The 66,137-nt window shown below is 54.5% G+C and overlaps 4 protein-coding genes and 1 non-coding gene across 9 annotated transcripts in view; 1 reads left to right on the top strand and 4 right to left on the bottom strand.

Annotated features, from left to right (window-relative positions):
* Positions 1 to 6,434, bottom strand: part of NFKBIE (NFKB inhibitor epsilon) — a 6,650-nt gene extending 216 nt beyond the window's left edge. The window contains exons 1-6 of the mRNA XM_004590522.2: positions 5,980 to 6,434; positions 3,780 to 3,882; positions 2,966 to 3,188; positions 1,912 to 2,000; positions 1,550 to 1,789; positions 1 to 690 (exon numbers count right to left, since the gene is read on the bottom strand). The exon at positions 1 to 690 is cut by the window's left edge and continues 216 nt beyond it. Of these exons, the coding sequence (XP_004590579.2) occupies positions 625 to 690; positions 1,550 to 1,789; positions 1,912 to 2,000; positions 2,966 to 3,188; positions 3,780 to 3,882; positions 5,980 to 6,362 (1,104 nt within the window). The 5' untranslated portion in view covers positions 6,363 to 6,434 and the 3' untranslated portion in view covers positions 1 to 624. The remainder of the gene's footprint in view (positions 691 to 1,549; positions 1,790 to 1,911; positions 2,001 to 2,965; positions 3,189 to 3,779; positions 3,883 to 5,979) is intronic.
* Positions 6,435 to 10,989: 4,555 nt separating this feature from the next.
* On the top strand, positions 10,990 to 16,546 carry TMEM151B (transmembrane protein 151B). Of its 2 annotated transcripts, XM_058662390.1 has the most exons (3): positions 10,990 to 11,434; positions 13,497 to 13,937; positions 14,863 to 16,546. In XM_058662390.1, the coding sequence occupies exons 1-3, from the start codon at positions 11,312 to 11,314 to the stop codon at positions 16,009 to 16,011; spliced, it is 1,713 nt and encodes a 570-aa protein (XP_058518373.1). In that variant the 5' UTR covers positions 10,990 to 11,311; the 3' UTR covers positions 16,012 to 16,546. The 2 variants fall into 2 exon arrangements, with proteins under 2 accessions (XP_058518373.1, XP_004590581.3); XM_004590524.3 differs by lacking the exon at positions 10,990 to 11,434 and having other exon boundaries at positions 12,789 to 13,937.
* A 2,303-nt stretch (positions 16,547 to 18,849) lies between these two features.
* TCTE1 (t-complex-associated-testis-expressed 1) lies at positions 18,850 to 35,942 on the bottom strand. Of its 4 annotated transcripts, XM_058662396.1 has the most exons (7): positions 35,800 to 35,942; positions 35,364 to 35,423; positions 34,413 to 34,554; positions 27,464 to 27,785; positions 25,704 to 26,272; positions 21,900 to 22,349; positions 18,850 to 19,534 (listed from the first exon to the last, which is right to left on the bottom strand). In XM_058662396.1, the coding sequence occupies exons 4-7, from the start codon at positions 27,723 to 27,725 to the stop codon at positions 19,325 to 19,327; spliced, it is 1,491 nt and encodes a 496-aa protein (XP_058518379.1). In that variant the 5' UTR covers positions 27,726 to 27,785; positions 34,413 to 34,554; positions 35,364 to 35,423; positions 35,800 to 35,942; the 3' UTR covers positions 18,850 to 19,324. The 4 variants fall into 4 exon arrangements, with proteins under 4 accessions (XP_058518379.1, XP_058518387.1, XP_058518383.1 ...); XM_058662404.1 differs by lacking the exon at positions 34,413 to 34,554; XM_058662400.1 differs by lacking the exon at positions 35,364 to 35,423 and having other exon boundaries at positions 35,804 to 35,942.
* Positions 35,943 to 37,639: 1,697 nt separating this feature from the next.
* Positions 37,640 to 49,752, bottom strand: AARS2 (alanyl-tRNA synthetase 2, mitochondrial). The gene is made up of 22 exons (XM_058662359.1): positions 49,339 to 49,752; positions 48,077 to 48,268; positions 47,433 to 47,578; positions 47,156 to 47,323; positions 46,534 to 46,678; positions 45,079 to 45,224; positions 44,842 to 44,950; positions 44,486 to 44,524; positions 44,285 to 44,396; positions 43,744 to 43,877; positions 43,208 to 43,352; positions 42,845 to 43,017; positions 42,641 to 42,754; positions 42,394 to 42,534; positions 41,869 to 42,006; positions 41,624 to 41,733; positions 41,372 to 41,480; positions 41,005 to 41,127; positions 40,676 to 40,786; positions 40,054 to 40,137; positions 39,840 to 39,950; positions 37,640 to 39,549 (listed from the first exon to the last, which is right to left on the bottom strand). The coding sequence occupies exons 1-22, from the start codon at positions 49,549 to 49,551 to the stop codon at positions 39,385 to 39,387; spliced, it is 2,928 nt and encodes a 975-aa protein (XP_058518342.1). The 5' UTR covers positions 49,552 to 49,752; the 3' UTR covers positions 37,640 to 39,384.
* Positions 49,753 to 59,253: 9,501 nt separating this feature from the next.
* Positions 59,254 to 59,412, bottom strand: LOC118758299 (U1 spliceosomal RNA). The gene has a single exon (XR_004995630.2). It is a non-coding gene; the product is annotated as a U1 spliceosomal RNA (small nuclear RNA).
* Positions 59,413 to 66,137: the final 6,725 nt, after the last annotated feature.

Below are 66,137 nucleotides of genomic sequence, written 5' to 3'. Positions count from 1 at the left end.
AGGCCTCGCTCAGCTCCTGGTCCTGAAAGTCCCCAACGCACAACACAGGTGTGCAGCCATGCGCATGCACATAACCATTCTGGAGGGGCCAATGTTTTGCGAAGAAAACAGTCTGTATTTTAGTGTCATGTTACTGAAGCTTCTCTTCCCCAGCTGCTCAGAGCAGGGTCTTCGTGGCAAGTGCTCAAGCAGGCACTGGCGCCCTCGGGGCCTGCTTGCTGCTGCTTGTACTCAGTCTCTTCTTGGCAGACACTCCACATCCTCCCACCTGCTGACCCACAAGAGCCCCCAGAGCCTGCAGCGAGGCTGGCCACCAACTTCACCTGGGACCCTATGGGCTCTGGGAAGGGTGGGGCTTTTCTGGAAATCTCCGTCCACCTTAGAAGTGCTTGCCTCCCCTGGCTCTCTCTTTTCTTGCACTCCTTCCTCTCTGGCTCTGGACCCCTGCGCTGGATCCTCATCTCTGGTCTCAGCAGTCCTAGGACGCCCCCCCACCCCGGAACGGCACATCAGAGCTGAACTCAAGCTGTAGCAGTGTGACGGTCCCAGGTTTCCAGAGGGGGAAGATGGGGAGCCCTGTCCTGGGGGTGCAGGGGCCAGAGTGCCTCAGACCCAGCCCTGGCTTCAGTCGGCACACAGCAGCGGCTTTCCCGAGATCTTCAGGTCATCGAAGGGCAGAAGAGTCAGGGGCTGGGCAAGAAAATGCAGAGAAGCGAGAGAGATCAGAGGTCAACCTGAGGCAGCCCAGGGGAGCCTGTGGGGCTGCTCCCTCCCACCAGATGGCAGCTAAAGGACAAGGCACTCCTCTTCACAGAACTTCCCACGTCATGGCCAGCCCTCCTGCCCCCTCCTGCCCCCGCTGCGCAGGGCGAGGATCCCAGGAGCCTTAGGGTAGCTGCTGGCTTTTGTAAAAGAGAATGCCAGCATGGTCCCAGCTACAAGGGACAGCAGAGGTCACCCAGCCCACTGACCTTTCTGTTGGTTGCTTTTGGGGGGTGGGGTGGGGAAGACTACTCAAAAAACCCCTGAATATCTTTCTGTAGGAGGTTACACAGGAAATTTGGGTTGGTCTCTTTAAAAAGGAAAGCCTAAGCCCTGGGAACAGAGCTCTCAAGGGTTGCCCACAAGCTTCTTGGCAAACGCAACTGGAAGGTAGCTAAATGTGGAGCCAGCGTTGTGGCCACCTTGCCTAGTTTCTTCATCTCTGTGTCCTGTACGGCCTTCTGAAGGGTGGCATCCCCTCCTATGCTACCAACATCTGCCAGAAGCTCCATGAAGAGGCCCTGTGCAATGCTCCGGGGGTTCCCCACCCAGCTCTCTTATCTTACACAGGTTTGGGTGGGGACCACTTCACTCACTGCCCCCCACAGGGCTCCAAGCTGGCTCCCTTTGGTCTCAGGGGATGCTAAGGCCAGAGGCTGATCCAAGTGGGCACCACAGGCAAGGGGTGGAGTCCTGGCCCTTTTTCACTGCCCTGGTGCACTATCCCCTGCTGTGCGATGGCAGTCCTCTGCCCCAGGGAGAGGAGAGCTGAGCCTGTGCCTCTTACATCCTCTGCCAGGTCCTGGGGTGTCTCGTCCTCCACGTTCCTTAGCAGAGAGTCAGCGCCCGCCTCGCACAGGGTGGACGAGATGCTGCTGAGGCCCCGGCCGGCAGCCAGGTGCAGGGGCGTGCAGCCGTTGAGCATGCGGGCATCCACGCGGGCCCCAGCCTGCAGCAGGAACTGCACCAGGCCCCGCTCTTGGGTCTCCACGGCCAAGTGTAGCGCCGTCTTCCCACTGGTGCCCTCCTGGAGGGGAGGAGGCAGAACTTTAGCCCAGGCAGGGGCGTCTTGAGGAGGAAGGCAGTGTGCAGGAGCCGGGCCCTGGATGAGCATGGGGAAGAGGTGGGGGTGCCCTGGCTGCGCCTCACCTGTGCGTCCACGTCGGCTCCGTTCTGCAGTAGCAGCTCCATGAGCGGTTGGTTCCTCTGCAAGGTGGCGACGTGGAGACAGGCCAGCCCTGGGGAAGTGCGGCAGAGCAGAGCCGGGCTGCTGATTTGAAGCCACATTCCCTCCCCCACCAAGCCCCAGGGGACCCACTGCCCACTCAGTGCCTCTCTCATCACAGGACCGTTAAGATGCACACCAAAAACTCCCTCAAAAGTCTGAGGTGTGTGTATGGGGCGGGGGGAACTCAAAGTTTCCACGTTTTCGGTCATGTTATTGAAACCTTCATGCTTCAGGAGTTAGGCTGCTGAGCGACGCCCCCAGTGCACACACCCCCTCTACGCGCACACACACACACACACACACACACACTCACACATTCACACACTGCACCTGTTCTCAAGGCAGTTCCCAAACCACTATACCTGTCCCCACCCTGCCCTCCAGCCCTTCCCCAGACACCACTGCCAACTCTCTAATGTGGGCTTCCCTGGTCTTTTTTTCTTTTGCTCCTAATGTGCCACGCTGGACTCCCACACTGCTTGGCAATATATATTATGGTTCTGTAGCTGTCCTTTGTCCCCCTCCAAGTCTCTGCCAAATGTGGTTCCACAGTGCCCTGCCACTATGCTGTTTATAAAGCATGTCCCCCCTTCTGCCTGGTGTATGCTGCCTTGAGACCATACCTGTAGCATTCTGGTGTATTTTCTGCATGCCCCAGCTGGCTCTGAAGTGCTCACAGGTGTAAGCCTACTCCTAACACAGTGCCTGGCACCTCGAAGGCTTCCTAGGATAAACTAAGTTCACTTAACCTCTAGGAAGCTGAAAGTTGAAGGCCTAAGATGTCCTTTGCAAGCTGGGTACACAACAGGTGCAAAATGAATTCTGAATCACCCATTCATTGATTCTTTCACTCATCAAATATGTACTGAGTGCTTCCTTGCATACAGTTGCCAGGTAGATAGGGATGGGACAGCCCTAGGGAGCCCCGCCTCCCACCTGCCCCCACCCCCCGCCAGCCTCTGGGGCTGCCCACACCTTGCCAGTTCTGCAGCTGGAGATCCATGGAGTGAGGTGGTCCTCTGCCTGGTTCTGGCTGCCCCTCCAGCAGGCAGCGGGCACAGGCCAGATGCTGGCGCTGGCAGGCCACATGTAGGGCCGTGTCGCCGTGCCGGTCCTGTAACGTCCTATTGGCCCCTTTCAGCACCAGCGCCTGCACTGCACCAGGCTGGTCTAGATGTACAGCCAGATGGAGCGCTGTCTGTAGGCACAATTGGGTGGGGGTCACCAGGGCTGGCAGGCTCCCACCTCTGGGTACATGCAAGATGGGCATCTGCTTAGACAGCAGTTTATCAACTCCACAGCCCTGGTACCTCTAAGCCCTTCCCGCCACCACCTCCCCCAGCACCAAACCCCTGGGACCCCAGTTTTGGAAGCAGGGATGTGTCAAGTGGTTTTCTGCTCTTCTTATAGGTCCTCTTAGCAAGGACACATGGGAATGGACGCAAGCTGTACCCCACTGCAGGGGACTACCCAGGGACAAGAGGCAGGGCTTAGTCTGTAGATGGAGAGATGGAGGCACCAGGCAGTGTCTGCATGACTAGTCCCTCCTGGAAGATTCCACCTAGATGCCACCTGCTGTGGCTAGGCAGCACCTCCAGGCTGCTCCACTGTGACATGGGACCCCACAGCAGCCAGCAAGTGATATCCCAATCACAATGGCTGTGTGACTGGGCACTGCCACAAGTACCTCGGGGCGTGGGCTAAAGGCGTTATTTATCTCCCTCCTCAGCTCCCACTCCATTTCTGGACATACATGGGCACCTAAGCACAGCCTCTCATCCCTACCCACCTGGTAAAGGTTGTTCTGAATGTCCAAGACCTCCTGGGGCAGCAGAGCCAGGCAACACAGCAGCACTGCGGGGGCTTCGTGAATCACCGCCAGGTGCACCAGCCTGCAGGGAGGGGATGAGGGCTAAGGAAGCAGGGCTTGGGCTGGGGTCTAGGCCCAGGCTGGACAGGGTGAGCTGGGGTCTGGGCCTTAGCAGGCAGGCAGGCACACATCAACCTCCAACTAGCTCTCCCTGGCGTAGGTACAGGAAGTGAGAGTTAGAGCCAGGAAGTGAGGGGTTGGTATGGAAAGCCAAAATCCTGTGGGTGTGGGAGCTCCAAGTTCCCATTGCTGGCCTTCGGGAAGACTGGACGTGTGGACAAGTGGGCAGGGTGCTGACAGCATAGGAGCTTTCCTGTCCAGCCTGCCCATGCCCCACTCTTCTCTGCCCCCTAGGCCCTGCCAGGCCAGCTGCTGCGTAGAGGCAAAATGAAAGCTGTGGGCCTCGGGGAGAGGGGGTTTCCACTGCTGAGTACCCCACCACCCCTCCCTGCATGGAGGCTGCTGCGGGCTCCCACTTAGAGCCTTTCAGCGGCATTCCACAGGCCCAGCCCGGATGGGGGCGTGGTCAGTGTGCCACCCTGCTGCCCAGCCCAAGGGAGTTAGGGAGGGGGAAAGGAGTGACCAGAGACCCCTCCTCCCCTTCCTGCAAGCACTACCTGCAGAGAGATGTGGGCAGTGCCAGCCGTGGGGGTTTGATGGGTGGGGGCAAGACCTTTGACCTCAGGACAAAGAGGGGGCAGCTGGAGGGGAAGTTCCATTCTCCTGGGGTTTCCCCTGCACCAGGTGGGGAAAATGAAAGCAGAGCTGGAGGGTCCAAGCCCCTGACAGCTGCCTCCGGGGAGTAGGTGACTGAGGGGCCTGTCGGGGGGCCTGGGGAGGGGGCTGTTGTGGTAAGAGAGGCCAAACTCCGGGAGCCAAGGCAAGGCCCAGGAGAGAGTGCCGCGGAAAGGACCAACGGCTTTGGAAATCCCCTCGGCCAGGCCTGCTCTCTGGGTCACATTCCTGCAGCCACCTCCCTCTTTCCCTCCGTCTCTCCTCCTCCCACTTCCTTTTCCCACTTCCACACCTCCCACAGCCCAGACACCTCCAAGGCAGCACAGAGCCCCCCGCCCCCACCCTCCAACATCTCTTCTCTGGAGACCCTCTGGGGACTCCTGACGCTCCTCCCCCAGCTGGACACGCCATCTGCAGAGGCCCTGGTTCCCACACCAAAGGTTAGTGACAGGTGTTTGCCATGGCACCTCCAGGCCTGGGGGGTTGCTGATCCAAGTTCAGGCTTCCAGGAGGCCGGTGGTCTGAGGTGACTTTGGTCAATGCATCCCCCAAAGCGGCCAGCCTAGGAAAGCCCCGCCTTCCCTCCCTGGTTCTTTCTGACATCTTGGATCTGGGACTTATGCCCCAGTCCCCAGTTCGCGAGTTCACACTCGCTGACATCCCCTCTTGCTGCCACTGCCTTCTTGGTCCTGGGGACCAACAGCCTCAACTGGCACCTGTGCATCCCACCCAACAAATGCCCCTTGGCAACTGCCTCCTGGCCTTGTCCCCACCAACTTCCACTTGGGCCTGGGGAAGGGCAGGACAGTGAGGGGGGTTTGGGGGGGTGCTCAGGGAGCCGGACTCCAACCCTCACTTCCCCTTTATCTGCGGAGGAAGTAGGCTGAGGCATCCAGCTGTGGCTGTCTGCTGGAGTTGGTGTCCCCAGCTGGCTTGTCCCCTCCTCCTCCTTAGGGCCAGCCCCAAGCCCGCACCTCCTTTCTGGGCCCTGAGGGCACCACCTGACTTGATCCCTCTAGTTCCCTGAGATAAGGTGAGCAGCTGGGACTCCCAGAGATTGAGCAAACAAGTAGGCCCCCTCCCCCAGCCAGAAAACAAAACTGGACTAGTCAGGGGAATTTTCTAACGGTGGGTTCGCGGTGATTTCCAAGATGCTGGGTAGCATTCCAGGGGTTCTAGATGCAGGCCCCCACTGCCACCCTCACCCCCTAACTAAGGAGGGCATACAGCTGATGCTAGGTCTCCTGGTCCCAGCCTGGCTACAGCTCAAAAGTGGGCAGTCAGGAGCAGAGAGAGAGAGAGTGTGTGCAAGCTTCTCCTCCCAGCTCGCGTGTTTGGAGGCCCTGACCAAACAAGCCGTTGTCGGCCAAGCCCCCACACTCACGTGTCTCCATCTTCTGAGATGTACGTGAGGGCTTCTAGCTGTTGTGGGCTCAGTGGCCCCGCACGGGAGAGCGGCGAGCCCGGGGCCTCAGCCTCGTCCTCGCCTTCAGCCTCTGGGCCCCCCAAGAACGACAGGGGCTCAGTGAGCGAGGAGGAGTCGTAGTTAGAGTCGGCCCGCTCCCCATCCGCGTCTTCCTTCTCCGGAGGCTCCTTGGTGCTCCCCGTTAGAAGGGTCCAGCCTTGGGGACCGCCGCCGTCCGAGGGCGCAGTGGCCGAAGTGGGCGTGGGCTCGGGCAGGGAGCGCAGCGAGCGCAGAGACTCGATGCCCGAGTCACACTGGCCCTCGTCCGCCTCGTCCGCCTCCCCCTTGCGCGTCTCCGACATCCCGCGGTCGGGGCCCGCTTCGAGCGGGGAGCTGGTGGCCGCCGGCTCCCGCGCGCGCTGCTTGGCCGGGTGGAGCGCGCGCCTGGGCCGAGCTGCGGGGCGCCGGGGCGGCTCGGCTCGGAGGCTCGGGTAGCGCCGGCGGGGTCCAGCTCAGCGCCAACCCCCCGACTGCACGACCGCTCCGTGGGTCTCCCCTCGCGCCCCACCCCCTGGCCCGCCCCCGCCGGGAGCTTCCGGGCCCGCGCCCCGCCCCTCCGGAATCCCCCGGAGCCGGGCGTGCGCGGAGGCTCGGAGCTGGCTGTGGTTTCCTCTTCCCTGCCCAGTCCTTTGTGGGCTACTCCAGCCCTGCGTCCCTCTGCCCGTCCGTCCATCACATCCACTCATTCTGTCCTTCGCTTCTGTGGTTCCAGCCCCTGCCGGTCTCCACCCTTGGGCGTCTTGGAGGAGGGCACATGGCTGGTGGGATGAGGCGAGGCAGCATCGCTTCTGAGAGTGCGCGCCCATTTCTCTCCGCTTCCCTTGCTTTCTCACTTCTTCTTAGCGGTGCGCCCGGAGTAGGGGACGCGACAGGGAGGGGGACACCCATGATCTGAACGGGGGCGGCTTTTCCCTGGGGTCCCTGCATCCGGTCCCCAGGTGGTCACGTGTCCTGGGCAGGATGCTGTGTTTTTTGGAAAGTGAGCTTTCGCAGGAGCACAGAGCGGGTCACGGGGTTCCCGTGGTTACAATATCTGCTTACCGCTCCCTCGGGCCCTGCTGTGGTTAGGGAGCTTTAGTTCCTGGTGATGGGGCCGAAGTGGGGAGCCCCCGGACATGCTGGGTTGCCCGATATGGAGGTCTCCACCCACGCCCTATCCCCAACCCCTCTAAAACGCTCTGGCTCCTTCTGTGTGTTTGCTTTTCCCTGGCCGGGACGCCACCCACAGGGGAGCCCCCAACCAGGGCCCCAACCGTGACGGGCTGCTTTGTTCCTTTTTCCTAGTCCCAGTGCCCCGCCCACCTCTGCCCAGAAGTACCTCAGGATTCCTGGCCCAGGAAGCCTCCACCGTCTGCCTCTCATGCCTTGGGAGAGAACGCTGGGTTGAGTGTGGGTAGCAACTAAGCAGCCTGTCCAGGCAGCTGTCCACTAAGACCGGCCCCCAAACACGGGGGAACCTCTGCTACCCACCTGGAAGCAGAGCCCAGGACTGCAGCACCCATCCCCACCCGTGCAGAGCAACCCCGGGTCCCGAACATCACAAAATGCCCTGAGAATTCCAGCAGTGACACGGTGAGAACAGGTGTCACACATAGGAGCCCGCCGTGGGGTGAGAGGCAGGGAAACCACCTTCTGAGCAAGACGTGGGAAAAGGAAGTGGTGTGGCACATGGGAACAGTGACCTGCTGTTTGGCATGCCCTGGAGGATGGAGGAGTGTTGGGGAAAAGTCCCAGCAAATCAGAGCTCGTGCTTTCCTGTGTGTGTGTGGGGGGGGGGGGGGGGGGGCGGGGCTGTGTCACAGTGACTCTGTGTCCCCAGCCTCCTTGCCTGACTTGTTTCTCCCTCAGACACAGAAGCTGCAGCACTTGGTTTTGGGTAACATGCCAGTTGCCCACATCCGATGTTAGCGTGCCAGGGTTCATATCCCAGTTGCATTCCCAGCTTTAGCTTCTTGCTGGCCTGCACCCTGGGAGCAGCAGCAAAGGGCATGTCAGCCACATGGGAGACCTGGACTGAACTCCTGGCTTCTGGCTTTGGCTGGACTCAGCACTGGCTGCTGCCAGCATTTAGGGAAAGAACCAGCCAGTTGGGCAATCTCAGGCCCTCTGTCTACTTTACATAAGTAACAATTTAAAAATTTGTCATTATCTCCTTGCAAGGTAGAGCGACAGAGAGGAGCAGGAAAAAGATGAGCTATCTTTCATCTGCTGACTCATTTCCCAAATGCCCACAACAGGAACCCTTGAACTTCAGCCTGACCTCCTACATGGGTGGCAGGGGCCCAAGCACTGGAGCCATCAATTGATGCCTCCCAGCATGCATTTAGCAGGAAACTGGATCAGAAGTGGAGTAGGTGGAACTCAAACTGACAACTGTGATGTAGGTACTGCACAAGCAAGGGCTTAATTCTCTGTCGCAAAACACATTCCCCTCCGTTTCAAAAAAGATTTTAAAATTTTTATTGGAAAGGCAGATTTAGAGAGAAGGAGAGATAGAGGGAAGGATCCTCTTCCTCTGGTTCACTCCCTAAGTGGCTGCAAGGACTGGAGCTGAGCTGGTCCAAGCTGAAGCCAGGAGCTTGTTCTGGGTCTCCTGCGTAGACACAGGGACTCAAGGCTTTGGGCCGTGCTCTACTGCTTTCCCAGGCCACAGGCAGGGAGCTGGATGGGAAGCAGGGCAGCCAGGATTAGAATCAGCACCCATATGGGATCCCAGCATGTTCTAGGTGAGGACTTTAGCCACTAGACCATGGTGCCGGCCACCCTCAAATACATTTTTATTTGAAAAACAGAGTTACAGAGAAAGGGAAAGAGAGAGAAAGCTCTTTCATCTGCTGGTTCACTCCCCGAATGGCCACAACATCTGGAGCTGAGCCAATCTGAAGCCAGGAGCCAGGAGCTTTACCCATGTCTCCCACATGGGTGCAGGACCTCAAGGCCTTGGGTCATCCCCTTCTGCTTTCCCAGGCCACAAGCAGGGAGCTGGATGGGAAGTGGAGCAGCCAGGTCTCCAAATGGAGCTCGTGTAGGATGCTGCTGTGGCAGGTGTTGGCTTTACTCACTATACCACAACGTTGGCCCCACTTCCAGCTTTTTCAATGAAATCCTTCCTTATCAAAATCTAAACCATACGAGGCAGACACTTGAGTCCCCTGCGGGTATGCAGAACCCAGGAGGGTCTAATGACTGCCCATCTAATTCAAGCAGAAGCTGAACTGAAGGAAAAGTCTACCCCAAGCCAGTCCCAGCAGGAGTGTGGCAGTCCCTTTTCACACCACATGAGGTCAGCATTGAATCATCCATGTCTCCTAGCACCATGGCCTCCCCTCTGCCAGGGAGCCCTCCTGGCACTCCAGGATTGGGGAGTGCTACCATGGCTATGTCATCTGGAAGGATGACCTGGAGACTTTGACTCAAGGGGCGGTGAGACCAGGTCCCTGGGTCCCGTCCTCAGCAGGCGTCTTCTGCAAGGCTGGGTCCCTCCACCCCTCTCTCTCCACCAATGTTTCCCAGATCCCTTTGTCATTGCCCCTACTGCCTACCCCCGCCCACCCCAGCCAGGCTCATCTTCAGGGAAACAAGCCCTGTTTCCATGGTGACCAGCTGGTCAGCTGGCTCCTTGCACCACTCCCTCCCTTCAACCCCCTTTTGGTGGAGCTTCCACAGAAGGGTAATGTGTATAAATGGTGGTGGAGGGTGGGAGGGGGATGAGCAGGGGTGGTCTTTTGTCTCTGGGGAGCTCCAAGTTTGGCTGCCCGTTCTCCAAGGCCCTTGAAGTAGTGACAAGTGGAGAGTCAGGAGAAAGTTGAGAACCACTACATGGTAGTCAGGAAGGGCCCGTGTTAGGGCCATCTTCTTCCCTGGAGAGGTTACTGCTGGGAACTAAAGGCAGGACCAGAAGTGGGAGAAGGCTGGAGGTGGAGCCCTCCTGCCCTAGACAAGGGCCAAGAACACAGCAGACAACCTGATCCTGAGATCATCTGGGCAGGCAGGCTCCATCCCAGCTAACCTCCTATGGGCAAAAGCTGCCCCCACCCCCGCCTCGATCCTTGGGTGCAAGAGGGAAGATGGTTACCACGGACACACAGCAGGAGACCACCACAGTGCCACCCTGCATGGCCTGGACCAGTCACTTGGAAGCGCTGCCATCAGAGTGCCCTTCTGTGGTGTGCAGCCCCAGCAGGTGCCTCAGCCCTTTCCCCAAATGGATGCACGCAAGGTTGAATACCCGCACCTGTGCCAGTTTCCTGCCTTTCTTCGGGGGCACAGGGAGCAGCAGCCGTGTGGTGTGGACAGCTGGAAGGGCAGCTTGTGCCGCCTGTGACACGCCAACCCGCCCCTCCCCCTACACGCCTTAGAGTGTCCATTCCCTCCCTGGAGAAGGTTGCTCAGAGAGGAGAAGGCATTTGCCCAAGGTCGCAGAGCCTGTCCACGCCAGAGTCAGGACTCAGAAGGGAGTGTGGGCTTCCTTACCGCCAGCCCTGGGCGCTGTCCACACTTGATCGCTCCCCTAGGGGTTTGTTCAAGGAGAGGCGGCTGTTTCAGCACGGCCAGCTGTCCTCCCCCTGCCCTCCGCCGGTCCTTTCCCCAGTCCCTCTGAGGTCTGAATTCCGCTTTAACCCTTTGCCCACGCAACCTGGCAATAAGAATTTCCTCTCCCCACCCTTCAGCCCCAGGCACTCGGCGCGGGCACCAGCGATGGGGAGGGCCGCTGGCTGGGCCCGGCTGCGAGCTGCGGCACAGGCTTCTCCGGAGGGGCGCGCGGGGCTCGGCGCCAGGCGTGCGGGGAGCCCCCTGTCGCCTCTTCTCTTGGCGGGGTGGCTCTTAGGGAGGCTCGGGGAAGGCGGAGTTTGGGGGGCCGGGGGCGGGGCTCGACGACTGCGCTCGGAGGAAGCGGGGCGGGGGGGAGCGCTGGCTCCGGCTCGGCTCAGACAAAAGGCGGCGGCGGGAGCGGGCGGGAGGCGGAGCGGCGCCGCGAGGGCCTCAAGGTGACACCCGCCCCCGGCCCCGGCCCCCCCAGCCCGGCCCCCAGCCCGCCTCCCCGCCCCGGCCCCCCCAGCCCCTCGTCCCTCCCCGCCTCCCGCCACCCCCTCCCCCGGTGCCCTTCCCAGGCCCCCTCCCCCCCGGCCGGGGGGTGGGGAGCAGTGAGGGCCCCGCCCCCTGCGCCCCCTCCGCTGGGTCCCGCGCAGGATGCCCCCGGCCCCTGGCAGCCCCCCGGGAGGTCCTGAGCTCGACGCACCCCCTCTACGCCATGTCCCCCCCTGGCTCGGCCGCGGGAGAGAGCGCCGGCGGCGGCGGCGGCGGTGGCGGCGGCCCCGGGGTCCCGGAGGAACCCATGGCGGCAGCGGCGGACGAGGGTCCCGCCCGAGAGGAGGTGAGAGCTGGCCGCGCCCCTTCCCCGGGAGCGGCCGCAGCCGGATCGCCCCCCGAACCCCATCCCCCAGCCGCGCGCGCGCGGGGCCTCCGCCGGTTCCGCCGCAGCGCGGCCGGCGCCCCGCACCCCGAGCCGGCCGCCGCCGCAGCCGCAGTCCGGCGCCTCCGCCCCCACCTGGTGGCCGGAGCTGTCCGCGGTGTCGGGGAAGGGGCCGCGCCGGGGGCGGGGTTGGGGGGTCCTGGGCATGGGGAGGGGCTTAGGGGCGGAGCCTCGCGGATCCCGGGGTGAGAAAGGGGGCTCAGTTGCAACCAGTGGGAGGGGGGCGGATTCCAGCCTGACCCCAGGGGGATGCTCTCTGGAAGGGCGACAGAGACAGGGCTGGAGCCTGGCAAGTGTTGGGGTTACCACCTGCCCTACGAAGGTCAGGTATGTAGAGGCCAGAATTCCTGGGGTGATCCCGAGTGGGTGTGTACCCCTGCTGGTCTCACCGTGGGGTCCTGAGCCTGGGCTCTGGCAGTCTTACCCCGCTTTGTGGTCCCTCCTGCTGGTGTTCTCAACCTGCCAAAAGAGGAACTGAGGAAAGTACTAGAAAGGACCCCCCCTTCCCCATCTCCCATGCACACTTGTGCACACACATCCACACTGCACTAGCAGAGCAGCACAGGGCACACACATAGCCGCTTTCAGCTGTGCCCACATTGGGACAAGCACATGCCCAGATCGGCACACAGTGTACACACATACACTCCTTGCAAGGACAGCTCCTATCCCCCCACAAAGGCATGAGAGCCCTCATCTCTTATCTACCCAGCTGTGCTGCCCTTCCAGCCCTGGGGCCCCGGTTCCCTTCTGCCGCTTTCCCTGGGGTTAGGCCCTAGGAACCAAAGTATTGGAGGTGTGTGTGTGTGTGTGTGTGTGTGTGTGTGTGTGTGTGTGGTGGGACATGGGGTGTTCCCAAAGCCAGACAGCAGCAAGAAAGGGTGGGAAATCATGGGCCATGGTGAGAACTCAGTGGTTCTTGATTAGGAAGCTGCTGGGCGTGCACCCCGGAGCAGGCATCCTGGTGCACAAAGCAGGTCTGGGCTCTGCCCATAAGTTCACTCATTCTAAGTGGGTAGCAGATTCGTAAACAACTTACCAGGCCAACAGAGGGACAGAGCATGCCAAGGACTTTGATGGATGGCCCTGGGAGAGCACTGAACACTGTTTTCTTTTTGACCAATGGCTGGACTTCACAAGTCTTCCTCCCTACTTCCATCTCCAGTTCCCACTCCATCCACACCCTAGCCACCTGCTCCCACCCTTTGGGATACCTCTTCCTTGGCAGCTTTCCCTTCAGGGACCCTGGGTCCCCTGGGAAGGCTACTGGGGTACGGCAGAGAGAGAGACAGGCAGACTAACTCACAGGGGAGCAGGCATTCAGAACTGGGGGACGCAAAACAGAGCCCAGGCTGCTGGAGGAGTTATTAGGAAGCTGTTGGTGAGGGGTGGGCAGGTGAGCTGACCTCTTCTGGAACCTAGGGTAGAAGGGATGTGTCATGCTGGGAGGTGGGGAGGCACCTTATTAGTGGGTCCCTCCCCAGCCTCCTGCATCCCCCGGAAGGGGACTGTCAGAGGACCTGCCTTCGCTGACGCCTGTCTGTCTGTCGTCCCTCTTCTCCAACCACACTTGCTCCTGTCTCACTGGTATCATTTGGCTTTGCACTCGTCCCTCTGGGTGCCACCCTCTCCATCCGTGTCTTTGCCCCCTGGGCCTCCATTTCTGGCTCCACTCTGCCCCTGCCTGTTGTGTGGGGTGTTCTCTCTCTCTGCACTCTCTCTGACTGGCATTCTGGCCCCTTATTCTGTCCTCATGGCTCACACTGGGTCCCATCTATGTCGATCTTTGGTCCCTGGCTTCCATCATGATCGTGTTGTCACTTGGCATTCCCTATTGTGTGTGATTCTACCTGTCCTCTCTGGCCCCTGGCCTCTGCTCCTCCTCCATGCCTCCATCTCTGTGCCGGGTTCCCCACTTTCTTGCCGTCTCCCTTCCCACTCCTCTCCCCACCCATCTGAGCAGCAGCGTCCCATCCAGCCCTCTTTCACCAAGTCCCTCTGCCGTGAGTCCCACTGGAAGTGCCTCCTGCTCTCGCTGCTCATGTACGGCTGCCTAGGGGCCGTGGCCTGGTGTCACGTCACCACGGTGACCCGCCTCACCTTCAGCAGCGCCTACCAGGGCAATAGCCTCATGTACCATGACAGCCCCTGCTCCAACGGCTACGTCTACATCCCCCTGGCCTTCCTGCTCATGCTGTACGCCGTCTACTTGGTGGAGTGCTGGCACTGCCAGGCCCGCCATGAGCTGCAGCATCGCGTGGACGTGAGCAGCGTGCGGGAACGCGTGGGCCGCATGCAGCAGGCCACGCCTTGCATTTGGTGGAAGGCCATCAGCTACCACTATGTCCGCCGCACCCGCCAGGTCACCCGTTACCGCAATGGAGATGCCTACACCACCACCCAGGTAAGGAGCTGTAGAGGGTGTTGGGGGGGGTGGAGGGAGGCACAGTGGGTACCCCCATGGCCATGGCAGCAGGGCAGGCATAACCTTGTTCACAACAGCAGACACTGTTGGAGCCAGATGTGGCTCCAGTTGCAGTTATTAAACTACATCACAACCCTATGGGATGGGTAAGTATCAGACCCACTTTACAGATAAGACTGAAGTGACTGAGGGATTTACCCAAGGTCAGACAGCTTGTGTGTGCTGGAGAGAGGAACTCAGACTCAGTCTGGCCCCAGAAAGTGTACTGTGGTCTGCTCAATGTGAACATGCTCAGCGGCCCACCTGTTCAGAGCAGTGACTGCCACTGGGTCCCCTTTCCCAGGGGAGAACATCTACATGCAGTAACTGGCCCAGGGTCTGCAGCTCCAAAGTTGCTGTATCCCAAGGTCAAAGTTCCCAGCAGAAGGGAGCCCGGGAGATCATGTGGAGAGGAAAGGAGGGCAGCTGGCACTCCAAGGTTAGATGGTGGATGTCCAGGAAGGGGGCTCAGTGACAGCAAAAAGCCAGAGAAGGGGACTCCACTCAGAAGTGTGGTCTTGGGGGGGCGCTCCTTCGGAGAGTCCATGTGGGGATCAGGGTGCAACATACCACAACAGACAATAGGGGCAAACGGATGGGGCAAGGTGGAGGTGGGGTGGAGAAGAAGCAGTTTTGGGCGGGGGGGGGGGCAGCTTCAGCCCAGGGGAAGCAGAACTTAATTGCTAAGGGAATGAGAACCAGCTTCAAGTCTAACTTGCTGGTTAGGCTAAAGGCCTCAGGTGCTCTCCAAGCCAGACAGCTGGCTCCAGCAGGTGCCCAAGTCAGAACAGGCACCGACAGCGAAGATGAGCCGAGCCAGGCGTCCGCTGCCCGCGACTCCAGCTGCCTCCCCTGCAAAACGCAGGTCTACCACGAACGCGTCAACACCCATGTGGCAGAGGCCGAGTTCGACTATGCGCGCTGTGGCGTCCGAGACGTGTCCAAGGCGCTGGTGGGGCTGGAGGGCGCGCCAGCCACGCGGCTGCGCTTCACCAAGTGCTTCAGCTTCGCCAGCGTGGAGGCTGAGAACGCGTACCTGTGCCAGCGCGCACGCTTCTTCGCCGAGAACGAGGGTCTGGACGACTACATGGAGGCGCGCGAGGGCATGCACCTCAAGAATGTAGATTTTCGCGAGTTCATGGTGGCCTTTCCCGACCCGACCCGGCCTCCCTGGTACGCCTGCTCCTCGGCCTTCTGGGCCGCCGCACTACTCACTCTGTCCTGGCCGCTTCGGGTTCTGGCGGAGTACCGCACGGCCTATGCGCACTACCACGTTGAGAAGCTTTTCGGCCTGGAGGGCCCGGGCTCAGCGAGCAGCATGGGCGACGGCCTGAGCCCCAGCGACGAGCTGCTGCCCCCGCTCACGCACCGCCTGCCACGGGTCAACACAGTGGACAGTACGGAGCTCGAGTGGCACATCCGCTCCAACCAGCAGCTGGTGCCCAGCTACTCGGAGGCGGTGCTCATGGACTTGGCAGGACTGGGGGCACGCTGCGGCGCGGGGGCGACGGCCGGGGGCTACGCGCCCACCTGTCGCTATGGCGGAGTGGGCGGCCCGGGCGCAGCGGGCGTGGCACCTTTCCGGCGCAGCTGTGAGCACTGCCAGCGCGCCGTCAGCAGCTCGTCCATCTTCTCGCGCAGCGCCCTGAGCATCTGCGCCAGCCCGCGCGCCGGCCCGGTGCCGGGCGGCAGCGGTGGTGCCGGGGGCTGCGGGGGCAGCCGCTTCTCGCTCGGCCGCCTCTATGGCTCGCGGCGGAGCTGCCTGTGGCGCAGCCGCAGCGGGAGCGTCAACGAGGCCAGCTGCCCAACGGAGCAGACGCGCCTGTCCAGCCAGGCCAGCATGGGCGACGACGAAGACGACGACGACGACGAGGAGGAGGAGGCCGGGCCTCCGCCGCCCTATCACGACGCCCTGTATTTCCCCGTCCTCATCGTCCACCGACAGGAGGGGTGTCTGGGCCACAGCCACCGGCCGCTCCATCGCCACGGCTCCTGCGTGGAGACCTCACTGTGACCTGTGGTCGCTGGAATGGTCCGTGCCCTCCGCCCTCCTGCCCCTCGTGGCCTGTGTGCGCACCACTACCCCCACCACCGCGAGCAGCGCGGGAGGTGCAAAGTGACTGAGGCTGCACGTACAGGGAACGACTTCAAGGGACAGGGAGGAGGTGAGGGCGCTGGGTTCGGGAAGGCCCGATGGGCCAAGAACCCTGCGGAGCCCCTGTACATAAAAACACGGGTGGCTGGGGAGAGAGGTGGACAGCTCCCGCCTCTAACAGCCCCTCATCCCTAAGGGGGCGCCACCTTTCCGACGTGCACACTCGATCTCCCCTTCCATCCCCTCCCCCACTTCCACCCTAGGTCTTCTGACTGTTACTTGGCGGCTGTACTGGAGGGGGAGGGGGTCTGTGTTGATACTGGCTGACACTCCCTGGGAGGGAGTGGGGAAGGGGACCTGGGCTTCCCTTTTGGGGTTGCCTTGGCTACAACGGCAGGGGGCGTGGTTTGGTTAACAGCAGGCCTGGATTCCCCTACTCCCACCCACCCTCCCCACACACCTACGAACTCAGTGGGCTGGGAAACTGGTGCCAGATGGCAGCACCAGTGCGCCATCTGAGAGCCCTGGAAATGTTGGCCTCCCTTGGCGCTGGCCCTAAAGCTTGGCCTACCCTGGCGGCCGCTCCCTCTGCCCTTGTTTATCTCACTGGGGTCCCAGGAGTGTGGGTCCTTGGAGGAACTATGCTCTAGGTGCAGACGCTGCACATCTGCGCGGGGTGGAGGGGCGGGACTCAGCCCTGCCTCTGGGGGTGGGGGAGCAGAGCCCAGGGGACACTCATTCAAGCTGGCCAGGGTGAGGGAGTAAGAAGACAGAGCATGGGACACAGCTGAGACTGAAGGAGGAGCTCTGGAAACAGGGCAGCAGGGTGCGGTGAGGATGTCTGTGGGGAGGAGTGGTGGGCGCTTGTCCCCGGCGGCTGTCCCCAAGGGTCCAAGTTCTAGCTGAAGGATCGCTCAAGGCCAGAAGTAGGAATTGTGTCTCTCTCGCTCGGCCCCTCCAGTCTCCCCTGCCTCACGTGCTGAAGCCCCTGCTGTGTATCCCAGGGTCTTCAGAGGTGGCATCCTGTCATGCCCCGCACCTGGGGTGGGGAGTTGATGGACTTCGTCCTGCTCCCCCTTCTCCCTACCTCCAAGGCTCTGGCTCGCCCTGTGTCCCCCTGCTGACCTCCAGCTGCTGTGTTTCAGTGTGCATGTCTGTGTACAACCCCTGCTCCTCCACCATGCTGGCTAACGTTGGTACAATCCTCTCTGACCCCCACCCCACGGCAGATTTAGTGCCCAGGGACTGAGTTCTAATGTCTGGCTGCAGGGACTAACCCTTGGGCCACCCCCACCCCAGGCACCGCTGACCTCTGAGGCGTCTCGTTCACCTGAGCCATCAGTCATCAGAACCCCTCTCCCCTGCTCCACTCCTTCCCATCTCCAGCCTGCCTGGTGTGCATCCTCCAAAGGAGACACGGCCTCCACCTATGCAACATCCCCTTTGGAAACCCCCTTCTTCCTGGGGAGTGGTGGGTGGGGAATGTGTGGGTCCCCAGTCCAATCTGCTGTGGAGATGCCAAGGTTCCTGGAACAGTGACAGGTTGAACTTTGTGTTTATGAAGAGAGAATAGAGGGGGCTGGCCAGTGGGAGGCAACCCACCAGCCTGCCTGCCTGCCTGCCAGCCAGCACCGAACCAACCACCTGAACCCCGAGTCTGTGCTCCTCGGGGGGCCTGGTGGTTGGAGCGCCCCCTCCATTTTTTCCTCTGCTTGGACACCTGTGCAGTGCAGGTGGTGAGCTGTGACCTCAGACCCCATCTCTGGGCCAGCTGGCACTTGGGTGTCCTGCCCTTATGTGAAGGTAGCCCGGTTCCTTCCGGCTCCAAGGAGGGAGGCTCTTGGGCTCCTGCTGTCTTGGGCCCCATCCCAAGGCAGAGCCTGGCCTTGGAAGAGGGAAGGGGGCGGGAGCCCTGTTATTATTATTGTTATTATTTTTGCCTGTATCGACCATCTCTGCCTCGGTTTTCTCACACGGACAGCCTCACCTCCCACACACGCACAGATTTAGAGAGAAACCAAGTCTTGGTCTGTTTTTTTTCTTGGTAGCTTTATTGATTGCCAGGGAAAACCAGAAAATTAATTAATCTCTAAAATTAAACTTTACACTGAATGTTCTTGTTTCTCTAATTAGAACCTCTGCTAGCAGCTGTGGCTACACACACACACACCTTACACGTTTGCACTTGGGAACTGTCAGAAGGAATCAGGTGCAGACAGAATCCCGGTGGCCCGGACAGGCACACACGTGCGGTCACTTCCCGAGCCCCGTTTGGTGCTCTGCTTAATGCCCGCTTGTTGGAAGGAGGCCCTGAAGAGCAGGTGCCCCTGGACTGTGGGGATGTGTCTGAAGGTTCTGGGTGGGGGTGGGACTCAGCCTGAATGCACCTGTGGGTCCTCTCGTGGCCCCCTGGGCTGAGGTGACTCTGTTGGGGGCGGCTTCAGGGTAAGAGGACTCCTGCAGGGCTCCCGGAAGGCTCCAGGGGTCCTGGGGTGTACGGACTGGGCTGGGCCTGGCTGCGGAGGCCAGTCTCTCGGTCAGTTGGGTGCATCACACTGTGGCCTTTCTGTTGTGGATTTCTAGGCGCAAAGATTGTAGAAATCAAACGGGTGGATAATAAAGTTGGGGATGATTCACTGACTTCCTTTTCAGTGTGGCACTTCTTCCCTACCTCCTGCCACTGGTGGGCTACCTCTGGATGCAAGGGTGAAGGCCATGCTGCCCGGCCCACCCCTCCAAGCAAATCCACTGGGTCTGAGCCCTCCCCCGATCCCTCTGTTGTCCCCTTCCCAGACTGGGGACTGTGATAATAGTGTGACCTGTGGAACTGGATCACTTAGCACAGGATCAGGGGACAGGGAGGTGGAACTGGCAGGGGGCTCTACTGTACCCAGAGGGGTGTGTGTTGGTGGGCGAGGGCAAGGTCCAGGTCTGTCTTAAATCCAAGTGTGGATGGTCCCCTTGGGAGTCTGAGCAGGTGTATCTTGTCATGCAGCCTTTCCCATTCCCGGAAGCGACTGGCCACCTGAGGGAGGAGGCCCAGCTGCACATTCCCTCCAGGGACAGGGACTGACTATGTTTCTGGCTTTAGATCTCATCCTAGGCCCTCTCTTCCCTGCCTCCACGCACAATTGAACACTCCCCTTCCCAGGAGCTTTCTGCCCCAACTCCCTGAGCAGAGTGACAATACAGCAGACATGGAAGTGGAGGGCAGTGAGTCATGTCTGGGGTCTTATCCTATGGAGTTGTGCAGGCTCTTGGCAGTAACGGAGGACATGAGGTGGTTGGAATTCAAGCTGTGCTGGCGGGCAGCTTCTCGGTTGGCACAGAGGGCCTGGCCAATGAGGTACTCGCTCTCCTGGGCTATATCTGACAGGCGCAGGTCGAACTCCAGGAGGGTCTTGTTGTCCAAGATGCCTTCCAGGAGCTGCTTGCCGCCATCCTGGGAGAGGGGCAGAAGGAAATCTTAATTTAAAAATTAAATAAAATTTAAAACAAAATGATGTTAGGGGTTGGCTTGGTGGTAGAGCACCCAAATCCTCCACCTGTGGCACCAGCATTTCCTATAGGCATCAGTTTAAATCCCAGTTGCTCCACTTCCATTCCAGCTCCCTGCATATGGCCTGGGAAAGCAGTGGAGGATGACCCATTGCACCCATGTAGGAGACCCAGGAAAAGCTCCTGGCTCACAGCTTAGGATCAGCCCAGTTACGGCTGTTGAACTATGGCTGTTGCAGCCATTTGGTGAGTGAACCAGAAGATGGAAGATCTCTCTCTCTCTCCTTTCCCTCTCTCTCTTTAACTCTGGCTTTCAAGTAAAATAAAATCTTTGGGGCCTGGCATGATGGTTCAATTGGCTGAATCCCCCCCTTGCAAAAGACAGGATCCCATATAGATGCGAGCTTGTATCCTGGCTGCTCCCCTTCCCTTCCAGCTCCCTGCTTGTGGTCTGGGAAAGTAATTGAGGATGGTCCAAAGCCTTGGGAACCTGCACCCGCATGGGAGACCCAGAAGAAGCTCCTGGCTCCTGGCTTCAGATTGGCTCAGCTATGGCCGCTGCGGCCACCTGGGGAGTAAGCCATCAGACAGAGGATCTTCCTCTCTGTCCCTCTTCTCTGTGAGTATGCCTTTCTAATAAAAATAAGTAAATCTTTAAAAAAATACTCTTAAAAAGTTTTTATAGAGTATGTTTTCTGGCACAAAACACAGATCAAAGCAACAGGTTCTCTTTGCACGATACTGTAGATCATCAAAAAATAAAAATTTATAATATCAACAGCATGGAAGAGGGTACAAAGGTGGAAATGCCAATTGGTTGATTTGGCCAGCTCACACTGTAGGCACCAACTGAAGGACTGCACTTCATTTTCTCATAGGTGTACAAATATTACATAATGGGGCTGGTTTTGCGACACAGCAATTTAAGGCACTGCCTGCAATGCCAGCATCTTATAGGGGCATGGGTTCAAGTTCCGACTGTTCCACTCTCTATTTCAGCTCCCTACTTGTTCCTGGGAAAGCAGTGGGAGATGGCCTAAGTGCCTGGGCCCCTGCACCACTAGGGAGACCTGGAAGCAGCTCCTGCCTCCTGGTTTTGCCTTGGCCAAGTCCCAGCAGTTGCAGTCACATGGGGAGTGAACTAGCAGATGGAAGATCTCTGTCTCTCTATAAGTCAGCATTTCAAATAAATAGTCTTTCTTTTTTTTTTTAAAAAAAAGATTTATTTATTTTTATTACAAAGTCAGATATACAGAGAGGAGGAGAAACAGAGAGGAAGATCTTCCATCCGATGATTCACTCCCCAAGTGGCTGCAATGGCCGGAGCTGAGCTGATCTCAAGCCAGGAGCCTGGAGCTTCTTCCGGGTCTCCCACGTGAGTGCAGGGTTTCAAGGCTTTGAGCCATACTCGACTGCTTTCCCAGGCTACAGCTGGCAGGGAGCTGGAGCAAGTGGAGCAGCTGTGATACAAACGGGTGCCCATATGGGATCCAGGTGCCTCCAAGGTGAGTACTTTAGCCACTAGGCTACCATGCCAGACCCTGTATATATACTTTTTTAAAAAAGATTTGTTTTTATTGGAAAGGCAGATTTACAGAGACAAGCAGAGACAGAACAATCTTCACCCACTGGTTCACTCCCCAAAAGGCTAGAATTGCTACAGCTGAGCCAATTTGAAGCCAGAAGCTAGTTGCTTCCTCCAGGTCTCCCACTTGGGGTGCAGGAGCCCAAGCACTTAGGCCATCTTCTGCTGCTTTTCTTTTTTCTTTTTTTTTTTTTAAGAGTTATTCATTTTATTACAGCCAGATATACACAGAGGAGGAGAGACAGAGAGGAAGATCTTGCATCCGATGATTCACTCCCCAAGTGAGCCGCAACGGGCCGGTGCGCGCCAATCCGAAGCCGGGAACCTGGAACCTCTTCCGGGTCTCCCACACGGGTGCAGGGTCCCAATGCATTGGGCCGTCCTCGACTGCTTTCCCAGGCCACAAGCAGGGAGCTGGATGGGAAGTGGAGCTGCTGGGTTTAGAACCGGCGCCCATATGGGATCCCAGGGCATTCAAGGCGAGGACTTTAGCTGCTAGGCCACACCGCCGGGCCTTCTGCTGCTTTTCCATGTGCATTAGCAGGGAGCTGGATCGGAACTACGGAATCTGGGACTCGAACTGGTGCCACTCAGTCTTAGCTTGCTATACCACGATGCCAGCCTCACGTCTGTGATCTTAACACTTGTCCTGCAAGTTTCTCAGGGCAGTTGAACTAATCACTCACACACACACACGCACACACACACACACACACACCCCTACCTGTCCAATGTGGTTGCAGGACAGATTGATGCTGGTGAGTGTGGTATTGACAGTGAACACCTGGGACAGGATCGTGGCCGTGGGCTCAGACAGCTCATTGCCCCCGAGATGTAGTGTTGTGAGGCACCTGTTGGTCTGCAGGGCATGGGCAATCGCCTGGCCACCCTCGTCCTCGATGCAGTTGAGGCGCAGGTTGAGGGAGATGAGGTTAGTGTTGTGTGCCAGGGCATGAGCCAGTGACTGGGCACCAGGCCCACGGATCTGATTATTGGCCAGGTTGAGCACACGCAGGCGGCTGTGCAGCAGTAGCTTGGCGGCCCCGCGGGCACCACGGTCCCCAATGAGGTTGTGGGACAGGTCTAGCTCCTCAAGGGCTGGGTGATCCAGTAGGCTTCGAATCAGGATGCGTGCCTTGTCATCGTCCACTTTGCTGCGGGTTAGCCTGAAGACCTGCAGGCAGGTAGAGAAGGGGTCTATGACAGTGGCCAGCTGGGGAGAAAATGTCTGACTACTCATATTTAAAGGCATTTATTTTTAATTAAAAAAAAACTTATTTTAGGGCCCGGTGTGGTAGCCTAGTTGCTAAAGTCCTTGCCTTACATGCACCAGGATTTCATATAGGTGCCGGTTCTAATCCAGGCAGCCCCCCTTCCCATCCAGCTCTCTGCATGTAGCCTGGGAAAACAGCTGAGGACAGTGCAAAGCCTTGGGACCCTGCATCTGTGTGGGAGACCTGGAAGAGGCTCTGGGCTCCTGGCTTCAGATTGGTGCAGCTCCGGCCACTGTAGCCACTTTGGGAGTAAATCAATGGACAGAAGATCTTCCTCTCTGTCTCTCCTCTCTGTACATCTGACTTTCAAATAAAACAAATCTTAAAAAAGAAGACTTATTTTATTTACTTGAAAGGCAGCGTTAGAGGAAGAAACACAAGAGAGAAAGAAACACAGATTTTCCATCTGCTGGTTTACTTCCCAAGTGGCCTCAACGACCAGAGCAGGGCCAAGGTAAAGGCAGGAACCAGGAGTGATGCAGGCGCCCAAGCACTTGGGTCATGTTCCACTGCCTTCCCAGGCTGTTAGCAGGGAGTTGGAGTGGCTGGCACTTGAACCAGTGCCCATGTGGGATGTTGAAGCAGCAGGCATTGACTTCATGTGCTACACCATTGCACTGGCCCCAAGAAACATTCATTTTGAGCAGGTGTTGTGGTACCCCTGGGATGTCTGCATCCACGTTGGAGTACTGTCTTGAGTCCCAGCTTCTCTACTTCCAATCCAGCTTCCTGCTGATGTGCACTCTTGGTGGCAGTGGATGATGGCTCAAGGACTTGGATTCCTGCCATCCACATGGGAGACCCAGATGGAGTTCCTGGCTCCTGGCTTTGGCTATTGTAGGTATTTGAGAAGTGAATCAATGGACTGGAGATCTTTCTCTGTCTCTCCCACTCTCTCTGTAACTCTGCCTTTCCAATAGGCCTGCCCCCTACCTGCCTCTTGCAGGTAGAAGAGGAAGCCACAGGGAGGCTTGAGGTTGTGTTGAACTGGCTGGCTCTTGGATGAGGCAGGCCTATCTGACATAGTGGAGTGGTGCACAAGCAGTGGTGGGTAGCTGGGAAAGAGGTTGCTATTTACTAAGAAATTATTACTTTTTTCGAAATATTTATCTATTTGAAAGGCAGAGTTACAGAGAGGGAGAGACATAAAAAGAGAGGGATCTTCCATCTGTTGGTTCATGCTCCTAAATGCCACAATGGCTGGAGCTGGGCTGGTCCAAAGCCAGGATCCAGGAGCTTCTTTCAAGTCTCCCTCATGGGTGCAGGGGCCCAAACACTTGGGGCAAACTTCACTGTTTCCTTAGGCATATTAGTGGGAAGCTGGATTGGAAGTGAAACAGCCAGGACTGAATCAGAGCCCATCTGGGATGCCAGCATCCCAGGCAGCAGCTTCACCTGCTGTACCACAATCCTTACTGAGCCATTATTATGTGTTGGCATGCTTCCGGAAGATTTCATAAGCATCATCTCTAATACACAGTGTCCTGATGAAGTACAGCAAGTTCTCTCCATTTTGTATGTAGATAATGGAGGCTTAGAGCAGAGGACTTTTATTAGGGTCAGAACTGGGAGAAAGGTAGGGAGGGGAAGAAGCAGGGAGGGGGATGAGACTAGCATTTTGAACATTATGGATGGGAACTTCCCCCCTTCCTATTGCCTTGTTCCACCTCTCTGCCCTCTGAGGGGCTGCGCGCTTCCCGCAGCCTTCAGTCTCTCTCCTTTAACCTCCCTTCTAGTTGGGGTTAAGGCCTCTCAGCCTCTGGCTTCTCCCTCAATCTATCAGCAAAGCTCCAAGGCTGGGTCAATGCTCATCTCTATTTTCTGTGTGCTTTGCCCAAGAATCTGACATCACAGAAAATGTCCCCAGATGGACTGGTGGGCATCATTGAAACCCCCTGTGGGTTCTCAGTGCTGCGTGCCCCTCCATTCTCTGATAATACACTCACCATCTTAGACAACAATTTCAACCTTTTCCAACCTCCTCTGACTTGGAGGGGCCAGGTGCTCCCAACAGAATCCTTCACTTTCCTGACAGCAAGCACAGACCTACTGCCTCTTACTTCCCCTTTACCCTTCTTCAGGGCCACTTCAGCCCTAAATCCTACCCCTTCTGCCCCTTCAGGAACTTTCCCTGGTCTCCCTGCCATAGTCAATCACTTTCTTGCAGCTGGATAGGGTCTTAACCTTGGTTGCAAACACAGTCAAGTTTCTTCTTAAGCAAGGCCAAAGCTCTCATCTATTACTGTTCTATCTGCCTGCCCCACAGCCAAGTTTTTTTATTCTGTTTTGTTTGAAAGGCAGAGTTACAGAGGAAGAAGGAGAGAGAGAGATGTCCCATCTGCTGGTTCACTTCTCAAATGGCCACAACGGTCAGAGGCTGGGCAAAGCCAGGAGCCAGGATCTTCATCCAGGTCTCCCACATAGATAGCAGAGGTCCAAGTACTTGGGACATTCTCTGCTGCTTTCCCTGGGAGTTGGATGGGAAGTGGAGAACCAGGACTCGAACCAACACTCATATGGGTGGTACATTAACCCACTGTGACACAATGCTGGTCCAACAGCAAAGTTTTTGACAAAACAAAACAAAAACTGAATACAGTCACCCATTCCTCACTTCTACTCTCCCCCATAAACCATAGCTACCTGGTCTCTGCTCTTGGCACTTCACTGCCACAGTCCCAAGGGAGGGACCTCCATCTTGCTAAATCAAGGAGGAGCCACCTTTTTCTGCCTCCAAAGGTGCACATTATCAGGAATTAGGAGCCAGGAAGTGAACCCAGGCACTCCAGTATGGTGTACTGACATCCCCAAATAGTGTCCTTATTGTACGGTCACATGCCCGCTCTTGAGATTCGAATACTGGGTGTCTTGCACTTTTATTTGCTAAATCTGGCAACTGTATTCTAGTCACAGTTTCACATTTATATCACTGCTGATGAGTGTCTTTCATCCCACCAGCTTGTCAGCTCCAGAAGCACAAATGACCTAATTTTGCTGTGCGTTTTGTCTTCAGCACCTAGGACAGGGCCTGGAATGCAGATGTTGGTTCCCTGACTGAGTGATGAACTGGGGCCAAGTGTGGGGGCTGCGCAATGTCTTGATTAGATCAGCAGCCCCGGGAACTTGCTGGTTTGGTGCAAGATGCATAAACACAAACAAGCCTGAGTCAGCAAAGGAGAAGAAGATGACACAGAGGGACTCTCAAGAGATCTGAGGGAGTGGGGCGAAGCAGGGCAGCTGGGGGCCAACGGTACCTTGAGGGTGTGGCACGCCTTGATGGTGGCTGCCAAGGAGTGGCAGTCATGGTAGGTGAAGAGGAAGAGGTTCCACTCGAAGTTCATGCCACAGTCTTTGACTCCATACACCAGGTCCAACTCTTCCAAGTGGCTCAGGCCAGCCACCAGGTTTCCCAGCTGGTAGTGGTCCATGATGGGCTCTTCTAGCTCTCCCTCACTGCCCGAGTCCGAATGGTCCCCAGCGTGGGGCGGGGGTGGGAGTCTCACTGGGGGAAGGAACTGGTCCACTCGGATCCTGCGCACGTAGTTCCTGCAGAGCGGCAGCAGGTCGAGGATCACAGCCGGGTCTGTGGTGCCCGGAATGAAGTGCCTGAGCAGGTTCTCCAGGTGCCGCTCAAAGAACATGCGCTTCCAGCTACCGCCGTGCTCGGCCACATGGCACACTGGCCATCGTTGCATGCAGCAGCGCTGCCAGTAGCTCTCGTGGTCGATGAGGTTGGCGGTCACGGTCAGTGGCAGGTCGGGCGCCAGGTGGTTCAGGACCTTCTGCTGGTGCTCTGGGAGCAGCTGCTTCAGGATGGGGTTGTCTTTGGGAACAGAGGGAGGACAATGGGGGTCACCTAGGAGCCCCCAGTTGCACCTGTCTGGGGACAGTGAGGAAAAGGAAGACTCTCTCCCAGCCCCAGGGGAACTTCAGTCTGAGGAACGCTCAAGCTGAGGGGAGACATAGGCCTGGCATTGGGGTGCTCCCTGCCTGATGGGTGGGCCATCAGGATCTGGTCTCAGGGAGCTTGAGTCTGAGACCCAGGACCAACCATCATTATCATCTAGTCTGATGGAGGAGGCAATCTCAGACTGGAAGGCTTCCAATCTAACAAATATTAAAAATACAAATTTTTTGTGAGTACCTAATATACCCCATACACTATTCTGTGTGTGGAGATTTAGGAATGAGAACGAAGGGAGTTCCTTCCTCTCAGATTTTTTGTTCTAGTGAGGGGGAGGCAAACCACAAAAAACAAAATGAGTGCGGCTGTGGACAAAGGAGGCCCCGGCCTCAGGGGGCTCCCCAGCCAGTGGGAGAAGTAGCCTGTTCCTCTCAGGAAGGGGTGGTGTCTACAGATCATTGCTGGGCTGAGTGGAGTACAGCTTGTCAGAGAAGGTCTTCTGGACCAGCAAGTGTATGGAGCTAGTACTTTGCATGAGCAGGCTGGATTTTGCATGAAAAAGTGATGAAAACAGCAGGTGGGCTGCAGCACCGGCATTCCCTAGGGGTGCTGGTTCAAGTCCTGACTGCTCCACTTTGGATCCAGCTCCTTGCTAATATGACTGAGAAAGCAGTGGGAGATGGCCCAAGTGCTTGGGTCCCTCCCACATGGGAGACCCAGGTGCATTTCCTAGCTTCTGGCTTAGGTCTGGCTTAGAATTGTGGCCGTTTGGAGAATGAAGCAGCAGATGCAAGAGTTCTCTGATTTTCTCTTTCAAATTAATCTTTAAAAAAAAAAAAAGGAAAAGCAAGCAGGCGGCATCAGCATGGAGGAGGACACAGTGTGAGAGGGGGTTCAGTGAGCCCTGGCTAAGAGCACAGCAGGATAAGCCATCTTAACCCTAGAGGAAGGGAAGCATAGGCTTGGTATGAGGGTGCTGTGTGGGAAACTGGAGACAACCTGGAGGTCAGGGGATTTGGGGTCTTGGTGCTGGGATCTCGGCTCCAGGCTGTTCCCACCACCTGTCCCCATGCCCGTGAGCCCCTGGGTGCCTCGCAGGGCCAGACTCACTGTGAAAGTTCTGGACGATGTGCTGAATGCAGAGCTCTGTGAGGAGGGGCACGATAGCCAGCGACCACTCAGGGTCCTCAGCAATGATCCGGCGCATGCGACGGAAACTGGAGGTTTTAGACTTGGCAGGCAGGGTCATGGATGAAGGCTTTGTGGCCTGAGAAGTCGGTGGTGGAGTTTGGCTCACAGAGGAGGGCCGCTCTTGGGCAGAGACTGAGGACCGGTTGGGACCGGAGTCCTGCATGCTGGGGACTTGCAACATGGTGGCAGTTAGCTCCTGGGTGGCCTCTCAGACCTCTGGATCCTGGATGTCAATGGGGACCTAGAGCAAGGAGGAGAGGGCAGAGGTGTGTGCATGTGACTTTGGAGGGCCTCGGGGGATATTTGCATAGACATGTGGCATGGAGTGGTGCCGTTCAGGGCTCTGGCTCTGCCATGGAGCAGTGAAGTGCACATCCCACTGTCTCACTGTATGGCCCTGGATAGGTTACTGAGCCTCTCTGAATTTCAGAAGGGTGATGGTGACCAGCAGTGGAGGAATGGATAAAAGAAAACATCCAGGGCTTGGCACGATTGTGTAGTGGGTTAAGCCTCCTGTGGTGCTGACATCTCACATGAGCACCGGTTCAAGTGCCAGTTGCTCCACTTCTGATTCAGCTTGGGAAATCAGTGGAGGATGCTTGGGTCCCTACACTCACGTGGGAGACTTGCAGGAAGCTCCTGGCTTCTGGTTTTGGACCAGCCCAGCTCTGGCCCTTGTGGCCATTTGGGGAGTAAAACAGCAGATAGAAGATCTCTCTCTCTCTCTTTTTTTCTGTCTCTCCTTCTCTCTCTGTAAATCCGCCTTTCAAATAAAAATAAGCAAATTTTTTTTAAAAAGTTACTTAAAGAAAGTAAGCATCCTAGGAGGCACAGTAGATGATCCATGTGGCCCCAAGAAACTAGCAAGGAGCTGTCGGAGTTTCAGATAATCACAGCTACACAGTGATCACAGTCCTTGCCACATGCCAGACGTCCTGCTTTCCAATTCAGCAACACTTATTTTCATTTTATCTGAAAGGCAGAGGTTTTTCATCCTCTGAATTCACTCTCCCAAATGCCTGTGACAGCCAAGCCTGGGCCAGAACCCAGAACTCAGTCTGAGTCTTCCTTGTGAGTTGGTAGAGACACAAGTCCTTTGGCCATTGCCTGCTGCCTCCCAAAGTGTGCATGGGCAGGAAGCCGAATCAGAAGCAGAGCAGCCCACACTTGATCTCGCCACCCCAGCCTGCAATGTGGGCTGCCCAAGCAATGTCCTAACCGCTGAGTGCCTGCCCTTACCCTGCCTGGAAATTTCCCAGTTCTTTTTGCACATTAACTCATTTATCCTCACAGAAGTTTTCCTGCTATAGGTACTCATAATATTCCCTCTTTGCTATTGTGAAAGACAAGCACAGATAAGTTAACTAATCTGCTCAGTATTGCACAGCTGATAAAGAAAAGAGTTAATTTAAACTCAGTCTACCAAAAAGTAAAAATTAAAAAAGAAAATAAAAAAAATAAACTCAGTCTACCAAGGTTACAAACAGAACCCTACATGATAGTGTCTTAAGTGTGAAGGGTACCCCAAAGGCAGAGGGGGTAACAAAGAACATTCAGTTCCAAAGAGATTTCCATGTGAAACATTTCATGGAACAGCAACTGCCTCAACTGGGGGACCAGGTTAACAGAATTGGCTAAGAGAAATAGAGTGCAAGCCATGTATGCTATTTTATTTTATTTTTTTAAAGATTTTATTGTTATTGGAAAGCCAGATATACAGAGAGGAGGAGAGACAGAGAGAAGATCTTCCATCCGATGATTCACTCCCCAAGTGAGCCGCAACGGGCCGGTGTGCGCCGATCCGATGCCGGGAACCAGGAACTTCTTCCGGGTCTCCCATGCGGGTGCAGGGTCCCAAAGCATTGGGCCGTCCTCGACTGCTTTCCCAGGCCAAAAGCAGGGAGCTGGATGGGAAGTGGAGCTGCCGGGATTAGAACCGGCGCCCACATGGGATCCCGGTGCGTTCAAGGCGAGGACTTTAGCCGCTAGGCCACGGTGCCGGGCCCAATGTATGCTATTTTAAGTAAGCTAGTACCCATATTAAATGGGTACAATTCTCCTTTTATTTAATTCAGTAATCCCAAACATTGTCACTACATATGTAATGAATACAAAAATCATTGCGATCTTCTTTTTTAAGATCTACTATTTTTATTGGGAAGGCAAATCAGATTTATAGAGAGAAGGGAAGACAGAGAGAAAGATCTTCCATCTGTTGGTTCATTCCCTAAATGATCACAATGGCCAGAGCCGAGTCAGTCTGGAGGCAGGAGCAAGACGTCAGGAACCTCCTCCAGGTCTCCCATGTGCGTGCAGGGTCCCAAGACTTTGGGCCATTCTCTACTACTTTCTAAGGCCATAAGCAGGGAGCTGGATGGGAAGTGGAGCATCTGGGACACGAACCCAGCAGCTTATATGGGACACTGGTGCTCTCAAGGTGATTTAGCCATTGAGCTAACACACTGGGCCCACAATCTTTTACATGAATGTTTTCATACTAAGTTTTCAATTTTAAGGGCTCAGCAGTTACACTGGTTTTTGATGTGGGCAGGGCTCGGTGCAAGAGAGCAATGAAGGGAAACCAGACCACCAGCACCCGCCCCAGTGCCCGCTCCTTCTCTTCCTCCTCACTACTGATGGCTCTGGGCTTCCACCTTCCCTCTCCCCGTCCCGGTCTTCCTCGCAGCCTCCTGGCGCTCCAGACAGCAGTGGGCAGGCGTGGGAGGCGAGAAGCCAGCTAAATTTGGGGCTAGAGACAGAAGACAGGAGACCGAGGACTTGTCAGCATCTGAAGATGTCTCTCCCCACCCCGATTTGCCTATTCTTGCTCCCTGGCCATAGGCGCCTCCCCCATGAAACCAGGTGAGGGGGCAGCAGCACAGGGCCAGAGGCTCCGGGTAGTAGCCGGCAGGCAGAAACACAGGGAAGCAGCAGGGGCATCCTTGGCAGCGGAAGGGACCAGATGGTGCTCCCCAACCTGCCAAGACGCCAAGGAGGAAAAGCCTGGCTGAAGGAAGGGGGAGGAGGGAGGAGAGGGAAGGACACGTACATATTGTGGCCCCTTATGTAAATGAGATGTAAATGTACACACAGGCTGTGTCCAGAATGGTGGGATCACCGCTCTCTGAAGGCCCCTCTGGGAAGTGGGCTTGAGAGGAGGCGGTGCTGCTGAGAAATGCATCAGCTGACATTGCATTTCTGACTTTGCCTGTAACTTGCTGTGTGACCTTGGCCAAGTTCCCTAACCTCGCTGAGTTGGCTTCCTTGTTAAAAGGGGGCACCTATCTGGGCTGCTGCAGCAATTTCTCTGATATAAGACCATGCCCTGACTCTGCAGAGGGCCCTGTGGGGTGGGTGCAGGGTGCTTCAGAGTCCTACTCCCTGAGCGCCAACCTGAGGTGGCATCTCTCAGTAGGTACAGGGCTTTCCAGGCCTCGAATTTCTGTGTCCAGGGGATAGGAGGACAGGGGGTGGGGCGCTGGGCAATGGTCTGGAACGGGAGCTGCAGGCGTCACTCACACCACCCCCCACCTCACTGTCCTGCTACATGGTTCCTTTTACTTCCTCCCGGAAGCCTGGACCTGGGGTCAGAAATGCCCCATGACATTGGGTGGCCCTAGGCTCACGACCTAGGATGCCACTCTCAGAGGGAACTGGCAGTTCTTCACGAAGTCTGGCCTGAGTTGCTCTTGCTTTTGCTTTTGTGCCTGCAGTCTGTACAGCAGGACCCAGCTAAGGGCAGGGCCTTTTTCCGCCTGGCTGCCCTGAGCCAGGCTGATGCAGAAGACAGCTGCCAAAGACCCTGGATGCTTTGGCTGAGGTCTGTGACATTTTCAAGGCAAATGTTGAAAACACTAACCATACAATAAGGTCAGAGTTCATGACTCTTGATTTTTGAAACATATTCTTGAATTTATTAGACAGTTAAAGAGAGAATGATCTCCCATAAGTTGGTGCACTCTAAATGTCAACGGCTGGGGCTGGGCCAGGCCAAAGCCAGAAGCAGGAACTCAATCTGCCTCTTCCACCTGGGAGTTACCATCTGCCACCTCCCACGGTGCACATTAGCAGGAAGCTGGAATCAGGAGTGAAGCTGGGACCCAATCCCCGGGGATGCTGACAAAGGATCCTGGCATCCCAAGTTATGGTCTAACTGTTGTGCTGCTTAAGAATAACTATCACAGGGCCCAGCATGGTAGCCTAGCAACTAAAGTCCTCATCTTGAATGAGCCTGGATCCCATATGGTCGCTAGTTCTAATCCTAGCAGCTCTGCTTCCCACCCAGTTCCCTGCTTGTGGCCTGGGAAAGCAGCTGAGTATGGCTCAAAGCCTTGAAATGCTGCACCCGCGTGGGAGACCCAGAAGAAGCTCCTGGCTTTTGGCTTTGGATCGTCTCAGCTTTGGCTGTTACAGCCGATTGGGGAGTGAATTATTGGACAGAAGATCTTCCTCTCTGTCTCTCCTCCTCTCTGTATATCTGACTTTCTAGTGGAAAAAATAAAATAAATCTGAAAAAAAAAAAGAGAATAGCTATCACAAAGCATATTTCTGGCAGGCAGACTTTCACTAAACACAGGGGATACTTCTATGGATTTTAGTTTCATATGTATTTATATATAGTTGTATATATCTATATGTAGTTTATATATCTCTATCTATCTCTATCTATCTATCTATCTATCTCTATCTATCTATCTATCTATCTATACATACACACACACACACACACAAAATTGGGTTGTTAGTGTGGCATAGCGGTTAAAGCCACTGCTGATGATGTGAGTATCCCATAAAGGCATCAGTTGAAGTCTTGGCTGCTCCACTACTGATTCAGCTCTATGCTAATGAGCCTGGGAAAGTAGTGCAGGATAGTCCAAGTGCTTGGGCCCCTTCAACCACATGGGAGACCCGGAGGAAGCTCTAGGCTCCTGACTATGGAGCAGCCCGTCTATGGTTGTTTCAGCCATCTGGGGAGTGAGCCAGAGGATGAACGATCTCTTTTTCTGTAGCTCTGTCTTTCAAATAAATAGCCCTTAAAAAAAAAAGCAGATATACTTTTTAAAAATCTGGGGAAAAAAAGAGAAAAAAATCCTGAAACCAAGTCTATTTAAAAGGGTCAGGAGGGGCCCAGCACGATAGCTTAGTGGCTAAAGTCCTCACCTTGCACGCACCAGGATTTCATATGGGTGCTGGTTCTAATCCCACCAGCCCCGCTTCTCATCCAGCTCCTGCTTGTGGCCTGGGAAAGCAGTTGAGCATGACCTAAAGTCTTGGGACCCTGCACCCGCATGGGAGACCCAGAAGAAACTCCTGGCTCCTGGCTTTGGATCAGTTCAGCTCTGGTCATTGTGGTAACTTAGGGAGTGAATCATCAGATGAAAGATCTTCCTCTCTGTCTCTCCTCTCTGTATATCTATCTGCCTTTCCAATAAAAATAAACAAATCTTTAAAAGGGTCAGGAGCACAACAAATTACATGCCTCCCAGTAATGCATGTTTTAAAGATGGCAATGACTATGGCTTCCCTCTGGACAGGTGGGGTCTGATCACTGTCCTTGGGGACCACCACTCAGTCCTTCTCCCCACTCCTGATGTGTTCTTTATCAAGGGCACGTTGGGGTCCCTTGGGGGTCTCCTGGGATTGCTCCACCTCACTGCTGAGTCTGAAATGATGGGCCCAACTGAACTCCACCCAGGCTCGGCCCCTCAAATTTAATCCAGGCCCACAGGATTAAGCTCAGCTGGGGACTTCCAGCAGCCAGGGAGTCACTCCAAACCTGCAGGGTCCCACACTCACTGAACCCCTCCTTCCAAGCACTCTGCTTCTCACCCTGATGGCCTCTCTCTCTTCTGCTTGTTTGCTGTCGCCCCCACTCAGGGCCTCTCCTCTGCCCACATCTTCACCTCAGCTATTGGGCATGCAGGTCTCCTGCAGCCACAATGGGGTATCTGGGTCAGTCTGTCCCTGGCTCACCCTCACCTACTGGGCCAAGTCAGCTTCCGCAGGTCTTCTGGGAGCAGACACTGTTGCTAGCCTTGCATGGGGCAGGCTGTAGCAGGTACATGACATGGGCCTGTGTCCGGGTTGTTCCACCTCTGCCTGGGAGGGTGATGTTCTCAAACCCCACTTCTTTAGTCTTTCTTGTCCCCTACCCTTACACCAGGCCTGCCTTGTTTGGACCCCAGCTCTCTGGCAGTTATATCACCTGAGTGATATGATTTCCCATCTTCCCTGCCCTCACCATGTGCTTCTGGCCCGAGTCCAGCCCATTTGCCTCTCTGGTTCCTAGTCCAACTCTGGAGGCCTGGCTTAGGCCAGGCAGTTGGCACTTGTTCCTTTGGGGTAACCCTGCATCTGAGAAAGCATTTGTAGATCCGGGCCAATAGGAGTGCCCTGTGGTCACAGTGAGGGGTGTGGCAGTGGGATCCTGAGCCAATCAGGTTCCTCCTTGGGGTTTGTTCCCATGCTGGCAGGCAGAGACCGCATCGTTGAGGGAGGTGTGTGGTCTGCTGCTGGAGCCCCATCAGCAGAAGGGAACAAAGCCTGGTTATGAGCAGGAAGCTGTGACAGTCACTCAGGGACAGCAGCCTGGGATCTCCAGTCTCTGATCCCAGGCCCTGAAACCCCGCAGAGCTGCCCGGCTCCTTGGCAGTTACTTCACCTCCCAGATCTCATGGGGTAGGCAGCCTTTTGGACAGCTCACACACAGCTCCATGAATGAAATAACGGGAGATATTGGAAATGAGCAGATGAAAGAGTTCAAGGGCACGGCTGGGAAGGGCCAAGGGTGGGTGGTATCTACAGAACCATTTCCTCCCTCAGCACCCCATAAGGGAGGCAGGGCAAGCTCCCCACCTTATCCACCCACCTTCTTATCCAATTCGGTGTGGAAACCGGAGACCAGGAACAGAAAGTGATGGCTTGATCCGGGAAGGCCGCACACAGCACATGGATGACTCCTTCCCCCTTCCAGGTAGGTCTTAATCTGCCTGCGCATTCACTGGTTATAGCTGACAACGGTGATAATGGTGGAAGGTGGCATTATGTTCCCTGAGAGCCTGCAGGGATGAGCTGGGGGCAGCAGGGCACCGGACAGCTCCTCAAGGCCCCCACGGAGGGTGGTCCCAGAGGGACCTGGGGCAGGATTCCTTCCTGCCACCAGAGAGGTGGGTGGAGGACACGGGGAGTGAGTGCCTGAATGCCTGTCGTGGCCTGATCTAGTGTCCCCAGCTAAGGGCTCACCTTAGCCCTGCAGGTGGGAAGCAGGGGAGTGAGGACATGCTCAGTGGAGTTCCGGGCTCCTGAGCTTTTGTTGCTCCCAGTGTGGAGCCACCCTGGGCTACTCCCTGCAGTGCTGGCTTAAACAGCGTCTGTCCCTCCTGTTTCTCGCTGCTGGGCACAGCAGGCCCTGGCCCATGTGCCTGAAGCGGCAGCCCTGGGCCCTCCATGCTCCCCACAGTCACTGGAATCACATCCCCTCCTCACACAAGAGCTCTCACACCTGTTCCAGTCATCCTCAAGTCCCCAGCTGAGCCTAATCCTGTGGGCTGAGGCTCTTCCCTCCTGGCCAGATGTTGGGGTAGCCTCTCCCCCTTTGCTGCTGGTCCCCGCCGCCTGTTGACTGGGCAGCCGAGAAGGGGCCTGGCCTTCTGTCTCCGCTGGAGAGTGCCTCTGTGCCTATGGTCCCTTCCCTCTGAACTCTGCCAGCTTTGACGACCCATACATTTACCTGGCACCCACCTCTTGCTTTCCCTGCTTTCTTAGCTAGCTCCTCCCATCCATCCCCTAGTATCCTTGGCAGACAGTCCACCTCAGGCACCTCTCCAGCACGTTGGTCTATGGCCCAGTGAGGTTGCACCTGCCCCTCAATTCTCAACTACTCAGGTCTACTGTTTCAAAATAACTCTCCGGGTTCGCTCTTCCCCTTCCCACCCCCTACCTTCAGCTTTGAAGCCTCAGCAGGGGGCGCTCATCTCCAAAGGTCAGCGGGGCCCTCCTCCCATCCTACCCGGGGTGAAGGGGCCTCATCAGCTCCTTGGTAGCCAAGGGAACAAGGCAGTCGGTTCTGGTAGGAGGGAGGCTTCCGGCCCTGAGGGAGGAATCACAGCCCTGGATGGGAGATTGGACCTCGTCGCCGACCCCCCGTTCCTCCTTCCCAGGACCCAGACAGTGGGTGGGATAAGGAGCTGTGTGTTGAGGAGAGGGGCGCGCGGGAGGCACTAGTCAAGACTTGGGGGGGGAGCTCTGGTGGATACAGACCGGCCGTTCAGCGACGCTGAGCCACAGCAGCGATGGCCAATGTGGGCGAGGGCCGAGGGGGAAACCCCTGGTGGATTGTGGGCAGCCGGCTTCTGCAGCTCCGGGCGCCGTCGTTAGGGACGCCTGCGTCGCCAGGGGGCGGGGCCGTCCCGCGAGGGACTTGCTGCCCCGCGCTGCGCAGGCGACCTCTGGAGGTTCGCGTGCGAAGGGCAGCAAGGGGCCCCAGAGTAGGGAGGAAACTGTGCGTCCTTGGGTTTGCTCAGGGCTTGTGGTGGTCGTGCTTAGGAATGGGTGGGCTTTAGGGGTTTGATGAGAAGAGGTGGAAGGCCGAGGCAGGGTCAGCCGAGGTCCCCTTGGGTGGAAGTAGCTGTGCGGGGTGGAGGTGATGGTGGAAGGATTTGTTCAGTGCACTCACAGAAGACCTGCAGGCCCAGCTTGCACCTCTCTTTAAATGCCAGGAATCAGCCTCCCCTTCCTAGGAGGAGGCTATGCCCCCAGCCCTGGTATGGCTGGTACCCTGTTCCCCTGCCACCTCTGGGGGCAGGATTGACTTTTTTTTGCGGGGGGGGGGGCGGGATGTTGGCTGGTGAAATAAGAACTTTTCCAGGAAGGCAGAGTGTACTTTTGAGCTGGGCCTGCCCACGACCCCAGTTTACCATGCAACACAGAGACCACAATGCCTGGCCGGGGTGGGGAGGGAGCATGCAGGAGCTGCGGCTGTGTTGGGCACTATGCAGTGTGGTCACTGCTTGGTTTCATGATCCTGCAGCAAAGCTTTGCCAACAGCCCTGCTAGAATCAGTGATTTGCTCACAAGCCATCAGGACAAAAACATGTACAGGAAATAATGACAGGGGACCCACTCCACTCTCATTTACCAAGTTCATGGAACCTGGGGACAGGTGCTGTGACTTTTTTTAAATTAAGATTTATTTATTTGAAAGACAGAGTACTAGTGAGAGGAGAGAGATCCTCTATTTGCTGGTTCAGTGGCTGCAACGGCTAGGGCTGGGTCAGGCTGAAGCCAGGAAACAGCAATTCCACCTGAGGTCTCCCCTGTGGAAGCCAGGGGCTTGAGCCCTTGAATCATTGTTCACTGCCTTGCCAGGTGGATTAGCAGGGAGCTGGATCTAAGTCAAGCAGCCAGGACTTGAACCGTTGCTCCAGTACAACATTGCAGCCAGTAGCTTACTTTGTGACACCACAGTGCTGGTCCCTGTAGAACTTGTTTTAAAAAGCTTATGGCTGGGGACTGGTATTGTGGCATAGCAAGTAAAGCCACCACCCGCATTGTTAGCACCTCATTTGGCCATTGGTTCCTGTCCCAGAGGTTCAGCTTCCACCCAGCTCCCTGCTAATGTGTCTGGGAAGGCAGTGGGATAACGATCCCACGGGGAAGGCGCCTGGGAGAAGCAGTGGAAGATGACCCACGTGTTTAGATCTCTTGAACCCTCATGGGAGACCTAGAAGATGCTTCTGGCTCTGGCCTGGCCCAGCCCTGCTTATGGGAAAGCAGGAATTTGTAGGAGGACAATGGGAAACCTTGCTGGTGTGAAACCATAACCAGCTGTAATCCTCAGAGAAAGCCAAGAGCACTCAGGGCAAAGGTCCTGAAGCAGTTGGAACAGAGAAGCATGGACGCGGGAACTTCCTGATCCTCAAGCGTTGATAACAGACCAAACAGCAGTGCTTCCAGTGCACGCTGTTTAATTATTAGAACTCGTTGTTTAATTATTAGAACTTATTATTAGAACTGATTGACCTCCCCCCCCCTTGCTTGCTAGCATGGGAACCACACCCTGTTCTGGACCTTCGTTCCTTATGCCTACATGATCCTCAGTTTTAAAAAGTCTTTTGCTGTTAATAAACTTTAGCTATTGATTATCAGTGAGCAGTCTGTGTCTACGATTGTTGGCTCTGTGCACCAAGTCCCTCACTGCTGGACAGTGAACACTGATCATTGCAGCCATTTGGGGAGTGAACCAGCCGATGGAAGATCTCTCTGTGCCTATTACCTCAAATAAATCTTGGTTGGTCCAACCCTGCTCTCTAACCCTACCACCTGCTGCTAAACCAGCTGCTAGCTCAGAGCCACGGGCTTCCTTGCCGCACCTGCAGGCCTCTGCAGTGGCTACTTGCTCACTTCCCAACTCTGTGCTCAGATGCCACACCTCGGGGAGGTACCACCTGCCCCCTTGGGCTCCCTGTTCTTGCTTTTCCTCTGTGGAGCTCCTCCCTGCTGTTGGACACACTTTCTCTCAGCCTGCTGCCCGCTGGGATGGAGTGCCACGCAGGCAGGAACTGTGGTTTGCTCGGTGTCTGCCACACCTGCAGCAGCTGTCCAGCACCTGTGACTCTGCTGATCCACAAAATCAACAGGCGTTCTCGAAGACAATAAGCTACTGCTGTGGAGTGACCACAGAGGCTTGCCCGGCCATCCTGACCACACGTGACAGCTCCGGGTCTTGGTGCACAGGCAGCCCTCTGCTGGAGACAGGTGTGCCCAGGCTGCATCCTGTACTGAGCACGCCCACAGATACCGCTGACATGTAAAGTGATGAGTGATGGGGCATCTATCCCAGGTTCCTGGGAGCAGGAAGTCTGCTCTCTTCCAACTAAAAGGGATCACCTGTCTTCTGAGACACTTACACTGTTTTTAATAGGCACATAAAAACTGTAGAAATTTATGGAGTACCAGGTAATGTGTTGATATTTGTATATATTGTGCAATGTCCAATGAGGGTAAATATGACTTTTGTTTTTAAAGATTTATTTGAAAGGTAGAGTTACAGAGAGTCTTCCATCTGCTTGTTCACTTCCCACATAGCTATAACAGCTGGCGCTGGTCCGGGTCAAGGCCAGGAACCAGGAATTCCATCTGGGTCTCCCACATGTGTGGCAGAGGCCCAAGTGCTGGGGTCATCTCCTGCTGCCTTCTCAGGCATATGAGCAGGGAGCTGGACGACGAGTGGAATAGCTGGGACTGAAATCAGTGCTCTGATATGGGATGTTCCAGTGTTGCAGGCGACAGCTTAACTTGCTATGCCACAACAGCAGCCCCAATGTCAAAGATTTTTCTTTTTTAAAGATATTTATTTCAAAGTCAGAGATAGAGAAAGAGGGAGATATAGTGATCTCTTGGCTCATTTTCCAAATGACTGCAATGGCTGGAGCTGGGCCGAACCGAAGCCAGGAGCTTCTTCTGGGTCTCCCACGTGGCTACAGGGACCGTACTTAGTTACCATCCCAAGCACATTAGCAAGAAGCTGGATCAGATGTGGAGCAGCTGGGACTTGAACTGGTGCCCATGTGGGATGCCAGCGCCACATTTTACTTGCGATGCCCCACAAACAGACTTTGTAGTAAGCACTTGCAGCTGACACGGCTCATATCTTCACGTTCCCACATGTGTTACGTGTGTCCCCGGCTATCTCTGTCTCTATGTCCTGTAGGGCCTGGTGCTGGAAGACTTTGGCTCAGCCACTTGACCTGTGGTGTCCAGCCCTCTGCATTGCCTCTGGGGGAGGTTCTGCTGGCTCTTGCCTAAAATCCATGTGGGTCGCTGGGAGGGCCTCCCAGGGCTCAGAGCTGGTTGAGAGCATAGGCTCGGGCTGTGTCGAGAGCAGCTTCCAGGTTAGCTGTGCTTCCTGTGCCCTGGGCCACCACTTGTGAGCCCCAGGCCTTGCCCCCCATGTGGCTGCACACGGCCAGCGCCCAGGCCTCTGCTGTGAAGGCAGGTGTGGCACCCTGCGAGCAGAACAGAAGGGGAAGTGCTGTAGAGCAGCCTCCCCAGCCAGAGGGAATGGCGAGGAGGAGCTGCTGAGGAGGTGGGCGGAGAGTTGGGCTGGGTGTACAGGCGCAGGTGCAGGGATGTGAGGCCTGGGAGCATGTGGAACTGCTATGTCCCAGTGTGTCTAGGGAGAAAGGGAAGTGTCCTGCTCTCGTCCAGGGGTGTCTTGCATGTCACCTGCACCTGGACTTGGCTCATGGGGTCGGAACTAGCCTGGGCCCCAGGTGGGGGTGATAGCTGCTCTCACCTGGGCCACCTGACAGGCGCAAAGTACGTTGCCCACGGGCTGGGGGCTGAGCAGGAGCACGGATGTACTGGGGGCCTGCTCACACAGCTGCCGTACCACCTTCACCAGCATCTGTGTGAGGGAGGATGGCTGGTGACCCCACAGCTCCCCAGGCTACTGGCCACTGCCCACCCATACCCCCCAGGGCTCAGGAGGCCCCTCTGGTTGCACTTACAGACAGGGACTCAGCAGAGACCGTGTCCACAATCAGGGGCGCCCCTGGGTGTCGTTCGAGCAGCTCCTGGGTTTTCTTTGAAGCCTATGGGGAGCAGGAAGGACAGAAGTGTGGTCAGGCCTCCGGAGAGGCACACTTACCATTAGCTCCAGCCCAGTCGTGAAGGTGGCGGGCTTCAAGGAGAGGTGCGGGTCCTCGGCCCAGGCTGGCCGGTCTCTGCTGGGTCCTGCCTCTGCCCTGTCATCACAGCTTCAGCCTCATACAGGCTGCTGAAGGTGAAGGCAGAGAGGCCAGAGCAGAGATGGATACAGGGGAGGAGGGGAGGAGGGGAGGAGGGGAGGAGGAGAGGAGAAGAGGACAGACAAGAAACAATTAGGGCTGAATGGTCAAGCTAGGCGGCTTCCTAGAGGTTTAGTCTGGGCCAGACTTGGGAGCCGGGGGAGAGAAGCAGTTGAGCAGGAGGAGAAGTGGGGAAAGAGCCTGGAGGAGACGCCTGCCTGGGCAGAGGTGGAGGAGGAGGTAGGGAAGAACGTGGTGGTGGCAGCAGCTTGCCCTGACCGGCAGCCAGCCCTTGAAGCTTCTTAGGGCATCTCAGATGCTGGTGTGGCTACAGCTCACTTACCTGGCCCTTCTCTAGCTTGCGGATGGCAGTATTGGCGCGCCGCTGCAGCCCCTTCAGTGTGGCCTGGAGCTGTCGCCGCTGCCACTGGGGCATCACGGCGGTATCCACAGCCTATGGCCAGAAGTGGGAGGATGACCAGGCCTGCTCCCAGAGGGGGCCATAGCCTCCAAGGCAGGGTGGGGCTTGGGGGCCGGGGAGCCATCACCCAACCGGACAGCCCACCAGAGTCCAACCCAGCACACAAGTGCCACGGAGATAACCAGGAAGGTCCAGGGAGACATGGACTTAGGGAGGGAATGGAGTCAGGGGATGGTGGGGGTGGCCCTCACGTCAGTGAGCCGTCCTATGTCCTTGGATAGCCGCTGTGCCTCTGCAATGCCCTGGCTGCCCCGACTCAACCTTTCCGTGGCTGCTTCCACCTCCTGGGCCAGGCTCTGCCCTACTTCTCGGGCCTGCCGTGGGGAAGGGAAGGGCATGGTCGGGATTATGCTTGCTGCTCACCTCCCCAGGATGGGGTCTGTCCACATACAGTGGGGAGGGGCCAAATCAGAAATCCTTAACACCGGCCGAGGCCTCAGTACCAAGGGACCATGACGGGTGCCGGCTGCCGCAGTGCTGGGGTCATAACAGTGAACATACGTGAACCCAGGCAGCACCTCCCAACCCTGCCCAGGCCTGCTGCCATGCCATGCTGACCTGCTGGGCCTGCTCCCCGGTGACAGCCAGCAGGCGGGTGGTGCCCTTGGTGAGCTGGCGCTCTCCGACAATGACCAGGTCCCCCACGGCCCCTGTACGCAGTAGGTGTCTGTGGGCGGAAGGAGAGAGTCAGGGATGATAACATGGGAGAAGGGAAAAGGCTGCATTCCCCCCCAGGGACAGGGTGGGGTGATGGAGGCGGAGTGAGGCCACAGGGCCCCTGGGGCCAGAACACCCACAGTGGGGACTCACGTGCCACAGCACAGCTCCACGGAGGTCTGCAGGGCCACCTGAGAGGCCGGTGCCAGTGCCTGCGCCACGGGTACCCCCACGGACACAACCCGCACAGGATCTGGGTATACCTGTGGGGAACAGGAGATAGACCTGAGAGCCAGCGGAAGCGGGTAGAGGAAGGGAGAGGAGGAGGAGCAGGAGGAGGTCTCCTGGGTGTGTCTGAAGCAAGCAGACCACCTGCAGCCAAATGGCCCCCAGCTTACCTCATCCAGGGAGCGCAGGCCAGGGACACAGGCAGTGCGTGCCAAGGCCACCTCCTCCATATGCACAGCCTCATTCCGCTCCACAGCCTCCTGTACAGTGGCCTCCACCGCCCGGAGCTGCTCTGTAGTCAGTGGGGCCTGGTGTTGGGGGGCAAGTCAGGGAAAACCATCAGACCAACTGGTTGGTTGTCAGCTTTGGATTGCCTGACATGAGCCTCAGAGCTGTCGCTGTCTGCTGGACTCCCCTGGGGCTCCAGTTCAGGGTCTGGTACCTGACAGGTGCTCTGTAAGCACTAGGGAAACAGGCAGTTCTTTTCGCAGCGGAGGGAGATGGCAGCCTGGTTAGAGCCAAGAATGGAGCACGGGGCAGTGGAGACAGGGAAGGAAGGTGGTGGCTGGAAGGGACAGGAGGGCCCATGGGAGCTGGCTTTCTTGCCTAACCCCTTGTAGATATAGGAGCGGCCTGACGGGGAAGGGCCCTGCCCAGGAGCCCAGGGTCCTACTGTCCTTCTGGGCCTGGCTCACCTGGGTGGCCACGTCGAAGCGCAGTCGCTCAGGGTTGAGATGGGAGCCCCGCTGCTCTGTGCTGGGACCCAAGGTCTGCCGCAGTGCCCAGCTCAGCAGGTGGGTGGCCGTGTGCTTCTCCATGCAGCCCAGACGCCAGGCCTGAAATGCTCTGGTCACCCAGGGCCCAGAGCGAGGGCTGGGGTAGGGGTTGGGGGGAGGGCAAGGGCTGAAGGGTAGCAACAAGAGTGGGGTGAGGCTTGCTTACCTTATCCACGTGTAGCTGCACCTGGTCCCCAACCTGCAGGCACTGGGGAGCCATCACCTCATGCAGGACGAAGCCGCCACAGACCTGAGCCCGAGCCACTGGGAACAGCACATCCTGGGAATATAAGGGCCAATAGCTGGGTTGATCCATCCAGGTCCAGGTCGGTTTCCTATGGAGGAAAAGAGGGGGGTGGGAAGCACGTACCTGCCGCCCCACCTTTACCAGGAAGCCACGGTCTGAGGCCTGCCCACCCTGTTCAGCATAGAAGTTGGTTCTGTCCAAGAGGAGGCCGCAGCGCTGGCCTTCCCCAACGGAGGCCACCGCTGTCCCATCTTCTGCATACAGCTGCAGAACCTGTGCCTCACAGGTGCCAAACTCTGCCGGTGTATGGGATGCTGATCAGGGCTGGGTGGGGTCTGGGACCTGGCACATAGGTCTGAGCCTCAGCAGAGGCCAGTAGGCTGGGGGCTGCAGCAACCCTAGGGGAATGTAGAGGGGTGCCCATCCTCTGACATTTTTCCTCATGGTCAAGTGAGCCAGTGGTTGCCCACTGCTCTGGGCTCTTACCATAGTCACCGCTGGGTTGGAGGGAGTAGTTGTACTTGGGGCTGTCATCAGTGGGGGGCAGCCCTCGGCGCTGTAGCTCCCCCAGGGCATGGATGTCAAGCCGCAGGCCCTGGTCTGGAACTGGCTCAACCTGCTGTGCCCGGTGCTGCAGGACAGGCATGCAAGGCAAAGGCGACATGGGCCATGAGCCTTGCGGAGCCCTGCTCATGGGGACTCTGGAGTCCTGGGCGGAGCAAGACCTCAGGACATGGTGGGCGAGCCACCCATCTGTAGGGCCCTCCCCTGGACATGGCAGGCTTCTCCCCTTCTGCTTCTGGTGAGCCAGTTGCTGAGGAATGTTCTTCCCTACAGTCTACAGGCAGGGCTTAGGGTTTTGGAAAGCTTGTCTCATCACCCCCTCTGGATGTAAGAGGACAGACTGTGGATCAGCTTTGGGATTCCTGCCAGCAGTCATGGCGCCCCCTCCCACGACCCTCCCAGAGAACTCAGGGCTGGGAGTCCCGAGAGAGAACCCCGAACATGGGCCTAGCCTGTACCCGGGCCTCTTCCTCTGCCAGCCGCTGTAGCCCAGCAGTGTCCAGCTGCACGCCCTTCTCTTGCAGCATCAGCTCCAGCAGATCCAACGGGAGCCCCAGGTTTCCAGCCAGTGACAAGGACCAGGCCACTTCAGCTGCAAGGAGGACAAAGGGTATTGGGGAAGGGAGGAGGAAGGCAGAGACAGGGTTCTAGAGAAGGGAAGGCCCAGGGTTTCCTAACCACATAAGGGCCCCACCAGGGGCCATGGATACAAGTTTGCTCCCCACAGTGGGTTGTCCCAGGTGAAAGGTCACTTTTTGGCTTCTTGCTCAAGGGCCAGTGTCAGGGGTAGCTCGGGGTATCCCTGGGCACAGAGTACTTCACAGTGGAGAAGCTTGGGCTAAGCAAAGAAAACATCTTGGAATGCAGAGGTGAGGTGGGCAGCGTGGAAGGTGGCTGCTCTGGATGTTGGGGCGAGTGCAGGGGGAGAGGGGAAGGAGAGCAGGGATGGGGGTGCACAGAGGTTGGCTCCCAGCCCCCTTCTGCACCCATCCCACTCACCAGGGAAGGTGTCTGAAGGCCCCAGGCGTCTCAGGGTCTGCTCCATGACCCGGCGGCCCCGCTGCAGGGAGGCCAGGAAGGCCGCCTCGCCCTCTGACACCAGCTCAGCTATCTGCACGGGGCAGGCGGGAGTAGGGCTGTTCTCACAATGGGGGGACTGAGCCTTTTTCCCCAGCTCCCCCATCACCTCCAATCCAATACCTGGGCTGAGTTCTTCCGGAGTTCAGGGTAAGCGTCTCCCTGGAGGGGGGAAGAGAGCTGAGAGGCCCCAAGGTAGCCAGCCTGTTCTCCCTCTCTCCCACCCCACCACTCCCCCAGGGCTTCTGCAGAGGATGCCAACCTGCTGAGGCCTTACTTAGGTACAGTTCTGGTAGGAAGAGGGTCCTAAGGTCAGTGTTCGGCAGCCTGGGTCCTGAGGCTCCCGAAGATGCCCCCACTTCCTAGCAGCAGGTACAGCTGCTCAGGGCAGGGTTGGGGGTCGGGAGAGGAAGAGGAGCTCTCAAAGTCCGAGCTGTGGCACTGACTGTACTTGCAGCAGGCCCTGCAGGCACCCTTACCAGTGTTTCCACCACTACGGGCACCAAACTGCCTAGGAAGCCGGGGGGTGCCCTTAAGATCTCCGTGGAGAACCGCACAGCTCGGCGGAGGATCCGGCGAAGAATCAGCCTGGGGAGATTCAGAGCCCAGATATGAAGCTGGGGGATGGGCACAGGGGGGATGGGCACGCGGTCCACAGCGGACGCTCCCATCTGCAGGCCCCCTCCTGCCATCCCCACATGCCCTGCCAGACTCACGGGGCACCTGACATCCCAGGAAAGATGCCATCGGCAATGCAGACGCTGAGCGTGCGGATGTGGTCAGCCACCACGCGGTAGGCTGTGTCCGTGTGGCCCTCATCTGCCTCCCCTACCCGGCCCAGGTAAGGGGGTGCCCCACAGCCCTGGAAAGCAGGAGAGGAAGAGTAAGAGGAGGAGCGGCTGCCAGCCCCACCTGACCAGGCCCGGGGTATGCTCATCTCTGCCTCTGTTCCAAAGCTGACCTCCTCCACAATGTCCTTGCCAGGCTGGGGAAGCCGCTCAGGAGAGTGGAGGCAGTCCCCTGCCCTGGTGGGGCTTCTGTCCCACACTCTCCGCCACCATCATTGCTGCAGTCACCGAATTCCTACAGCAACATGTGGGTACTTGAATAGTGCCACTTCTGACTCCAGACAGCACTTCTGGGATGTGTGCTGCTCCTACTTGAATGGAAAAACTGGGCTCGGGGGTAAAGTGACATGAAGATTGATAGCCGTACCTTATCTCTGAGACCAGCTCACGGGCTCTGGGAGCCCCCAGGCCCTTCTCCCCACACTTACCACGTGCCCCCTAGGGATGTGTCCCCACAGTCCCTTCCTATCAAGGACAGCATCTATTTCTCCTCTCTGACTCTGTGCTGGCCCTGGTATGTGCTGTGGCCGATAGCACATGGTGGAGAAGGCTCTGCTTGGAGTCCATGCTTCTGCAGCTCTGGCTCCTGGAACCCAGCCAGCCGTGACATGAACAAGACTGAGCTGGTCAGGTGGCTGGACAACAGCAGATACCATCACCATCCACTGCCCCAAACTGACAGCCAGCCAACCTGCACAACCACAGGTTCACGCATGAGTCACAGATGACTAGAAGAATGACCTGGCTAAGCCAAGCCCACACTGTCAGACCACAGACCCATAAGCTAAAACCACAGGTTATTAGCCAGCAACAGCCAACTGACACCTGTTCCAACTATATTCTACTTCAGCTGCCTGGCACATCAAACCCTTTCCTGCCTCAGGGTTTTTTGGCAACTGCTGTCCCCTCCGCCTGGAGTGAGTTTCTCAGGGTGGATTCCTCTGTAGGGAATCCCCAAAACCCTAAGATCTCTCTGTATCCTCTGCCTCCCAGTTACCATCACTCACGTTTACCGCCTGCTCCCAGTCTGCAAGCTATGATGTGCCTCATTCAGCTTCTCTCACACACTGAGCGCTCAATCTCTTTCCTCTCTAATGCTGTGCTTTCCATTCCAGCTACAGAGGCCTTAACATAAAGCAGGCACCCAACCTCTATTCTGCAAACGAGGGAGGGAGGGGGCTCAGGAAGCAGGGTGACAGAGGCTGGCCTCGTGTTGCATGCCTTGGGCTCTGGGGTTGGTCACCATCCCCATATTCCAGAAATGGGAAGCAGGGAGGGCTGGGTGGTAGAAGAGAGCTCCGGGGAGGGAAGAGGCCAGCTCACCTGGTGAATGGCATTGAGCAGTGGGGAAAAGAGGTCTGTGTCGTAGGTGGAGTGCCGGCCCTGTAGCACGGCCACCAGCCTCTCCAGGCCCATTCCTGTGTCCACATGCCGCTGGGGCAGGGGCTGCAGGCTGCCGTTGGCCTCTCTGCCAGGTAGGGGAAACAAGGTAAGGTCCTTCCCACCTCCGCAGGTGCCCAAGTGGAGAACAGATGGGGGACAGAGGAGGCAGGCACTCAGGGCCCTCCCAACTTTGCTATGTCCACATCTGGACCTCATCTTCCATCTCAGCTTTTTCAACCCACACCTGCCAGCTTCTGGCTACAAACATCCCCTCTTGGGACAGAAGTCTTTGCCCTCAGGAAGAAACATGTGAAGGCTATGGAGGAAACCTGTGAGATCATGAAGGCCCATAGCATCAGAATGGTCAGAGGCCGGAGGGCCACGGTGGCTAGTCGAAGACCATCCTGGGCAAAGCCTAGGCCTACACCAGTTACTGTATGAGAAGTGCTCGGACACTGACTGGGTGCCTGGCATGACTAGCTAGCATGACTGAGCTGAATCGAGCCACAGGTCCAAATCTTCCACTCTCTCCCACTCTCCTCCTCCCGTAACGGCCCATCACCTGTTATGCTGCATGAAGACGAGGTTCCAAAGCTCCACCAACTGGGGGGCTCCCACCCCAGCTGCCAGATCATAGTGGATCTCTGTGCAAGGCCCACAGGGGCCAGTGTCCCCCATCTCCCAGAAGTTCTCCTGTGGCCCGAAGGAGAGCACGCGGCTGGCGGGCACCCTGGGGAGGCAGGCAGGTGTATAGTGTGAGAAACAGAGAGCCCCTCCCCCACAACTCTGCATCCTCTTGCCCCCAGCTAGGAGTGGCCATTGGAAGGGGACTGACTTACCCTAAGCTGAGCCATATGTCTCTGCTCTCCAGGTCCGGCTCCAGCCCTGCCTCAGGGTCACCACCAAAGTAGGAGACCCAGAGCCTGTTTTCTGGGATCCCATAGACCTTAGTCAGCAGTTCCCAGGCCATGCTGCATGCCTCCTCCTGTGGTAGAACCCAGATGTGGAGTGGGGCATGGGGAAAGGGCCCCTGAAATGCCACCCCAGCCATCTGAGTACAGGCTTCAGTTGAAGACAAACAGCGTCCCCATGGCTCACCTACTCCCCAGCACATGCCTGACCATTGTCACCACTGGGTTTCTTCCTGCTCAGAAAGCTTCTCCCCCTCTTCTAACTCTGAGCTTCTCCCCAGTTCTAGAATAAATACCCGCTTCACCCCATGAGATCCTCTTGCAGTCCCCTAGCTTGGGGGTGCCACTGCATTTTAGCATTCCTCAGGGACCAGCCAGCAGGCAGCACACACCATCACTGTCCTCCAGGGACACAATCCAATTAGCAAGGACAAACTCATTCCTATTATACATGCTCACCGAGCACCTCACCTGTGTATCTGCTATGAGGCCCTGACTGAGCAGCCAGGGAGAACGGGGACAGGACCGACAGCGACGCTCCTGCCCAATTTGGGCTGACCCCAGAGACTCACCTTAAAATATTCCCCGCCAAAGGCCCAATTGCCGAGCATCTCAAAGAAGGTATGATGGGATAGGTCTCGGCCCACATCCTCCAAGTCACTGTGGCGGCCTCCGGCCCTCACACACTTCTGACTGTTGGCCACGCGTCGGAAGCCTGCCATCTCGCTTCGGGGATCCATGGTGCCCAGGAAGATTGGCTTGAACTGGGAGTACGAGAAAGGGTTGGGGAGTACTTCAGGGTCTCCAAGAATGGATGGAGGGGGCATGGAGAGAGGATGTTGGGACTGGGATGGCTGTTTAGATGTGAGGTGGCCTGTGCCTCAGTGTGGTGGCCACAGGGACAAATGGGGCACATGTCCATGTGTGTCTGAGATACTCTGTTAGTGAAACAGGTGAGGCACATGGGCACACATGACCTGGCTGCAAGCAGGGCATCCATCAGCTCAGCTGCTTCAAGCACGTCCAGCAACTCCAGGGTACAAAAATGGGACCACAGGGCCCGGTGCAATGGCCTAGCAGCTAAAGTCCTTGCCTTGAAGGCGCCAGGACCCCATATGGGTGCTGGTTCTAATCCTACTGGCCCCGCTTCCCATCCAGCTCCCTGCTCGTGGCCTGGGAAAGCAGTCAAGACTTGCCCAAAGGCTTGGGATCCTGTGCCAGTGTGGGAGACGAGGAAGAAGCTCCAGGCTCCTGAGTTTGCATAGGCTCAGCTCCAGGCATTGTGGCCACCTGGGGAGTGAATCATCGGACAGATGGAAGATCTTCCTCTCTGTCTCTCCTCCTTTCTATATATCTGACTTTGCAATAAAAATAAATAAATCTTTTAAAAAATGGGACTAGAGAGTACCGGCCTGGCCCAGAATGTCAGCATTTAGTAGGGACACTCTCTAAAATTCACTTTTCTGCATGTCTGCCCCCTTTATAGACGGGAGCAACTAAGCCTGTGGGGGGCTCAAGGTTGAAGTCTTGGACAGGTGCACAACCAACATTCATCCAATTGATGATTATCTTCATGACCTCCCCACCGGTCTGCCCCATGGGACCTAGAATTCAACCCAAGTGGGCTTCAATCCAGGTCCAGCCCTTCCTAAGAGCTAATTGGACTGTGAGCTCCGCCCCCAATCGCTCTATCCAATTACACACCGTCCTGTTTCCCCACTCGCCATAAGCCCCGCCCCTTGCTTTTTCCACCCAATCCCGCAGCGGTCTTTCTCTCGGGGTGGGGGGGAAACTCGCCAATCCCCGCTCCCCGTCAATACGGCTCCGCCCTCACCTGGTTCATGCCCGCGTTCACGAAAAGCAAGCTGGGGTCGCCTCGGGGCCGCACAGAAGCGGAGGGCACCAGACGGTGGCCATGGCGGTCCCGAAAGAAGCTCAGGAAGGCGTCCCGCACGGCCGACGCCGAGGCTGGAGGGGGCGCGGTTGACAGCGACCTTCCAAGGGCCGGCCGCAGCCGCACGGCCGCGGCCGCCACCGACGCCGCCATCTTAGCTCCGGGAAGCGGCTTCACAGGGTCAAAGAGTAACGTAGGAAAGGGCGCCGGGCTTCTCCTACAGCGGCCCCTGGCGAGAGGAGGCCTCAGGGGCGTCCTCTGTCGCGCTTGTGGAGGTGCCAGGGAAAGGGAGCATTAGTAGCAAAATGAACAAATTACCTTGCCCTTCGAAAGCTGTACTCTTGTTTTGTTGTACTTAGTGATCTTGCAAGGTGCAGATGGAGCTGCAAGGAGCAGGTGTAGCTTGAACTCCGTGTCCATGAGCGCCTTGCAGGCCAAGGGAAGATCTCATCCATTCAAGAGGCATTCAGTCGATAGCCACCGACTGCCATGCTGTGTCAGGCGCTGTTCTATTCACCTGCTAGTCCGCTTTGCCCTTGGCATTGAAGGTGGCAGCAGCAGCATCTTGTTGGAGATGAACCATCTGCTCCATCAGTAATTGGGGCATCTATACCATGTGGTGTTTGAATGTGCCTGGGGCTTGGAGAATCCGGGTCTCAAGACAAGATGGACGAAGCCATGGCGGCTGAGATTTCTCTGAGACTCGCGGTGTCCTGGACTTGGCCCATCGCCCTGCCTACCCTTTTGTCTTCCTCTCACCACCACAGTAATGGCCACAGTGCTAACACTGCCATGGTGGGTCCTGGTTGGCTTCTGCCCTGACGTGAGGAGAGAAGAGGTCCGGGTGGGGGTGAACGCCTAAATAGGACAGCAGGATTTAGGTCAGGGTGTTCACAGAGAAGGCCTGGCCAGCCGCGGTGCTTTGTGGAACTTGTTCTTCAGAGTCTTTGGAAACCCAGTTTCCGAGTTTCTACGGCTATGGTGAATTCTCGACGTTGTAGCTTGACAGAGGCTGGGCGGTTCGCCTACGCTGTAATCCTTGCCTGTGGAGATGAAAGGTGTCACTTGGGGAGCGTGCTTGGCTGGATTTGGTTGTTTCCAGCGTTTCCAGAATAGGAACCTGAAGGCAGCCAGGGATTTCTGGGTGTCGGCTGGTCCCGAGACAAGGCTGTGAGACGTTCCCCAGACTACGAGGGGAGTCATTTTGTCAGGTAAGTTCAAGCAGGGCCTTTCCCCAGGACTCAGGTCACAGTTATTGTTATTATTTTCAGGTTTTGCTTACAGTAGGAACTCTGCAGTGTAGACTAGCAGGGATCTGGTGCAGAGCCATGGAAAGCTCCATGAAGCACTCTCACTTACACCCAGTGTAACTCCCCTGTAAAGTGGACAATGCGGTGGCCTTGGTATATTCTCACTCACATCCCGTGTAACTCCCCTGCAAAGGGGACGATGCGGTGGCCTTGGTATATTCTCACTCACATCCCGTGTAACTCCCCTGCAAAGGGGACAATGCGGTGGCCTTGGTATATTCTCACTCACATCCCGTGTAACTCCCCTGCAAAGGGGACGATGCGGTGGCCTTGGTATATTCTCACAGGTGTGTTCTTCACCATAGTCCTTTTAGAACACTTTTGTTCCTTTGTCTATGTTCTGTGGACATGATCCCCTGTATCCCCTCAGCCCTCCCAGACCTAAGCAACCCCTAATATACCTGTGTTTTTATTATTTTTTTAAAGATTTTTTGTTTTATTTTTTAAAAAGATTATTTTTTTTTATTGGAAAGGCAGACTTACAGAGAGGAAGATCTTCCATCTGCTGGTTCACTCCCCAAGTGGCCACAAGCTGGAGCTGAGCTGATTTGAATCCAGGAGCCAGGTGCTTCTTCCGGGTCTCCCACATGGGTGCAGGGTCCCATGACTTTGGGCCGTCCTCTACTGCTTTCCCAGGCCACAAGCAGGGACCTGGAAGGGAAGCAGGGTTGCCGGGATTAGAACCAGTACCCATATGGGATCCAGGCATGTTGTAAGGCTAGGACTTTAGCCACTAGGCTACCATGCTGGGTCCTATTAATCTTCTTTTGAAAGGCATATTTAAAAAGAGAAGGAGAGACAGGGAAAGATCTTCCATCTACTGCTTCACTCCCCACATGGCCGCAATGGCTGGAGCTAAGCTGATCTGAAGCTAGGAGCCAGGAGTTTCTTTTGGGTTTCCCACACAGGCGCAGGGTTCCATGGTCTTGTACCATCCTCTGCTGTCTTCCCAGGACATAAGCAGGATTAGAAGTGGAGTAGCTGGGACACAAACCAGTGCCCCTTTTGGATGCTGGTGTCACAGTGGGGAAGATTCTGTGATCTGCGTATTCTGAACATTGCGGGTCAGGGGCATTGTAGGACAGGTGGCTCTTAGTCACTGGTTTCTTTCTCTTGGTGTAATGTTTTCAAGATACATCCATGTTGTAGCATGGATCATGGAATTAAAAAAAATTTTTTTTAAAGATTTATTTTTTATTACAAAGTCAGATATACAGAGAGGAGGAGAGACAGAGAGGAAGACCTTCCGTCTGATGATTCACTCCCCAAGTGAGCCGCAACGGAACCAGGAACCTCTTCCAGGTCTCCCACGCGGGTGCAGGGTCCCAGTACATTGGGCCGTCCTCGACTGTTTTCCCAGGCCACAAGCAGGGAGCTGGGTGGGAAGTGGAGCTGCCGGGATCAGAACCGGTGCCCATATGGGATCCCGGGGCTTTCAAGGCGAGGACTTTAGCCGCTAGGCCGTGCCGCCGGGGCCCCCCCCAAAATTTTTAAAGTTGTTTCCTATGTGGAGTAAGTGCTACCCACCCCTTGCCTTAAAAAAGAAATGATCGTTTTCTATTCTTCCTGCATGGTGGTATCTGGTGAGTCACTTCTGGGTGGTGGTTCCCAGCAAAGTAGGGCGGTTCTTCTGGGAGTGGGATGTGTCTGCTCTGATTTGTCACTGCTGCTGTCTGATGAGGAAGTGGAACTTCAGGTCTGCAGCTTCCCAAGATGGACAGAGGCCGAGGGTACTCACCAGACGGGGAAGTGACCAAGATGAGAACCACACCCGGGATCATGGACTCACGGCCTCAGCGTTTGTAGAAATTCCACTGGGGGCCTTAAAATCTAGCTGTGTGGTGAGAGTGGTGATGCCGGACACGTGGGTAGCCCGTATGGGAATGCCAGTTGGGGTCCTGGCTACTCCCAGCTCCCGATCTGACTCCTCACTCATGCACCCAGGAAGCAGCGGATGATGGCTCATGTGCTTGGATCCTGCCACCCATGAGGGAGAGCCCGGTGCAATTCCTCCCTCTAGGCTTTGGCCCGACACAACCCTGGCTGTTGCCTGCAATTTGGGAAGTACAGCCATGGGTGCAAATGCTCTCTCTCATCACCCTGCCTTTCAGTTAAATAAATATGTCTATGGGAAGGGGTGGGGCCTGTTTCCCATGAGTGGTAGATTGCCACTTGGCTGCCCCGAGTCCTCCCTGCTTATCTTGACAGGTCTAAGGTGTCAGGTCGCAGAGCCTCCACGCTTTCCCACCTTGCTTAAAAGCAACAGCGATGACCCTGGGGTGGGAAGTGGTCCTTTCCGATTTCCCTGCTGACTTGCAAGCGGGAACCAAGATAGGTGATGCATTCTGACCAGGACTGACGATCAGAGACACGAGGGAATTTTCTCACAGATTTGAGTGGTGGGAATTCAGCTGTGGGGACTTCCTCTTACAAGTCATCAAGACAATTTTTTTAGGTTTTAGATTGCAAGTTCAATCTACTGGAGGTGTCCATGGTTTGAGGTATTTGTTCATGACCTTGCCTCATCTGGATTGCAAAAACAATGCAAAGTGTGCACGTTAAAGACACAGACAGCCAGTAGTAGGTCTGGGATGGGGCTGAAGTTCTACGTTTCTAAGTAGGCTCCTGGGCGGGGCTGTTGCTGCTGCTAGGGTGTGACAGAGGCCTTGTGGGGAGCATGTACAAGGCTTTTAGGAAGCGATATTTTTCCTGGTCCTAGGGCGCCAAGACTTCTGTGCTCCTAAGTACGTCCCAGTCTCCAGAATGGCAGGGTGGAGCTGGGAGCTTGTAGTGTGCATGCGTGCTTCCTGCCCTCCTTTCCCCTCCCTCCTTCTCTCTTTTCTGGGGAAGTGAGGGTGGCGATTGCATCACTTGTGTGTTGCTTAGAGACAAGGGGCCAGTTGGTGACTGTTGAGTGCCGCCTTCACAGGAATTTCGGGAATTAGTACATCTTTGAGTTTTCTCTTTATATGTTTTCATTATTATTTTTAAACATGTGTTTGTTTATCTTATTGGAAAGTCAGATTTACGGAGAGAAAGAGAGACAAAGATCTCCCATCTGCTGGTTCACTCCCCAGGTGACTACAATGGCGGAAGCCAATCTAAAGCCAGGAGCCAGGAGTTTCCTCCAAGTCTCCTAGACAGGTGCAGGATCTCAAGGCCTTGGGCCATCCTCTAGCTGGAAGGAAAGTGGAGCAGCTGCACATGAACCAGTGCCCATATGGGATCCTGGCACAATGCAAGGCGAGGACTTTAGCTACTAGGCTGCAGTGCCGGGCCCTATATGATATTATTTTTGCAGGGGAGAGAGAGAGAGAGAGATTTTGTATTTGCTGGTTCATTTTCCCCAAATGCCAACAGCAGCCTGGACTGGGCCAGGCCAATGTCATGACCCTGGAATTCAGTCTGGGTCTACGACTAGAGTGGGTGAACGGCACCAGAGTATGGTGTGTGCATTAGTGGAGTCAGAAGCTGAGCTGGGAATTGAACCCAGTCACTCAGATATGGGATGTGGGCAGCCCAATCACTGTCTTATAACTGTTGGTCTCAATGTCTGCCCGTTAGAAATATTTAAATAATTACATGTGAAATGCTTATTTGAGTACCTTCATACTTGCAAAATCCTCTTATGCTATAAAACCAAAAATATTTGCTGTCTCACCCTTTTCAAAAAAAATTTGCCTCCTGGCCCAGTGCCGTGACCTAGTGGCTAAAGTCCTTGCCTCAAACGTGCCAGGATCCCGTATGGGCGCTGGTTCTAATCCCGGCAGCCCCACTTCCCATCCAACTCCCTGCTTGTGGCCTGGGAAAGCAGTGGGGGACAGCCCAAAGTCTTGGGACCCTTCACCCGCGAGGGAGACCTGGAGAAAGTTCCTGGCTCCTGGCTTTGGACTGGCACAGCACTGGCTGTTGCAGTCACTTGGGGAGTGAATCATGGGATGGAAGATCTTCCTCTCTGTCTCTCCTCCTCTTTGTATATCTGACTTTGCAATAAGAAATAAAATAAAATAAATCTTTAAAAAAAAGTTTGCCTCTATGCAGTGAAAGTTTATTTTTTAAAAAATCTCTCTAAAAATTACATAATAATGGGCCCAGCACAATGACTCAGTGGCTAAATCTTCATTGTGCACATGCTGGGATCCCATATGGGCACCAGTTCACGTACCGGCTGCTCCACTTCCCATCCAGCTCCCTGCTTGTGGCCTGGGAAAGTGGTGGAGGACGGCCCAAAGCCTTGGGACCCTGCATCTGGATGGGGGACCTGGAAGCTCCTGGCTTTGGATCAGCTCAGTTACGGCCATTGCGGCCACTTGGTGAGTGAAGCAGTGTATGGAAGATCTTTTCTCTCTCTCTTTCCAATAAAAATAAATAAATCTTTAAAAATTACATAATAAAATGCAGATGTAGGGGACCAACACTATGGCATAGCAGGCTGAGCTTCTGTCTGCAACGCTGGCAGCCCATATGAGCACTGGTTCCAGTCCTAGCTACTCTACTTCCCACCCAACTCCTTGCTATTGCCCTGGGAAGGCAGCAGAGGATGGCTCAAAACCTTGGGTCTCTGAACTCCCTGAAGAAGCTCCTGGCTTTGGACTGGCTTGCCTCCAGCTATTGCTGCCATTTGGGTAGTAAACTAGTGGATGAAAGATCTCTCCCTATAGATATACCTTTCTAATAAAATTAAGTCTTCAAAAGGATGAAGTTAGTGCTCGAAGGCTGTGCTGCTGGCTTGCTACTAGCACACTGCCTTGCTGCTTTTCTCCGCTTCTTTTGCAGAGTGAGGGAACCTGACCAGGTATAATCTTATCTCAGCCCCTGTGGGCCTCAGTGCCCGCCAGGATAAAGCAGAAGGGGACTGTATTGTCACCCATCTCGTGACAGCCATGGCACCTTACGCCGGCAACCTGCAGCTCCTTTGTGAGTTTGCCAGGCCAGCACCTTCTTTGTCACTTCTCCGTAAGCATCCACAGCTATCCAACAGAACAGTGGTCCTTGAGACCCAGAAGTTGGCTTCGCTCTCATCTGTGGATGCATTCGACCTTCTCCTTCACCCCCCCGTCCCCCACAAACCTTGTTCTCATTGTTTTCTTTAACGCTGGGCATAGGGACTGAGTTTTTGATAGCAGTAGTAATTCCTGCTTTGTATTTCTTGGTAGCACTACCACCCAGATGTACATTCTTAGAAGTCATAGTTTTGCTGACTTTTCTTAAGCAGTCTTGCTAGCATGTTTCAGTCTTTCCATTTATATATTCCTCCTCATTCACTTGCTTACATGGTGTCTATTGCTAGAGCTTGGGAGGTTTGACCTGGAGAGTTTCCCAGTCTAGTCTTTTGGGCTAACTGCATATTCAACATTCCACATGCAACTCACATCCAACATGTTCATCTGTCCTCGCCATTTCATGCAAATTGGCACCTGGGGGTGCACACTTGATGAGACACGGGCTTGGTTCCCTTTGGCAAAGGCACAGATGCTTATTAACCTGAGGGCATATTAATGCCTGGGTGGCTGTCTTTCTGTGGTCCTGGCAGCTGGTGACAACATGATTGCCTACATATGTTAATTCACCAGATTGCAGCAGGCTGATATTCTAATCCTATCTTTGTCATGTGTTAGTTGGACTCATTCACAAAGAGATGCTTCCCCTAATGTAAGGTCTGTTAACCAAAGATTCAATTAATGAAGAACAGGCTCTAGGCTTGCTCCTCCCCCTCCCCTAGTATTATCAGTGTGCAAGATAATAGATTTGTTTTCCATTATCCTGACAAGGTGAGTTATCATTGCATTTTCAGTATCATTATAAGCTTGTGGATTTACAGAATGCTGGGTGATTCCCAGCTATTGCAATCACCTAAGTTCTGTTAAAGCTCAAATTGTCCTGTCTTTGATCAGTGGGAAATTCTTTTTTTGTTTTGTTTTTTTAAAGATTTATTTATTTGTTTATTTATTAAAGATTTATTCATTTTATTACAGCCAGATATACACAGAGGAGGAGAGACAGAGAGGAAGATCTTCCGTCCGATGATTCACTCCCCAAGTGAGCCACAGTGGCCAATGCGTGCCGATCCGAAGCCGGGAACCTGGAACCTCTTCTGGGTCTCCCTCGCGGGTGCAGTGTCCCAATGCATTGGGCCGTCCTCGACTGCTTTCCCAGGCCACAAGCAGGGAGCTGGATGGGAAGTGGAGCTGCTGGGATTAGAACCGGTGCCCATATGGGATCCCGGGGCTTTCAAGGCAAGGACTTTAGCCACTAGGCCACGCCGCCGGGCCCAAGATTTATTTACTTTTATTGGAAAGGCAGATATACAGACAGGAGGAGAGACAGAGAGGAAGATCCTCCTTCCGATGGTTCACTTCCCAAGTGACCACAACAGCCAGAGCTGAACCCATCCAAAGCCAGGAGCCAGGAGCTCTTCCGGGTCTCTCTCACGGGTACTGGGTCCCAAGGAGTTAGGCTGTTGTCAACTGCTGTCCCAGGCCACAAGCAGGTAGCTGGATGGGAAGCAGTGCTGCCGGGATTAGAACCAGCGACCATATGGGATTCTGGCGCATGCAAGGTGAGGACTTTAACACTATGCTATCATGCTGGGTCTGGGAAATTCTTTATTTGGCTTCTATGTTCTTTTGACTTTCTAGTGGTCTTTTTACTTTTTTTCTTGCTTCCCATTCTGACAACTTATTTTTGTTTTAGTTTGTACCTTTGTTGCCCCAAGTCTGGAATTGGTTATTTCCCGATTTAGTTTCTTGTAGTGGAAAGTAGTGTTCAGGACTATGGTCTAGGAGCTGGCACTATGGCGTATCAGGTTACACCTCCATCTGTGCTTGTACCCCATGTGGGTGCTGATTCAAGTCCCAACTGGCTCCACTTCCCATCCAGCTCTTTTTTTTTTTTGGAAAGGCAGATATTCAGAGAGAAGGAGAGACAGAGAGAAAGATCTTCTGTCACCAGTTCATGTCCTAGCTGCTCCACTTCTGATCCAGCTCCCTGCTTGTGATCTGGGAAAGCACCAGAGGACGGCCCAAAGCCTTGGGGCCCTGCACCTGAATGGGAGACCCTGAAGAAGCTCCTGGCTCCTGACTTCAGATTGGCTCAGCTCTGGCTATTGTAGCTATTTGAACTAGCAGATGGAAGATGTTTCTGTCTGTCTCTCCTTCTCTCTGTATATCTTCTTTCCAATAAAAATAAATATTAAAAAGAAACACACACACACACAAAAGAATGCTTGCTGTTATTGAGCCAGTCATTGTTTCTAGATTTTTATAGAGAACAGAGGCAGGAGGATTGGACAGAGTCACCCCCCTTTATCTACAGTTTTGTTTTCTGTAGATTCAGTTTCCAACAGTCAGCTGTAGCCCAAAAATATTAAATGAAAATATTCCAGAAATAAAACACACATTTTCAACTTTTCAGCTACATGCTGTTCTGTGTAGCATGAAAGAGTCTTGTGTCATCCTGTGGGGACAAGAAGCATCTCTCTGTGAGGTGTATCTATACTGTATTCATCCCTGCTGTTAGTCCCTTAGTAGCCATTGCCAGTCATGAGACCAGCTGTAGTACCACCAGTCACAGTGCTTGCATATGATTAATTCCAACTTTAGTTAGTAATGGCCCCATAGCTGGATCAGAAGTGGAACAGCCAGGACATGAACCAGCAGTCATGTGGGATGCTGGTGCTGCAGGCAGAGAATAAGCCTGATATGCCACCGTGTCAGCCCAGTAAAATAAATCTTTTTAAAAAAAAGACCAGTTTTGGGCCCAGCACAATAGCCTAGTGGCTAAAGTCCTTGCCCTGAAAGTGTCAGGATCTAATAAGGGCACCAGTTCTAATTCTAGAGGCCCCGCTTCCCATCCAGCTTGTGGCCTGGGAAAGCAGTTGAGGACGGCCCAAAGCCTTGAGACTACACCTGCCTGGGAGAACCAGAGTAGGCTCTGGGCTCCTAGCTTTGGATCAGCACAGCTCCAACCGTTGCCGCTGTTTGGGGAGTGAATCATTGGATGGAAGATCTTTATCTGTATCCTCCTCTCTGTAAATCTGACTTCCCATTAAAAACAAACAAACAAAAATCTCTCAAAAAAAAAATGACCAGTATTAAGAAAAGAGGCTGCTTTGGACCTATAACATTTCAAATTAGACATCCACGTAGAAAGTATAGACAACTCCTGAGGGATTTTGTAGGAGGAGAATAATAGTCTGGAAGGGAATATGAACTCCAAGGAGTATTTATTTATTTTGTTTAAAAGACAAACAGTGGGCGCTAGCCAGCAAGTGAGCAAGAGAGACAGAGATCTCCCGTCCCCCATTTCACTCTCCAAATGCCTACAGCAGCTGAGGGTCTCCCACATGGGTGGCAGGGACCCAGCTACTTGAGGCATCACTTGCTGCCTCCCAAGACGTGCATTTGCAGGAAGATGGAGTAGGAAGTGGAACTGGGACTTGAGTCTGGGTACTCCAACATGGGACATAGGTGTCTCAAGCAGTATCTTCATGATTGGACCCAAAGCTGTGCATATTTATTTATTTTACTATTATTATTATTTTTTCCAGGGGAGAGTATGAATGCAGTCCCCCACTACCACAAATTATGCACTCGAGTTTCCCACATTTGGGGAAATCGCAGAGGTCAGCACATCCGGAGTGGATAAGCCTCGCCCTGGGAGAACCACCCTTGTGATCATGGTATCTCCCCTGCCAGGTAAGTATGTGCAGATTTATTTTTTAGAACAGTCACATGAAGGCTTGCTTACTTTGTGTGCGGCTGGGAGTGATCCAGTAGAGTGAAGACGATGCTAACACAAGAGCGTGAGATTATTGCCTCAGGGCAGAGTTTGAAGGACTGAAGTTAGGAATTCAGTACAAAGCCGGTTGGGACTTTGAGCCAAACCATCTAGAGAAGGAGACTGTGGGAACAAGCACTGGCTCTCGGGCTGGAAAAGTGAGAAGACCTCTTCCATCTCCGTCTGTTTCCGTCTGGGATACACAGTAAAGGGGAAGGGATGCAAATGTATTCGTGAAAGAGCGCTGGGGGCGGGGCAGAGGTATTTACCAAGGAAGTGTGGCAGGGCTGGCTGATGGGGTTGGCTGCAAGGGCATGGATTTGACTGAGCTGGGTTAACACTGTGGGATTTCTTCCAGCCGGGCTCAGCAGGCCCAGAACAGATGGAGAATTGGGTCTTACCAGGCCTGGGGATCTGCCATCTGGGTATGAATGGAGTTGCGGGGCAAGTTGCAACATTTGCAAGAAATGGTTAAAATTCTGAATCTTGTTTTTATTTGAGTTCTAGATGCTACCAGAAAGGGCAGGGGGAGGTGCCTCCTCTCATCAAACAGGCTTGGAATTTTGTCTCACACCTTAAAATGTAAACCTCATATACCCCTTCTCACCTAAGGAAGGTTTTTGTTTTGTTTTTTTTTATTTATTTTCATTGGAAAGGTAGATTTACAGAGAAGGAGAGAAAGAAAATCTATAACAGTCAGAGCTGAGCATCTGAAGCTACGAGCCAGAAGTTTCTTCCAGGTTTCTCATGTGGATTCAGGGTCCCAAGGCTTTGGGCTGTCCTCGACTGCTTTCCCAGGCCACAAGCAGGGAGCTGGGTGGGAAGTGGAGCAGTGAACCAACATCAGTATGGGATCCCTGGGTGTGCAACGTGAGGGACCTGGTGGGGGGACTAGGGTGGCTTTTTTTTTTTTAAGTGTAGAAAAAGAGGCAAGTAGCTTAGCCTATTACACTTCAAAATTACATCACAGAAGTAGTCAGTAGTCTTGTAAATGACGCATTTGTGTTTAAGGTGACTTTGGCATCAGACACAATAGTGGCCAGGAGACACAGGAAAGACAAAAGGCTGTCAGCATGTTCTGTTTCCAGCAAAAACACTCTTGGAAATGAAGGCAAGACAAAGCATGCCAACAAAAGGCTGTCAGCATCAGACTGCATTGTACTGCTGAACGGAGGGACCAGCTAGCAGGGAGTGAGATTTAGGAAGCAATCAAGAACACTGCATTGGCACATGTGCAGCTACATAGAAAAGGCTTCTTAAGTTACTTAAAATAACACTTAATCGTTCAGAGCAATGGAAGTTTACAGCTTCCAGTCCTTTTTATTGCTTCTCTCCTTCATATTATGCAATATTCACAGCCACATCAGAAAGATTGTAGAAGAGTGAAATTAAAAAATAAGCTGATTTTGATGTAAAAAATGGAAATCTACGCGTAATTTCTACATAATATTCATATTCATGATCTGTTGCAGATCTACTCTGTATGACTGTATGACTGTGTGTGACTGTGACATAGAGGATGGAAGCCTGAGGGCAGCTGTTTGGTGACAGGCTGATTCAGTTAGGACACCCAAGTTCCACATCAGAATGCTTTGTTGGGTTCCTGTCTCAGGTCCCTGCGCCTGGCTTCCTGCTCATCCAGTAGTCAGTGACAGTAGCTCCAGTAACAGGTTTCCTTACTCACCCAGGAAACCTGGATTGAGTTCCTGGGTCTGTCCCTGGCCTAGTAGTTCCTGTCCTCGTGGAGTAACGACACACAGTGTTAAGAGGTGGACCAGGGGATGGGAGCTCTGTCTGTCAACAGCAAGCAAACAATGAACGTGAGGAATGGGAGCCGTCAGGGGAGCCACACAGTAGTGAAGTTCTTACATTTAACAAGTAGTGTATAGATTCCAGGCCAGGGGCGAGCCACGGATGCACGCTGTAATCCCCATAGCTGGGATTCTCAGAGTGGGCACTCAGGAAGGCTGCAAGTTTCTGCACTTCTGTGGGAGGTTGGATTATCTTCATATATGTCAACTACAACAACACATCGTGACAGATTGTGCAGGTGGATACGACAACCCATCTGCCTTCAGTTAAGCCAGACATCAGAGCTTCGCAAAAGTGTCAGACGATGCTCCCTATTTTTAGAAATCAAGTTATTTTTATAAAAATATGTCATTTATATTAACATATAAACAGTTTTAAATTTTAGTTTCATTAACTAGAGATAAATATTTTAAAACTTCTCAGGTTTAATTTCTCATGGTCATCACATACATGGAAGTTCTTTGGGGGTCTTTGGAGCTTTTTTTTTTATTAGTGTACCATGAAACCAGACATGGAAATCACTAGTTTAGGGCAAATACTCCATGCAACAAATGGCACTATTGACAAATTAGAAATAAACCCAAGTGCCCATCAACAGATGAATGGAAAGGCAAAATGTGGCATGTACTTACAATGGAATCTTGCTCAATCAAGGGCAAGAGTTTAGGGTAGTAGTTAAGACATCCCTTGGAAAGCACACATCCCATGCCAGAGTGCCTGGTTTAGAGTTTTGCTCCAATTCCAGCCTCCTGCTAATGTGCACTGTGGGAGGTAGCAGCAGGCCACCCAAGTGCTTGGGTTCCTCCCATTTACCCACTAGAACTGACTGAGTTTTATGAGCCTGGCTTCTGCCTGTCTTAGTGCTGCCATTATAATTATTTGGAGTGAACTAGAGAATGGGTTCTGTCTCTGCTTCTCTTATAAGAAATAAATACTGTGGGCCTGGTGCATTAGCCTAGTGACTAAGGACCTTACCTTGCATGCACCTGGATGCCATATGGGTGCCAGTTTTAATCCTGGCAGCCCTGCTTCCCATCCAGCTCCCTGCTTGTTGCCTGGGAAAACAGTTGAGGACGGCCCAAAGCCTTGGGACCCTGCACCCATGTGGGAGACACGGAAGAGGTTCTGGCTTCAAATTGGCTCAGCTCTGGCCGTTGCAGCTACTTTGGGAGTGAATCATCGGATGGAGGATCTTTCTCTCCTTCTCTCTGTATATCTGACTTTCCAATAAAGAATAAAATAAATTAAAAAAAATTCTCAGTCATATAGGAAGGAAGTATTGATACTCTGATGTGGTTGAGCCCAACAGCCATCATGTGAAGTGAAAATAGGCCGGACACAAAAGGGTGCATATTGCACTGTCTTCGTAGGAAATGCCCAGAGCAGGCTGAGGACAGCAGGGGGATGGTTGCCGGGTGCTGTGGGCAGGGAGATGGAGGAGTGCTGCTAGTGGACATGGAGGTTTGTTTTGGGATAATAAAGCTCTTCTAGCACTAGATAGAGGCGGTGACTGCAGAACATTGTGACTACACTAAAATGGTTAATTTTGTGCCATATAAGTATACCTCGAAAAATGGGATAAAATACTGTTAAAACACCAGCAGCAAAGGGATGGGCATTTGGCGTAGAGGGTGAGATGCTTATATTGCATATTGGAATACCTGGGTGCAATCCCTAGATCCTAAGCACAGCTTCCTCCTGATACAGAGCTTGGGAGGCAGCAGGTGATGGGTCCCTGCCACCCATGTGGAAGGCCTGGACTGAGTCTCTGGCTCTTGGCTTCCTCCTGGCTCAGCCCTGGCTTAGGGAGTGAACCAATGGATGAGAGTTAGCTCTCTCTCTTCTCTTCATGTCTGTCGTCTGTCTCTCCGAATCAGCCTCTCAAGTAAAAACAAACAAAAATTTTTCTAAAAATCCATTAAAGAATATAAAATTAAGTTATTAAATGTATTTTGTTAATTAAAAAATGAATGGGAAAGGAAGAATAAAAAAGAATGAGACAATGCAATAGTGGGGCCAGTGTGGTTGTTCAGGAGGCTAATCCCCTGCCTATAGTGCTGGCGCCTCATATGGGTGCTGGTTCGAGTCCCAGCTGTTCCCCTTCCTTGTGGCTTGGGAGAGCAGTGGAGGATGGCTCAGGTTCGTGGGGCTCTGCCCTCACATGAGAGACCTGGATGAGGCTCCTGGCCCCTGGCTTCAGAGTGGCTCAGCTCTATCTGTTGCTGCCATTTGGGAAATGAATCAGTAGATGGAAAATTCTAATTCTGATTTTCAAATTAAATAAGTAAGCAAACAATGCAACACCAAAGTGATAGAACCAACTCCAAGCACATCTGTAATTGTATTAACCTGCAAAGCAGCAATTTTTCTGAACTGAAATAAATGAAAGCTTTTCTCTTCAAAAAGACTTGCGCATGGATATTCATAGAAGCTTCCCTTGAACTTGTCTAGAACTGGAAGCAGTACAGATATGTATCAGCAAACTGTGGTACGTATTGAACAGCAGCTCAGTCATCTGAAAGAACCGCTGCTGGGCACAGAGAGAGGAATCACGAGAAGATGCCAAGAGCAAAAGGCCTGTGGCAGAGCACCTGGGTCCACCTGAAGGGTGCTCTATAATAGCCAGATACGTCCACCAATCTGATATTTTAGAATATGAGTTTTTAAAAAGTGACTGTGCCTTGAGAGTGGGGGTAGGGATAGACCAAGGAAGAACTTGAGGGGATTCTTAGGGCAAAGGAAGTGCACTGTTGTTTCCCAGGTGTTTAGATGACAGCATTGTATGCATTTGTCAAGCTCCTGTCACGCATTCCATGGTATGCACTTTTTTCTTTTTAAAAAGGACTTATTGATTTGAAAAGCAGAGTTAAAGATAGTATCTCCCACCCACTAGTTCACTGTCCAGAGGGCTGCAGCCTCCAGTGCTGAACCAGGCTAAAGCCAGGAGCCTGAACCTTTGTCCAGGTTTCTTACTTGAGTGGTGGGGGCCCAATCATGTAACTGTATTCCTCTGCTCTCCTGGGTACAAGAGCTGGGAGCTGGCTGAGATGTGGAGCAGCTGGTCTTGAATTTGTGCTAATGTGGGATGTCAGCATCATAGGTGGTGGCTTAATGCGCTGTACCTCAATGCAGGTCTTATTCTTTTTGGCTTTTTTTTCTTATTGTGCTAAAAATCATGTAACAAAATCACTATTTTATCTAGTTAAAGTGCAAAGTTCAGTGGTATTGAATACATGCACATGGTTGTGCAACCATTTCCACTATCCAGCTCCAGAACTTTTCCTCCAACCTAACGGAAACCTTGGGATTCAATCCATCATGCCTCCCTCCGGCACTGCTCTCCCACCCTGCCTCTAGCTCTTTGCAACCACCGCTTGTTTCCTGTCTCTGATTTTGACTCAGTACCCAGTTTCAGTGGAATCCTACCACTTTTGTCGTTTTCTGATTGGTTTATTTCACTTTGCATAGTGTCTTCAGGATTCACTCATGTTGTTGCATGTACCTGCTCTTCCTTTCTCTTTAAGGATGAATGATAATCCATTGAACTGCATTTTACTTACCCATCCATTCATTAGTGAACACTTGAAAGTTGCTTCTACAGTAAAAAAAAATTACTTATTTTCATTTTGCTGAGAGGCAGATCAATAGAAAGACATAGAGAGGTATTTTTCATCTGCTGAAACTGCCCACAACAACAAGGGCTAGACCCGGCTCAAGAGAGGATCCCGGAATTCCATATGGGTCTGTCACAGGCTGCCTCCCAGGATGCACATTAGCAGGAAATTAGGTTGGAGTATAGTCGGAACTTGAACCAGGCACTCTGATAAGCGGTAACTTAACTGCTGAGCCAAGTGCCTATCCCTGCTTCCATGTTTTAGTGACTGCAAACAGTGCTGCTGGGAACATGGCAATACAAATGTCCCTTCCAGACTCATCTAAAAATTCTTCTGGTTTTCTACCAAAAAATAGAATTGGAGGATCACGTGGTGCTTCTATTTTTAAGTTCTTGGGGAGTTTTCCACAGCAGCTGCACCATTTTACATTTGTACTGACAGAGCACAATTTCAATTTCTCCATATCCTTGCCAGCACTTGTTGTATTTTTATAGTAGCCATCCTAATGGGGCTTTTAGTCACGGATTGCAGTTCCCCCACACCCCAAAAAGTCTAAATAAATACTGACTCTAGTTGATGATACACATGCTGAAGTATTTACTGGTCAAGTGTCCTTGCAGTGTTCTTGAAAGTGTGTCAGGATGGGATGGATTGATGAACAGATACATGCATGACACGGTGGTAAGGCAAAAATAGGAAAAAGTTAACATGGTAGAGTTAGGTTTGTTTGAAAATTTCCATAATGGGCCTTTTCAAAAACGATTGTTTATTTATTTGGAGGGCAGAGTTACCTAAAAAGAGAGGAGAGGGAGAGACAGAGATCTTCTGTCTGCTGGTTTACTCCCCACATGGCCACAATAGCCGAAGCCAATAGCCAGGAGCTTCTTCTGGGTTTCCCATGTGGGTTCAGGCACATCAGGGAGCTGGATTGGAACGGGGGCAGCTGAGACATGTACTTGTGCCTGTATAATGTGCCGGTGTTGTGGGCAGTGGTTTTACCAGCTACACTCCAGCGCCGGCCCCCCGGAAGTTTTTTTATTTATTTGTTTTTATTAGAAAGTCAGATATAGAGATGAGGAGAGACAGAGAGGAAAATCTTCCATCCAATGATTCACTCCCTAAGTGATCTCAATAGCTGGTGCTGTGCCAATCTGAAGCTAGGAGCCAGGAACCTCCTCCAGGTCTCCCACATGGATGCAGGGTCCCAAGGCTTTGGGCCGTCATC

The sequence above is a fragment of the Ochotona princeps genome, chromosome 1, assembly GCF_030435755.1.
Source record: "Ochotona princeps isolate mOchPri1 chromosome 1, mOchPri1.hap1, whole genome shotgun sequence".
Lineage (NCBI taxonomy): Eukaryota > Metazoa > Chordata > Mammalia > Lagomorpha > Ochotonidae > Ochotona > Ochotona princeps.
The sequence above is the reverse complement of the archived record's forward strand: the minus strand, read 5'-3'. Positions and strand labels throughout refer to the sequence as shown.

Excerpts from the sequence above, each read along its gene's own strand:
- AARS2 (XM_058662359.1), bottom strand. The coding sequence starts at position 49,551 with ATGGCGGCGTCGGTGGCGGCCGCGGCCGTGCGGCTGCGGCCGGCCCTT. Across the intron at positions 44,397-44,485 it reads TCCGGAAGAACTCAGCCCAG|ATAGCTGAGCTGGTGTCAGA; the intron begins GTATTGGATTGG and ends TGCCCCGTGCAG. Across the intron at positions 42,007-42,393 it reads GCTTCGACGTGGCCACCCAG|GCCCCACTGACTACAGAGCA; the intron begins GTGAGCCAGGCC and ends CCCCAACACCAG.
- TMEM151B (XM_004590524.3), top strand. The coding sequence starts at position 12,966 with ATGTGTCATGCTGGGAGGTGGGGAGGCACCTTATTAGTGGGTCCCTCC. Across the intron at positions 13,938-14,862 it reads ATGCCTACACCACCACCCAG|GTCTACCACGAACGCGTCAA; the intron begins GTAAGGAGCTGT and ends TGCAAAACGCAG.
- TCTE1 (XM_058662396.1), bottom strand. The coding sequence starts at position 27,725 with ATGTTGCAAGTCCCCAGCATGCAGGACTCCGGTCCCAACCGGTCCTCA. Across the intron at positions 22,350-25,703 it reads AGGCGTGCCACACCCTCAAG|GTCTTCAGGCTAACCCGCAG; the intron begins GTACCGTTGGCC and ends ACCTGCCTGCAG. Across the intron at positions 19,535-21,899 it reads CCTGCAACCACATTGGACAG|GATGGCGGCAAGCAGCTCCT; the intron begins GTAGGGGTGTGT and ends CCCCTCTCCCAG.